The following is a 71,896-nucleotide window of genomic DNA, read 5'->3' as shown; positions in this document are numbered from 1 at the left end:
GGTATTTGCGGGACTGCCTTCTGCTGCCGATAGCCTCCCACCGACCAGTACGCTCCCACAGAGAGGGACTCCTTAGGGTGCCGTCAGCCAGGCAATGTCGGCTGGCGACCCCCAGGGGGAGGGCCTTCTCTGTGGCAGCTCCTGCCCTCTGGAACGATTTGCCCCCGGAGATACAAAGGATCTCTGGGCCTTTCGCCGTGCCCTAAAAACTTTTCTTTTCCATCAAGCAGGGCTGGCGTGAAAACCCCTCCCCCCCTTTTTTTTAGCCTTTTAAATTGTCAATGGGTTTTAGTTTGAATGTTTTAAATTTAGGGCCAAAGTCATATAATTCTTTTAATAATTTTAAATTTTGTATTGGTATGTGTTTTAGTTCTGGCTGTGCACTGCCCTGAGTCCACTAGGAGAAGGGCGGGATACAAATTGAATAAAATAAATAAATAAATAAAATAAATAAGAAGCTTCTCATCCAAGAAGCTTCTTCAGAACATCAAGAAAAAAAAATACCTGCTTGAAGAACATCTTCAAAGAAAAATCAAAGTAAGTCCAGTCGAAAAACATCTTTGGATCAACCGTGATCTGGATGACTGAGAATCTCCATAAAACGTACCTGAAAGTTGTTTGCAAACATTATTGTGTACAGTTTGAGGAAGGTTGCAGGATGGGGGTTGTTCGGCTAGGAATACATTTTGCGATTCAGTAGCTAAAAGCACGAATGCAGTTCTTGGGTAAGTCCACAGTCATCTAGACCAGGTAGTCCTCGATATATCATTGGTTACCTTAGCAACCGTTTGAAGTTACAATGGACCAGGGGTGAAATGCTCCTGGTTCGGACCGGATCACTCAATCCGGTAGCGATGGCGGCGGATGGTTCGGAGAACCGGTAGCAAAAATCTCTGCACGCCCCCCACATGCCCAGCTGAGCCGCGCGATCATCAGAGGCTTTTTTTTTTTACTTTTAAAAGCATTTTTTCTACAACCTCTTTGGCTGAAGTGACTTGGGTGTCCTCTCTCCCTTCCTCCTTCCTCCCTCCCTCCCTCCCTTCTTCCCTTCCTCCCTCCCTCCCTTCATCCTTCCTTCCTTCCTTCCTTTCTTCCTTCCTTCCTCCCTCCCTTCCTCTCTCTCTCCCTCCCTCCCTCCCTTCTTCCCTTCCTCTGACGATCCCAGCTGAGTTGCCTGATACAAATCACAATGAAATAAAATTAAAATCAGCAACCCTAATGAATGAAAAAAAAAGGGGGGGGACAAAGCAGGGAATGGATGTCCTAGGATGGTTGGCTGGATGGATGAAGAGATACATGAATGAAGGAGGGCATAATCTCCAGACCTTCAACGGCTCACTTCGAAAAAGGAGATTTGAGGAGAAATAAGAAACCTGTCCTATAAACTCTACTGCCTGGAATCTCTCTCCAAGCAACTTCCTCTTCGCAGCTGAAGCTACTGGTGAAGATTATGTTCCATCATCTCCTGGAGCCTAGAACTGACGTCGGTGGCCAAGTGTCTTAGGGTGCTTCACTGCACGGCACCCCTTCTTTCTTCATCTGTGCGTGGAACATCGAAGGGTATAATCTAAACAGCGTGGTTTTCCTGCGCTACACCTAAGGAAATGGAGAAATCACCTGCAAAACAGCAGAAGTCATTTTTCTGAGCTCTTTATTTCTCAGCAGAACTTATTCCATGCATGACCAAGATGAGTTTTTGGGAAACCGAGGGGGAAATTAACCGAGGCTATGGGCTCGTTGCTTCGGGCTCCCCAAAAGGGCCCCTCAAATTTTTCTAGGGGCTCTCCCATCTGAGTAGTCAGAAACATCAAGTTTCACAAGCCACCTACACTTTCCTGCTTTATTATCTGGGGAAATAATACCCAGTAGCTGTAAAACCACCACCATCCATTCTTCAGGGAAAGGAACTTGGGGTGGGGTAGGTTTTTTTGGTCCTGAATGTGGGACAAGAGGCCGAATTTTTTTTTTTTAAAAAAAAACCGTTTACTGGCAACCCTATGAAAGAAAGGAGGAGAAAAAAAAAAGGGGGGGGGAATTCTGTCTTTTTAAAAAATTTATTCATATTTTGAGTTTGCTCCGGGGTTTTTGACATATTTCCTAAAACTATTTATGAGAACTATCAAAAGAATACAAAACAACTGGAACTAACAAACCCAGTTAGGATGTCCATAAGGGCCATCCTGATCGGCAACCAGCTATTTAAAAGGCTTACATGTTTCAATAAATGGCGTGTTTGACAAAGCAGTTGGGGGGGGGGGGTCAGTTTTTCTTTTAGAAGAAAAACCAATCTGTGCATTATTTCATTGATTTAGAAAATTTATACTGCTTATATTTTATTTATATTATATTCACACAAGGGTGGCTTACAAGGATCTCTTGATGACTGCAGGAATGGCTACCGAGAGATTTAAATAGAATAACAGAGTTGGAAGGGACCTTAGAGGTCTTCTAGTCCAACCCCCTGCTTTGGCAGGAAACCCTATACCAGGGGTCAGCAACCCGCAGCTCTGGAGCCGCATGTGGCTGTTTCATCCCTCTGCTGCGGTTCCCTGTCGCTGGTCAGCTCCACAATTGAGAGGACTTTCGGTTAGGACAAGTAGAGGAAAAAGGACGCCGCGCTAGGAGGAGGCTCTATGGTGGGGAAACCAGACTTCTAGTCGGGAGAGGAAAAAGGATGCCATGCTAGGCATCCAATCTCTATGGTGGGGGGGAACTGGACTTCCAGTCGGCTCCAGAATTGAATGGGGGGGGGCTTCCGGTTAGGACCTTTGTGGCTCTTTCAATGTTTAAGGTTGCCGACCCCTGCCCTATACTATTTCAGACAAATAGTTGTCCAATCTCTTCTTAAAAACTTCCAGTGTTGGAGCATTTACAACTTCTGGAGGCAAGTAGTTCCACTGGTTAATTGTTCTCACTGTTATAAAATGTCTCCTTAGTTCTAGGTTGCTTCACTCCTTGATTAGCTTCCACCCATTGCTTCTTGTTCTACCCTCAGGTGCTTTGAAGAATAGTTTGACTCCCTCTTTGTGGCAGCCCCTGAGATATTGGAACACTGATATCGTGTCTCCCGTAGTCCTTCTTTTCCTTAAACTAGATATACCCAGTTCCTGCAACCGTTCTTCATATGTTTTAGCCTCCAGTCCCTCATCATCTTGGTTACTCTTCTCTGAACTCTTTCTAGAGTCTCCACATCTATTTTACATCATGGCAACCACAACTTTTTTTTAAAAAAATTTGATTTATATGCCGCCCTTCTCTGGAGACTCAGGGCGGCTTACAATGCGCTAAGCAATAGCCTTCATACTTTTGTATATTTATACAAAGTCAGCTTATTGCCCCCACAACTGGGTCCTCAATTTACCTACCTTAGAAAGGATGGAAGGCTGAGTTAACCTTGAGCCTGGCGAGATTCGAACCTGCAGTAATTGCAGGCAGCTGGTCTTAATAACAGGGTGCTTTAGACCACTGTACTACCAAGGCTCTTTGAATGCAATGCTCCAAGTGTGGCCTTACCACGGCATTATAAAGTGGTATTAACACGTTACATGATAGTCACAAATCAACCACATATCCTCAGCATACCTTGTTTATGTTCAGGCTTTGTCCATGGCTTCAATCCAATTGCTCTGGATAATTTGACACACAGAGACATCTCCAATCAAAATCAGTCTTAAAGTCCATAACACCCTCACCTTTTATAACATGTGCAACAATTATGCCCCATAAGAGTTAAGATCACGTGAGATAGTTGTACTGCATTATAAAGCCTTAATAAGACCACATTAAGGTACTAGAGTACCGCATCCAGTTTTGGTCACCACACTATAAACAAAAATGTTGAGACTCTAGAAAAAGTGCAGAAAAGACCAACCAAGAGGATTAGAGCAGTAGTGGTTTTCAATTTCGGTTACTATCGGTTTGCTCGTGGGTGTGCGCACGCACACGCTCATGCGCAATGCTTTTGCGCATGCACAGAGATGTCCGGGTGGGTGGATGGAGCCTCCCGCCACCGCCGCCGCTACCAGTTTGCCTGATGCGGGGCGAACTGGTAGCAACCCACCACTGGATTAGGAGACTGGAGGCTAAAACATATGAAGGACAGTTGCAGGAACTGGATATGTCTAGTTTAATGAAAAGAAGGACAAGGGGAGACATAATAGCAGTGTTGCAATATCTCAGGGGCTGCCCCAAAGAAGAGGGAGTCAAACTATTTGCCAAAGCACCTGAGGGTAGGACAAGAAGCAATGGGTGGAAACTGATCAAGGAGAGATTCAATCTGGAAATAAGGAGGAACTTTCTGACAGTGAGAGCAATCAACCCATGGAACAGAAGTTGCCTTCAGAAGTTGTGGGAGCTTCATCACTGGAAGCTTTCAAGAAGAGACTGGGCTGCCATCTGTCAGAAATGGTATAGGGTCTGCTTGGGCGGAGGGTTGGACTAGATGACCTACAAGGTCCCTTCGAACTCTGTTATTCTAAGTCTTTAAGAGTATGGGATTATATTTAGACTTGTGTTGTCACATCCGATCTTCAGAGTTCCCAGATGCAGGATAAGGACTTCACTGAAATCAATTACTACTAACTGGGACTACCTACTTCAGAAGGAGCAAAGCTACTGTAGAACAGGAGGAAAAGAGGGTTGAAGGCATCAAGCATTGCTTAGAACTTCATTGGTCCAGGAGAGATGCCTTTTTCCCAGTCCAGTCCTGACACAGGTCATCCATTCCAGTGACCAAGGCTCTTCCTTTCCTATATGGGTAGTCCTTGATTTACAACTACAATTGGGACCAGATTTTCCATGGCTAAGCAAGGTGGTTATTAAGTACATCACACTCGATTTATGATCCTTTTTTGGCATGGTTGTTAAGTCAATCTATTGCACTTGTTTAGTGACTTATATGGTTGTTAAGACCTCCAAGGTCCCTTCTAGCTTCTATTCTATTCTATTCTATTCTATTCTATTCTATTCTATTCTATTCTATTCTATTCTATTCTATTCTATTCTATTCCATTCCATTCCATTCCATTCCATTCCATTCCATTCCATTCCATTCCACTCCACTCCACTCCACTCCACTCCACTCCACTCCACTCTACTCTACTCTACTCTACTCTACTCTACTCTACTCTACTCTACTCTACTCTACTCCACTCCACTCCACTCCACTCCACTCCACTCCACTCCACTCCACTCCACTCCACTCCGGTCTGGTCTGGTCTGGTCTGGTCTGGTCTAGTCTAGTCTTTGTTGTTGTTGTTAGTTGCAAAATCGTGTCCAACCCATCGCGACCCCATAGACAACGTTCCCCCAGGCCTTCCTGTCCTCTACCATCCTCTGGAGTCCATTTAAGCTCACGCCGACTGCTTCAGTGACTCCATCCAGCCACCTCGTTCTCTGCCATCCCCTTCTTCTTTTGCCCTCAGTCTCTCCCAGCATTAGGCTCTTCTCCAGGGAGTCCTTCCTTCTCATTAGGTGGCCAAAGTATTTGAGTTTCATCTTCAGGATCTGGCCTTCTAAAGAGCAGTCAGGATTGATCTCCTCTAGGACTGACCGGTTGGATCACCTGGCAGTCCAAGGGACTCGCAGGAGTCTTCTCCAGCACCAGAGTTCAAAGGCCTCCATTCTTTGGCGCTCAGCCTTCCTTATGGTCCAACTTTCACAGCCATCCATTGCAACTGGGAAAACCATAGTCTTGACTATACACACTTTTGTTGGCAGGGTGATATCTCTGCTTTTTAGTATGCTGTCTAGTCTAGTCTAGTCTAGTCTAGTCTAGTCTAGTCTAGTCTAGTCTAGTCTAGTCTAGACTAGTCTTGTCTTGTCTTGTCTTGTCTTGTCTTGTCTTGTCTTGTCTTGTCTTGTCTTGTCTTGTCTTGTCTTGTCTTGTCTCGTCTCGTCTCGTCTCGTCTCCACTCCACTCCACTCCACTCCACTCCATTCTACTCTACTCTATTTGTGCTTCAGTTTCAGATACAGACAGTACAGTCATCCCCAACAGTGCCTGGCTTCAACAGTGAAGGGACACATCCTGCAGAAAGCATAGCTCCACAACACACAACACTATGACTTATGAGCTTGTGTCAGACTTGGGATGCACCAAGGCAGTTACAACATTTGTGTGATAAAGTAATGTAGTAAAGTTACTTTACTGGACTCATTCTTTATGGACCCCGTTGTTTCAACCGTTTAACTTTCTTCCAATCTGATCATCAGAACTTTAGAACACAACTTTACAAATTGTGTCTAAATCTGTTCTTTCCCCTCCTTTTCTTTTCCTACCCGTCTTTTTGGACTGTGGGACTAAAAGAGTCCAAGGCCATTCGGTCGCTAGTGATTTATTGCAGCTTGCACTGCAACTGTTGGCTGTGGCTTTGTCAACCCTGTCGTTGTTATTGTTATTTTTGGGACTGCGAGAAGGTTGCAAATCTTTAGGGAGGAAATTATTTTGGACACTTGCTTGACAGGTTATCTCTAAGGGAATGTAGCTCCCAACAAGGACATGCATTTTCTACCCCAATCGATAACATGGAATTATCTTTGAAATAAACCAGAAGACTGAAAAGAACAATACCCTACGTTGTTTCAACACGTTCCCATCCTGTGACCATGTAATCAGAAGTGGGTTTCACATATTTTTCCTACAGGTCCACCCCGTGCACCCACACTCTCTTCGTGTGCGTGCTTTCCATGTGTCAGAAGAAATATCCTTCTGGGTTCAACTCCAAGTGGGGAAAAAGACACTGGAAACATGGAGACTGCTTGGAAAGATGGTTTAATGGTGGACAGGATCACATGGCTTGAGTTCCTGAACAGAAAAGGGGCAGATACAGTAAATCCTCGGGTTTTTATGCTCTCTCTGGCTTTGAACTTCCTGGGGCTCAGAAAGAGTATCCTGATTGGTTGTCAGACTCCCAGGGGGTGGGGGTCTTAGCTAGCCTTGCTGGCTGATGTAATCTTCCCAGGTGCCATGCGGTGAGTTTCTGTTGCTAGATGGGTCCTATTGTGTTGCAGATGATGGTCCATTGACAAAGATTGAGTTTCTGCCTCTGGCCCATTGACAAAAGGGTGGGGGCAGGAAGATGGGAGCTGCTTCGTCTTTAAAACATGCTTCTCCATTTCTCATCCAGGGAAACATAATATTCTGCCTTTTTAATATTTCCCAAAATATTTCATTCCTCTAGGAAAGGGGTGGGTGCTAACTTCCTACACACGCATGCGCTTTGCTCACACACGCATCTTCCATACATGCGCCCAGCCTCGAAAACATGGCTAAATAGGATGGCATAGCGCCAGCTGCTACCGGTCAATACAAAATCTTTTTCTCCTGTACGGTTAAAGAACCAAGCTATGTTTTTAATACAAGGGATTGTGTTTCGACAGTCATTTTAACACGAACATGTGATTTACATAAAAGTTTGAATGAATCATCCCACGTTACCCTTTGCTGAGTCTGAGGGAGGAAGAAAGGTTTTTGATCAAGTAAAAAGTGAAAAGATTGTGAGGGAAATTCCTCATTTCTCTTCCGTCTCTGTCTGAGGAATGACTCAAAAAAACAAAACAAAAAAAACCCTGTTAATTCCAGACCCAGATGTTTCCCTATTAGGGACCAAATGAGGCAAAACAACATCTGTTGAAATTTGCAATTGTGTTGACTGCATTTACAAAATAAACAGCATTTGAGAGCTCTAAGTCTGGAATCAGGAGGGTGGAGGAAGTGGGTTTTCTAACCAGCAGATAGAATTTCTGGATAGTGGTGGCCTTGGTAATACCAGCCAGAGGTGGTATTTGCTGGTTCTCCGAACTACTCAAAATTTCTGCTACCAGTTCTCGAAACTGCTCAAAGTTTCCGCTACCGGTTCTCTAGAACCTGTCAGAACCTGCTGGATTTCATCCCTGATTACTATTTAAATGCAATTGTTATACTTTCTACCAAAGTCTTTCCTTGGCATTTTTCTCTTGGTATACCTCTTTGTCGATGTTTATGGAGATTCTCAATAATTCCAATCATGGTTGTCCCAAAGGTGTTTTTTCCCAACTGGACTTTGAAAACGCTTTGCTTTTCTCATCCAAGAAGCTAATGACCAGGTGACCACTAAGAATATAAGTGTTTCCGTTCCCCACCATTCAGAACTGAAGAAGCTTCTTATATGAGAAGCAAAACGTTTTCAAGCGGGGGAAAAAACCCCAAGAAAATCCATTTGCCTCTTGAAAAAGCACCTTTGCATATACCTCTTAATCCTTTTTCCATTATGCAGCTCTTGCCTCATCCAGTTCATTGGTGTCTGCTTCTTTTGACAATCGTGATTTGAGTCTTCTTTAAAATCATCCTCTCCCCAGTGCTGCATAAACTAAAATCTCCATGAGCAACACTTTTTCCCTTTGGGTTGGTTGGTTGATTCCATTTATTTGATTTTGATGCCACTCAAGTAGAACCAACTCTGTCGGGTCTCTTTTATACATTTCCATTCACTAAAATAAAGCTAGTTATTGTTACTAGATTAGGCATTTTATAATAAAAAAGGTTTTAACCTGACAGTCTATTGATTGTATAGTGGCATTAATATGCTGCTACATCAGTGGTGAAATCCAATTTTTTTTACTTCTGTGGGCGTGGCTTGGTGGGTGTGGCTTGGTGGGCATGGCAGGGGAAGTATACTGCAAAATCTCCATTCCCACCCTATGCCTGGGGGAAAGATATTGCAAAATCCCCATTCCCACCCCACTCTGGGGCCAGCCAGAGGTGGTATTTGCTGGTTCTCTGAACTGCTCAAAATTTCCGCTACTGATTCTTCAGAACCTGTCAGAACCTGCTGGATTTCACCCCTGTGTTACATGTTTCTTTAATTAATGCTGTTCTACTCACCAATGTACTCTAATACTTGTCCTAATCGATGGTTGCACTCAGGAATGTGTCTAATGACCTTTCAAAGCTGTCCGAGGGTGAAGTTATCACATCATCTTGGCTTTGCTAAATTCCATCTTTTTAATTGCTCATTATGAGCCAGCCAAGGTATTTTTGTTATTGGTCCAGAATCTCCCAACATTCAGTTTGGTGCCTGATCTTGTATTATGAGAAATAGAAGGGGGGGGGGAAACCTTTTATATATCTGATCAAGTTTCCTTCCTGAAATTTCTTGGGTTTGTTTCCCCCCCCCCCAAATTAAAAAGTCTGTAACACTTTACACCTAGTTGATAGGGGATTGGATCCCAATCCCTTGAAAGTTGAATTGCATTTTTCCCTAGGGTTAAAAAACTAACTCTATTATTATGGATAAATTAACAAAGGAGCTTAAATGAGCTCTGGTGGCTCAGCAGACTAATTAACATCCACTAACATCTGATGCCTGCAATTACTGCGAGTTCAATTCTCCCCAGGCTCAAGGTTGACTCAGCCTTCCATCCTTTCTAAGGTAGGTAAATTGAGGACCCAGTTTGTGGGGGCAATAAGCTGACTTTGTATAAACATACAAAAGTATGAAGGCTATTGCTTAGCGCACTGTAAGCCGCCCTGAGTCTCCGGAGAAGGGCGGCATATAAATCAAATTAAAAAAAAGAAAAAAAAGAGGATACGGAATATTATATAATCTGGCACAAATGACTGAAGACTCTTTTATTTCATCAAGCTGGCCTCGCCTAAATCTTCTCCCTTTTAAGTGCAAATTTTAAATTTTAATGTGTTTTAAAATATGGGTATTAATTCAGCCAAATTTATTTAATTCATTTTATTTGATTTTAAATTTTTATATGTATGTGTTTTATTTCGTGGCTGTTCACCGCCCTGAGTCCTCCGGGAGTAGGGCGGTATAGAAATTCAATAAAACTAAAACTAAACTAAATGGTATAAGTGGCTGGAGAATAGGAATAATGGAAAAGAAAAATAGGGATGAAATGTAAAAAAGGAAATAATGAATATGTGAATGTATAGAAAATATAAGGTTAATAGGGATCTTAATAAATACACTGTAATTAAAAGAGAGGGGACAAGAAGAAACTGGAATTTTCTTTTTCTGCACCCCAAATTGCTTTTCCCTTGGCCTCCTTTTTTCTTAATTTTTCATTTCCATTTCCCTGTACAGGGAGTCCTTGCCTTACAACAGTTCATTTAGTGGCCGTTTGAAGTTACAACAGCCCTGAAAAAAGGCACTTATGACCATTTTTAACACTTATGACTGTTGCAACATCCCTGTTTTCACGGAATCAAAATTAAGACGCTGGAGAACTGACTCACATTTATGACCGCTGCGGCAAGGGTGAAATGCTCCCGGGTTTGGACCGGATCGCCTGATCCGGTAGCAATGGCGGCGGATGGTTCGGAGAACCGGTAGCAAAAATCCCTGCCCCCCCCCCCCACATGCCTAGTTGAGCTGCGCAATCATCAGAGGCTTTTTTTAAACTTTTGAAAGCATTTTTTCTTCTGCCGAAAAAATGCTTTTAAAAGTAAAAAAAAAAATTGCCCCTGATGATCGCGCGGCTCAACTGGGATTGTCAGAGGCTTTTAAAAGCATTTTTTTTTTTACAATCTCTTCGGCCGAAGAGATTGTAAAAAAAAATGCTTTTAAAAGCCTCTGACGATCAGGCAACTCAGCTGGGATCCTCAGAGTCTTTTAAAAGCATTTTTTTCTACAACTTGAAGAGTTTGTAGAAAAAATGCTTTTAAAAGTTAAAAAAAAAAAAAGTTGGCCTCGCCCACCCAGTTATGTTACACCCCCCCACCAAGCCACGCCCACAGAACCGGTAGTAACAAATTTTACATTTCACCACTGCGTTGCAGTGTCCTGGGGTTACGTCATCCCTTTTGAGACCTTCCGACAAGCAAAGTCAATGGGGGAAGCCAGATTCACTTAACAACCACGTTTAATGTTTAATTGAACAACTGCAGTGATTCACTTAACCGCTGTGGCAAGAAAGGTCATAAAATGGGTCAAAATTCACTTTAACGTCTCACTTTGCAACAAAAATTTGGGGTTCGGTTATGGTCATAAATCAAAGACTACCTGCATTTTATCTTTTGTTGAAAACTGAAAAGAGAAGTCTAAGCATGGCTCCCAAGACAGCCAACTACTACATTTAAGTGACTAAAGATATATGTAATAATCTAAAACTTTAATGATGAGTAAAGGTGAGGGGACAAGGTGGCTCAGTGGCTAAGACGCTGAGCTTGTTGATCGAAAGGTCGGCAGTTCAGCAGTTCAAATGCCTAGTGCCGCATAACGGGGTGAGCTCCCGTTACTTGTCCCAGTTTCCGCCAACCTAGCAGTTCGAAAGCACGTAAAAAATGCAAGGAGACAAATAGGGACCACCTTTGGTGGGAAGGTAATAGGATTCCATGTGCCTTTGGCATTTAGTCATGCCGGCCACGTGACCATGGAGACGTCTTCGGACAGCGCTGGCTCTTCGGCTTTCAAACGGAGATGAGCACCGCCCCCTAGAGTCGGGAACGACCACCACATATGTGCGAGGGGAACCTTTACCTTTAAAGGTAAACACTTCCATTAAAGAAGGAATTGTCTATGCAAGGGATCTCCAACCTTGGCAAGTTTGCAACTTGTGGACTTCAACTCCCAGAATCCCATGCTGGCTGAGGAACTGCACGACACTGAGGATTGTTGCATTTTCATTTGATATTGTTGTGACCCAGGCCCAAGTAGTTAGTATTAAATACAAACAGTTCGAAAACAAACAGACTTTATTAGAACAGCTGAGAATTAACTCATTCTCAGCGTCATCCAAACTAAATGAAAGCAAATTCTTCAAAACACCATTCCTCAGTTTATCACTGACCTTGGGATAATTAGACAAACTGCCAAAGGCTTTTCTTGGCAAAACTTCAGAAGCAGAAGACGCCGACAAGAAATGAATACAGTGAAACAAGAAGCAAATCTCTCAATGTTGTTTTCCGGCAAAGAGGCCAAGAGCCGTTGCTGGTCTTTTAAGCCTTATGGGAGGGGTGAATCATCTCTTATTCCTACTCCCGAGTCGTCCTCTCTGCTTTATCTGCTCCTGCCTTTTGGCAGCTTTTCTCATACATGCACTAGGAACAGGCTCCTCCTATTCCTCTGCCTCTCTACTGTCAGCCTCTGGAGGCTCCGAAGTCTGCACCTCACTCCCTGATGGCCCTGGCCCCATCTCTGCCTCTGATGCAGAGCCCTCATCTGGGCCTTCCCCAGCCTCCAGGACTGGCCCATGTTCTTCCTCAGCCTCATCGCTGTCCAACTCCGCTGCCAGCTCCTCAAGCTGCGGGTGGACCACAACAGATATTATGGATCGCCTCCTGAGCATTGAGGTCAGTGAAATGATCTCCGAGATCCATTCTTGATCTGTGATTCACTAAGGTTGTCCTTAGAAGAGTTGGTGCAGTTCATTCACCCTCATTGACCCAGATGATCTGTTTTGTGATGATCAGTCATGACGTCTACGATTTGCTCATTGCCTCTCCCTGCATACTTAATTCTGAAAAGAGACATTGAATCATAAGAGCCATGTTATTTTAATATAAAGGTAGCTGATCGGATTTGATACCATTAAAAAGTACTGTTTGTTCATCTATCAAAGAAAAGGAGCATGGAACAAACCAACCTACACAGACGCAACCCAACATTTTTGCCTGCTGTTCATTTTACAGAATGATTAAAGCCCCATAAATACCAGAACATTTGAAAATGATTTTATCTAGTCCCGGTGCTCATATTTCAGAAGGGAGTAACTCAAATATGAAATATCAATTTAACCTTGGCAGCTAGACAGAACTTCTACATTTCAAAATAGAAGATATCTAATTCGATATATCAGAGGCAAAAAGGAAGCTCAGAAGGCTTGTGGGCTTCCAGAGCTCATCTGCAAATGGGACTCCTAACCTGCTCCAAAAAGAGTTTTATCTTAAGATACAGATTAACAGAGTTCGAAGGGACCTTGTAGGTCATCTAGTCCAACCCCCTGCCCAAGCAGACCCTACACCATTTCTGACAAATGGCAGTCCAGTCTCTTCTTGAAAGCTTCCAGTGATGAAGCTCCCACAACTTCCGAAGGCAGCTTCTGTTCCATGGGTTGATTGCTCTCACTGTCAGAAAATGTCTCCTTATTTCTAGGTTGAATCTCTCCTTGATCAGTTTCCATCCATTATTCCTTATCTGGCCTTCAGGTGCTTTGGAAAATAGCTTGAGCCCCTCCTCTCTGTGACAGCCCCTCAAATATTGGAAGACTGCTATCATGTCTCCCCTAGTCCTTCTCTTCACTAGACTAGCCATGCCCAGTTTCTGCAACCGTTCATTGTATGTTTTAGCCTCCAGTCCCCTAATCATCTTGGTTGCTCTTCTCTGCACCCTTTCTAGAGTCTCAACATCTTTTTTCTACTGTGGTGACCAAAACTGGACGCAGTATTCTAGGTGTGGTCTTACTATGGCTTTATAGAGTGGCATTAGTACCTCCCTTGATCTTGACTGTATCCCTCTGTTAATGCAATTTAGGATTGCATTGGTAAGATACTTCTAAAGAGTTGGAAACCTGCAGTGAACAAGAGGTTAAACTTTCCTCGGCTGCTTTTCCTTTTCCCCTCTCTCATCCTGTTACTCCCCACCCTGCTGTTCACTCATAACTTCCAGCACACTGATAGCGTGTGCGCTGTGACCATGTTTCTTTCTCCAGTGGCAGGTCAGAAAACCCACTGGTGTTTCACAGCAACCTGAGGATGGAGTTTGCTGAATAGGTCAGGCTGTTTTGTCTCCTTCTTCTCCTGGATTTCCCTCTGAATCGGAGACCGTTGGCAGATGTTGGTGGACCATGTGGAGATTGCTGTCACTCGGACTTATTGGGTTGTGCTGCATCTTTCAGGAAAGCATTGGCATCACCAGACGATATTTCATTGGAGCAGTGGAGAAGGAATGGAACTATAGGCCTGACAGACAGAATGGGTAATAATACAGCAACAATATATTATCTACTAAAGGTTTGGGAATATAGTTTCAGTACAGAAAAGAGATGGGAGGTTCTCCAGAACTTGGGAACATCAACGAGAGTTGATGTTCCCAAGTTCTGGAGAACCTCCCATCTCTACTAACCGACTCTACCTGTGTCAAAAGATTTTGGTTCCAATTGTCTTGAGAATCATATGGAGAGGTTATGGTTGGTTTTATGATATGGTATTACCAATTATTTTATAGTTTTGTGCATTTCTATCCTCAATTTGTACCACTTGGCTCCTCCTTTCTGCTACTAATCTCCTTAGCCCTGCTTGACTCCTCTCTGCTGGATGTGCCAAGAGTGAAGGGAAAGGAAACATTTATTTAATGAAGTGTTGGCAGCCTGGTTGGCATTGTGTTCAGTAAGTCATCATCTTGAAGCCTTTCTAGATACCAGCTACAACTGATGAAGACCCACTTGGTCAAGTAGAGTGGAAAGGGATGAAAGGAGCAGGGTGATTTATGGAAGAAGGTCTCCTTCGTGTGGGTGTTATTCAGTTTTACCTTTAGGAAAGGCAACGTAGTACAATGATAGGTGGACTTTTTGGATGTAGGAGGACCTGGGTTCTATCCCTGACATTTCCAATTAAAATAGCTCAGCAGGTGATGGGGGAAATGTCAACTGGAGACACCAGGAAGCTGCTAATACCATTAGTTTATATGATGCCCTCAAGATGTTCCTATGGGAGTAATAGTCCTATAAACCCAATAAACACCTGGATGAAAAAGAAGAAAACATGCTGATCTAGATGCTTCTTTTGTGGGACTTTCTTGAGGTCCCATCTCATAACGCTGTGGTCAAGAGGGAAAAACAGAATAAGGTTAGATCTGGGTTTTTTTCAAACTCAATTCAGAATAGAGCTGGAAGGAAACTTGGAGGTAGATGCAGATACAGATTAACAGAATTGGAAGGGACTTTGGAGATCTTCTAGTCCAGGGCCCTGCCCAAGCAAGAGGTCCCCCCTATACCATTTCAGACAACTGACTGTCCAGTCTCTTCTTAAAAACTTCCAATAATGGAGCACCCACAACTTCTGAAGGCAAGTTGTTCCACTGGTTAATTGTCTCACTGTTAGGAAGTTTCTCCTCAGTTCCAGGTTGCTTCTCTCCTTGATTAGTTTCCATCCGTTGCTTTTTGTCCTGCCCTCTAATTTAATTCAAGTTAATTCAAGTTAATTAGCTCCTCCTTTTATCTTTACAGTAACATTGTGAGGTGGTTTGCATGAATTGTTCAAAAATCACCCAATAAAGTTTGCAGTGGAAGAAGGATTTAAACCTAGATATCAACAGATATCTATAGCCCAGGGTTGAACTGTGGAATCCTTCATGAGTTTAGTTGTTTGCTTGCAGATGTTTCATTGGCCAATGAGGTAAGAGTTTCAGGGCACCAAAGACTCCACAAATTGAAATCCCCATCTTGTTCCAGCTTTGGTTCTTGTACTATGCTCCCTTCAGCTCCTCAATTTCCATTCTCTGCGAGAATAAAGCACAGGCCATTGCTTCTAAGGTGTCTCATCTTCTTCCATTTTCATAGCAGTTTTGGGGGGGGGGGAATCACTGTATGATTAAAAGTAATTAATTAATACCCCAAGAATCGCCATCCTAAAAATATCAACGAGTTTCCTCATTTTGCTAGACTGTGCATATTTTTATTTATTTATTTATTTTTATTCGATTTATATGCCGCCCTTCTCCGGAGACTCAGGGCGGCTTACAATGTGTTAAGCAATAGCCTTCATACTTTTGTATATTTATACAAAGTCAGCTTATTGCCCCCACAAACTGGGTCCTCATTTCACCTACCTTAGAAAGGATGGAAGGCTGAGTCAACCTTGAGCCTGGGGAGATTTGAACTTGCAGTAATTGCAGGTAGCTGATATTAATAACAGTGCTTTAGTCTGCTGCACCACTAGGGCTCATGTATACAGTATATATTTTTGTATACAGTAATGTATTACATACACACACAGTCTTAGGATCCAAACATGAAGAACAGGAAAAAAATTTTTTTTAAAGAAGATACCAGAAATAAAAATGCTGAAATTCAGTTGATGACAGATATGTAAGGAAATAAAGCTTTACATCCATTATCTACAAGTTATGAGGTTTTCTGGAGCCAATCATAAATAGCGTTAGAATGAATAGCCTTTTGAAAAGTGTATTAGAAGTCAAGAGGGACACGATGGTTCAGTGGCTAAGACGCTGAGCTTGCCTATTGAAAGGTCGGCAGTTCAACAGTTCGAATCCCTAGTGCTGCGTAACAGGGTGAGCTCCCATTACTTGTCCCAGCTTCTGCCAACCGAGCAGTTCAAAAGCACGTAAAAAATGCAAGTAGAAAAACAGGGACCACCTTTGGTGGGAAGGTAACAGCGTTCCATGCACCTTTGGCATTTAGTCATGCTGGCCACATGACCACGGAGACGTCTTCGGACAGTGCTGGCTCTTTGGCTTTGAAATGGAGATGAGCACCACCCCCTAGAGTCGGGAACGACTAGCACATATATGCAAAGGGAACCTTTACCTTTATCTTACTGTAAGTCAGTGGCCCCAACTGAGCACAAGAATTACTCTGAGTTAAGAACACTTAAAAAAGGTTGACCAGTAAATCAAATATTCTCTGTTTCCCTCAAATCACCTCAGGAACATCTGCAGGAGGGCAAAGAACATCATATGGAGCTATTTAGACTCATCAGGATCCAACTCTGAAGTTCTTGTCCAGAATGGTATAGGTCAGGGGTATCAAACTGACTTGCAGTTAGAGGTGGTATTTATTGATTCTCCGAACTACTCAAACTTTCCGTTACCAGTTCTCCAGAACTGGTCAGAACCTGCTGAATACCACCTCTGCCATAGGGCCATGTCTGCTTACAGATGCAAAGAAGTCTATGGAGATTCTCAGTCATCCAGGTCATGGTTGTTTCAAAGGTGCTTTTTTAAAAAAGCAACTGGACTTTCTGGTTTTTCTTTGAAGACGTTTTGCTCCTCATCCAAGAAGCTCTCAGAAGCTCTCATCCAAGAAGGTCTTGGATGAAGAAGCTTCTTGTTCCGCCTTAGCAGAAGCAAGAAACAGACTCCTTGACACGAAAAATTACCTCTAGTGAATTAAAAAGTCCAAGCAAGAGCCCTGCAAGGAGTTAAATGCAGCAACGGACCTTATCAGTTCCTTGCGATAATTGCAAGGCCATGAGCTCCCAGCTGCAAATAAAGTTCTGGCAAGCAGTCTCTGTGGCACGAAACACAATGAGCAAAATCTTCAGAAATATGAACGGTTGTCTCCTACGATAACCAACTCCCCTTTCCTTCTATTTATTCCCCAGCCAGGGAGAGGCCATTCAGTGTCCATGTGTGCTTTGCTTCCTGAGTCGACTCCTTGTCCTCCGTTGCTCACCTCTCCTAACTGCTCTGTGCATATGTGCATCTGGAACAGGCCCCAGCTGTTCTTCCTCCTCACTCATCTCAGCCTCCAAAGGCAGCTGCCTCTCCAGTGGCTGAGAAATGTTGGACAGCCTTGGCTCTATCTCTGCATCTGACACAGAGCATCCATCACAGCCTTCCCCAGACTCCAGCACTGGCCCAAGTTCCTCCCCAACCACCTCATTGTTCGAGTCTGCTGCCAGCTCTGCTGGCAGCTGGTGGGCCACAACACTTCTTGGATGAGAAATGAAACATCCGTAAAGAAAAACCAGAAAAGTCCAATTGCTTTTTGAAAAAGCATCTTTGGGACGAAATGCAAAGAAGATAGCTAAAAAAGTGGAGAGATTAGACAAAGCGAAATACAGAATTAAGGGATAATAGTTCCTTGAGAGGAGGGATGTGAAATCAACCTATCAAAGGGATAATACTTTTGGACCAAGTGAAATACTACTAAAACATTGAAGAAGTTTCATGTGTTATATTGAATTATAACAACACCCAAGCATTTTGCACAGAGGTGGTATTCAGCCGGTTCAGGCCGGTTTGGGCGAATTGGTAGCAGCGACTGTGGGTGCCTTCACCCACTTGCCCGGATGTAATACCATCCTATTTAGCCATGTTTTCAAGGCCGGGCGCATCGGAAGGCGCGCGTATGTGAGTGAAGCAAGCGTGCATGTGCGTGGCGAACCGGTGGCAAGAAATATGTGAAACCCACTGCTGATTTTGCAGCATGGTAGAAAAGACATAGCATGACACAGTTTCAGAAAAACAGAAACAGAGACCCTTTAAGAATGGAAGTAATTTGATGGCATCACTACAACCGATGCTCCCTCTTTCCCCAAAAAGAGAGAGCCTTCTCTGTGGGGGCACCTACTATCTGGAACGAGCTCCCCCCCGAGATACGGAGGATTCCGGATCTGCGTACCTTCCGTCGCACGCTTAAGACGTTTCTATTCCAGCAAGCCGGCCTGACTTAAACTTCTCCGCTTTTAAATGGGAATTTTAAATTCGGTTTTAAATTATTGGGGTTTTAAATATGGTTCAGCCAAATTTATTTAATTTGTTTTATCTCTATTTTAAATTTTGTATTTATATGTTTTATTTTTATGGCTGTTCACCGCCCTGAGTCCTTCGGGAGTAGGGCGGTATACAAATTCAATAAAAATGAAAAAAAAATGAAAAAAAAAACATTGCACAACTGTTCCTCACCCGACTGCCCCCGAACTGCCAAGGTCTTCCTCCCACGGGACTCACTTATTCTTCTCCCCAAAGGTCACTGTTCCATTTCCTAGCCAGCAAAGACCAAATTGTGATCGGGAGCTGGAACACAATGGCATGGAGTGTTATTTCTGGCCTCGATACGGAATTTTGCAGACCGATGACAACAAATCGTGCCAAATGCTCCAATCACTCAAAATGTCCTCTTTTTTTTTTTTTTTTTTTTTTGCAGGTTGGCTTTACTGAGATGACTACAACCCATGTTTTCCCGAAAATAAGACCCTGTCTTATATTTTTTTTGAAATAAACACTCGGCCTTATTTTTGGGGAGGTCTTATTATTTTGGGGCTCGTGGAGCAAGACGGGGCTCCTCTTGCCTTCTTACCTGATTTCCAGCTCTGTCTCCCTAACTCTAACCAGAGGAAATGGCAGAGACTGGCTGTGCATGCGTTTAAATATTTTTGGGGAGGGTTTATTTTAAAGATGGGGTATTTTAGCGCATGCACTCAAAAGCCCGATTGGGCTTATTATCAGGGGAGGTCTTATTTTAGGGGAAACAGGGTATTTTGACTTTGGAAAGTCTTAGCAGGAGCTTTGAAATCTGTCCTTCTTTATTCACCTCGTCCTTGTACTTTTGACTCTGAGCTCCCTTAATTATGCTTTTGTGGTGCTGCTTAAATTAAAACATGGTCTGTTTCTAAATTCTAAAATAAGGAAAAAACTTTTGTTTTATGCAGAACTGCATTTTTTTTGGGTGGAGGGGAAGGTGGGCAGGAGAGTTCACTTCTAAGATATAGAATAGAATAACAGAGTTGGAAGGGACCGTGGAGGTCCTCTAGTCCAACCCACTGCTTAAGCAGGAAACCCTACACCACTTCAGTCAAATAGTTATCCAACATCTTCTTAAAAACTTCCAGTGTTGGAGCATTCACGACTTCTGGAGGCAAGTTGTTCCACTGGTTAATTGTTCTAACTGTCAGGAAATTTCTCCTTAGCTCTAAGTTGCTTCTCTCCTGGATTAGTTTCCACCCATTGCTTCTTGTCCTGCCCTCAGGTGCTTTGGAGAATAGTTTGACTCCCTCTTCTTTGTGGCAGCCCCTGAGATATTGGAACACTGCTATCATATCTTCCCTAGTCCTTCTTTTCATTAAATTAGACATACCCAGTTCCAGCAACCATTCTTCATATGTTTTAGCCTCCAGTCCCCTAATCATCTTTGTTGCTCTTCTCTGCACTCTTTCTAGAGACTCAACATCTTTTTTACATCGTGGCGACCAAAACTGGTGGCAGTATTCCAAGTATGGCCTTACCAAGGCATTATAAAGTGGTATTAACACTTCCCGTGATCTTGATACCTGGACTGATTTTTTCCCCCCTCTCAGTTCAATTGTCTCGAATTCTCGGAGACTACCTGGAAAAATCCAAAAATCCCTGCGTTTTTTCTTGGCAAAGCTTTCCGGAAGTGATTTGTCCTTGCCTCCTCCTTTCTAAGGACTCAGAGAAAGTGACTGGCCCAAGGACACCCAGCCAGTTTTGTGCCAAAGGCAGAACTACAACTCAAAATCTCCTGGTTTCTAACCTGATGCCTTAATTATGACACCAAACTGGTTCTCCCTGTACTGATTTACAACTCTTGAAATAAAACTCAAAAGCCACAGCTCCCCTTTATTTGTTTTGCAGTTGCTCTTAACGCCCGGATTTCCTTGGCTGGTCTGAGTCATCCTAGAGAGAAACTCTTGGAAACTTGCCTGCCGGCCAAGACTTTTTCTTTAGCAGGCTTGGACGTCTGACCTCTGATACCTAGTGGCCCTCCAATGTTTCCAATTGTACTAGTAACAAGGTAGACGTCGTGCTGGGTTCTTTTATCTGCTTCCCTCCTTCTACGTGCTCCCCCGTGTAAAATAAATGTTGGGAAGCAGAGCACGATGAAATCCTACGTCAACTTTGGAGAAATGTTAGAAAGTTATATTTTAAAAAATATCAATAAAAGAGAAGGTTTGTAGCCGAGGATTGAATTGTGGGGTCCTTGGTGCTCTCTGAGCTTGGTTATTTTCTTGCAGTTGTTTCATGACCCATCTAAGTAACATCATCAGTGCTAAAAGGCAGTGTCATTTGTGGAGAGGAGGAGGAGGAGGAGGAGGAGGAGGAGGAGGAGGAGGAGGAGGTGGTGGTGGTGGAGGAGGAGGAGGAGGAGGAGGACTATAGGGTCCTGGGAGCTCTCTGAGCTTGGTTGTTTTCTTGCAAACATTTCATTACCCAAACTTGGTAACATCATCAGTGCTAGTAAGGAATGGGGTTTACTCTCAGTTTATATTATAGTGGCTTGCCCTGTCAGTGTGGCTGGGAGTGGTCTTAGAGGTTTGGTTGGGCTGTTTACTGTTGGCTTGTTTGGCTAGCTACAGAGGTGGCATTTGCCGGTTCTCTGAACTACTCAGAATTTCCACTACCGGTTCTCCAGAACCTGTCAGAACTTGCTGGATTTCACCCCTGATGCAGATCAACACTGCAGGATTTGAAACGCAGAGCCCAGTCTTTTTGATCTCAATTTTCTTCATTGATTAACTCTTTTTTTTTAATTCCTTAGGTTGTCTTCCTCCACCCCAGGCCCTCAATATAAGAAGGCAATTTATTTGGAATACACGGATTCTACATTCAGAGAAGTAAAACCCAAACCTGCTTGGATGGGTGAGCTAATGAATCTTTTTTGCTTACAAGATTCTCAGCTGAATTTGGGGATCTTACTGTTATTCCTGCCCTGAAAAACGTCTTAGATTGATTGATTGCTGTAATACGGAGTCCATGCAACTCTCTTAGAAGACTATTTGGGAACCAGAATTGGTGCAAAATATATTATCTTATTTACTAACTTGGAAGAGGTGGGGAAAACATTTTAACAGATTAACAGAGTTGGAAGGGACTTTATAGGTCATCTAGTCCAATCCCCTGCCTAAACAGGAGACCCTACATCATTTCTGACAAATGGCAGTCCAATCTTTTCTTCAAAGCCTCCAGTGATGAAGCTCCCACAACGTCCGAAGGCAACTTCTGTTCCATTGGTTGATTGCTCTCACTGTCATAAAATTTCTCCTTATTTCCAGGTTGAATCTCTCCTTGATCAGTTTCCATCCATTATTCCTTGTCTGGCCCTCAGGTGCTTTGGAAAATAGCTTGACCTCCTCCACTCTGTGGCAGCCCTTCAAATATTGGAAGATGGCTATCATGTCTCCCCTGGTCCTTCTCTTCTCTTCACTAGACTAGCCATGCCCAGTTCCTGTACCCGTTCTTCATATGTTTTAGTCTCCAGTCTCCTAATTATCCTGGTTGCTCTTGTATAATTATAATTGTATGAGATAAATAACAATTATCTTGATAATTGTTAGTGAAACAGCTACATTAGCTTCAGGTTTATTTACCGATGTGTTGCCACACATTAAAAACAATGAAATATAACAAACAACAAGTCCTCTACATTTATAATTTTCATTTGCTTACCAATATAGGAAGTTAAATGATCAAGAGAAGGATGGAAATTCATGTATGCCTTCTTTCTCTAGCCTTATAAATGGGAACATGCGATGCAGGGGTGAAATGCTCCCGGTTTGGACTGGATCGCCTGATCCGGTAGCGATGTTGGCGGATGGTTCAGAGAACCGGTAGCAAAAATCCCTGCCCCCCCCCCACCATAACCAGCTGAGCCACGCGATCATCAGAGGCTTTTTTTTTTTACTTTTAAAAGCATTTTTTTTCTACAATCTCTTCAGCCGAAAAAATGCTTTTAAGGGTAAAAAAAAAGAAGCCTCTGATGATCGCGCGGCTCATCTGGGATCGTCCGAGCCTTTTAAAAGCATTTTTTCTACAAGCTCTTCAGCCAAAGAAGTTGTAGAAAAAATGCTTTTAAAAGAAAAAAAAAGCCTCTGATGATCAGGCAACTCAGCTGAGATCATCAGAGCCTTTTAAAAGCATTTTTGTTGACAACCTCTTTGGCCGAAGAGCTTGTAGAAAAAAATGCTTTTAAAAGTAAAAAAAAAAAGAAATGTCACATTACACCCCCCCCCAAGCCACGCCCACAGAACCGGTAGTTACAAATTTTACATTTCACCACTGATGCTGTGTATGTACTTCAGGAAGATTTATCACAGGAAAAGAAACTCAATCAGCAGAGGATGTAGTAGGAGATGTGTGAACCTGCAATAGTGGTGTGTGAAGCAAAGGCTTTCAAATATTTGCAAGAACAGGTCACTCTCACTCAAAGAAATCCAAACCCATCCTTGGAATTTCTTCTTGCTCAACTTTAGATGGGATGGAGGACACTTCCAAAGCCCAATTCCCATCTCATCTCTCCTTCACAATCAGGAGAACTTCAGCCCGTACCGATTTTTCTTCTTTCCATCAGGTCTTTTGGGCCCCATCGTCCAAGCTGAAGTCTATGACAAGGTGATTGTAACCTTTAAGAATATGGCGTCCCGTCCCTTCAATATTCATGCCAAAGGGGTATCTTATTGGAAATCTTCTGAAGGTGAGGGTGACACCCCAATTGTCCCTCTTGCATGCTCTTCAAATTCTTTCCATTGCTGGCTAGCGCAGTGGCGCAGTGGTTAGAATGCAGTACTGCAGGATAATTCTGCTGACTGCCAGCTGCCAGCAGTTCGGCAGTTCAATTCTCACCGGCTCAAGGTTGACTCAGCCTTCCAATCCTTCTGAGGTCACTAAACTGAGGACCCAGATTGTTTGGGGGCAATAGACTGACTCTGTAAACCGCTTAGAGAGGGCTGTAAAGCACTGCGAAGTGGTATATAAGTCTAAGTGCTATTGCTATGGTCCTTCCTTCCTTCCTTCCTTCCTTCCTTCCTTCCTTCCTCCCTCCCTCCCTCCCTCCCTCCCCTGTGGTTAGAATGCCATATTGCAGGATAATTCTGTCCACTGTCAGGAGTTCAATCCTGACCAGCTCAAGGTTGACTAAGCCTGCCATCCTTCCAAGGTCGGTAACATGAGGACCCAGATTGTTGGGGGCCATAGGCTGAGTCTGTAAATCGCTTAGAGAGGGCTGTAAAGCACTGTGAAGCGGTATATCAGTCTAAATGCTATTGCTATTGCGCAATTTTCTATTCAAGAGCCAGAGCAAAGAGTGCAATCCGATTCAGCCTTTGGACCCAGCCGCAGTGTAGTTTGCATGGTTTGCGCTTAGCATGTTGTATGACCTCAACCTTTATAGTCATGGATGACAGTGCTTGTATGTTTTCAGGGGCGGGCTATGATGATTTGACCAGCCAGCTAGAGAAAGAAGACGATGCTGTGGAACCTGGTCACACACATGTCTATGTGTGGGAGATCTTAGAAGATCAAGGGCCAACCGGATCGGACACCCACTGCTTAACTTATGCCTACTCCTCTCATGTGGACAGCGTCAAGGATATTAATTCTGGATTGATTGGACCACTGCTGGTCTGTAAGCCAGGTAAGATCAGGTGGTAGAAGTAGACCATCTTCTTGAGAGTCTATTGGAGATTCTCAGTCATCCAGGTCATAGTTGAAAAAGCATCTTTGGGACATGTTGAGAACCAGGTATCATTCATACTCCATGCTTTGTTCAGATTCACATGGACTTACTAGCATTCATCAAGTAATCTTTGTGATTTTTTTAGTCCATATGTTCATGCCAGATTCACTTGCAGATCCAATGTGGGTACTTCAAAAATCTTGTCTCTGCTTTTTCTTCTGGAAAAGCAAGATAGCTGTGTACTCTTTTGTATGACATTCCAAATATGCTCCTATCACAACACCTGACATTTTAGACAGTATTTTTCTGAAACATTCCAGTTTAATTCCATGTATTATCTCATGCTTGATTTCAGTTATCACAGCACTGTGAAATTAGGGGAAAAAAATATCACAACTGCACAGAGCATAACATAGAATGTGTAAGGACTGAGAAATAAAAGGTGACTTAAAACTAGTCCAGGAAATCGTAAGTCCTTCCAACGCCTAGCTAAAAGGTAAAGGTTCCCCTTGCACACATGTGCTAGTCATTCCCGACTCTAGGGGGCAGTGCTCATCTCCGTTTCAAAGCCGAAGAGCCAACGCTGTCTGAAGACATCTCCGTGGTCATATGACCGGCATGACTCAACACCAAAGGCGCACAGAAGGCTGTTATCTTCCCACCAAAGGTGGTCCCTATTTTTCTACTTGCATTTTTTACGTGCTTTTGAACTGCTAGGTTGGCAGAAACTGAGACAAGTAATGGGAGCTCACCCCATTACGCGGACTAGGGATTCGAGCTGCTGAACTGCCGACCTTTTGATCGACAAGCTCATCATCTTAGCCACTGAGCCACCGCATCCCTAACCCCTAGCTACCTGAGTGTAATATGGATGAGCCTTCAGAGGATGTAGTAGACAGTTAAGATATTTCTGGATTCCTGTTTTGCTCCAGTTTAGAAAATTGTTATTTGCTTAAAAATCTGTGGAAAGTCTTTTTGTCATTTTGTTTTGATGGTTCTACAGAGTTTCTCCTTTGCAGGAGCTTTGATGAGTATAAAATCCATGGGGAAAATACAAGAATTTGTGCTGCTGTTTTCTGTATTTGATGAAGGTAAGAGAAGAATGGGGATGAAGGAGAGAAAAGAACATTTGTACTTGTGTTTTTATTCTGTTGAATAAAGTCATCAGCAGTTAATACACCTTTCTGTAGGATTTCAGCTACGCTTGTTCCTAATGGGTTTAATTCAGGGGTGAAATCCAGCAGGTTCTGACAGTTTCTGGAGAATCGGAAGCAGAAATTTTCAGTAGTTCGGAGAACCAGCAAATACCACCTCTGGCTGGCCCCAGAGTAGGATGTGAATGGAGATTTTGCAATATCCTTCCCCTGCAGTGCGGTGGGAATGGAAATTTTGCAATATCCTTCCCCCAGGAGTGGGGAGGGAATGGAGATTTTGCAGTATCTTTCCCCTGGAGTGGGGTGGGAATGGAGATTTTGCAATATCCTTCCCCCAGAAGTGGGGAGGGAATGGGAATTTTGCAATAACCTTCCAATGGAGTGGGGTGGGAATGGAGATTTTGCAATATCCTTCCCACAGGAGTGGGGAGGGAATGGGGATTTTGCAGCATCTTTCCCCTGGAGTGGGGTGGAAATGGAGATTTTGCAGTATCTTTCCCCAGCCATGCTCACCAAGCCACACCACGTTCACCAAGCCATGCCCACAGAACCGGTAATAAAAAAAATTGGATTTCACCATTGGTTTAATTCTTCATGTCCAACCAAACATTCTAGATTGTATCTCTTGGTTAGTTGCATACTGTGCTTAGCAGATTCTAAGGAAATTCATTTTTATTTTAGTTTAAGGCTGGTTTCTACAGAAAGACAGGATGCAAATTACATGGTTTATGGCCAAACTGCAGTCAGGACTGTTTCTCTTCCAAAACAAACTCATCTGCAGCTGTAGGAAACTGGTTATAGGTTCTACTTGAAAAGGTTTAGATTCAATGACTAATTCTGATTTTCCTATAATGGGCCTGTAGGACAGAAATAGTGGATAATGGTGGGCTCTTTTCTTGGTGATTTGGAGTTCCTTGAATTAAACTCTATTACTTGCATCCTTCTCTCTCTCTCTTCAATGTCCATCAGACAAGAGCTGGTATTCTCACTCTCAAATCAGCGGAAACTCAAAGTCTCCATTGACTCAACATCAGTTTCATACCATCAATGGGTTCGTTCATTCTTCTCTGCCTGGTAAGAGTCTGGCAAAAAGGACCCCACATTTTATAAACCATATCAGCCAATACATGACACTGGAGATAGGCCATATATATGTGATAGATAGATAGATAGATAGATAGATAGATAGATAGATAGATAGAGGATAGATAGATTAGATTAGATTAGATTAGATTAGATTAGATTAGATTAGATTAGATTAGATTAGATTAGATAGATAGATAGATAGATAGATAGATAGATAGATAGATAGATAGATAGATATGGATGGATGGATGGATGGATGGTGGATGGATAGATTAGATGAATAGATAGATGATAGATAGATAGATAGATAGATAGATAGATAGATAGATAGATAGATAGATAGATCAAAATGTGGAATATTTCTATTTCTCAGAACTTGAATAATTTTTTGGTCTTTGTATGACTGATGTAAACTGCCTCCCAGAAACTAAAGGAAGACATCTCTGGGATCGCTCAAAGAATCATTTGGATCATATCACTTAATAGTAATCAGCTGAATGAACTAGAAATGAAATGAATAAATAAAATAATAAGAAAAGACAACTCTCTCAAAGTTGCTTGCCGTTCTTCATTTTTGCGACTGTCCGACTTCGTTTATCACTCTTCAACATTTATTTTTCAAATTTTGCTCTAAGTATTCACATTCATTTCCATTTCTACCAGCCCGTGCATTTTTCATTTGTAACTACATTTGCCCTAATATAATGCATTTTGCTACACGATTTCTAGGAGCATCTGCATTGATTCCCAATATAGTTATATCACTGTCGATTGTCCTTATTATTAGCAAATTGCGGGGCGTAATACTGTGAAGGGCAAGCTTTGAATGCTGATTTGAACTTAGATTCCTTCCTTGGTTTGAAAATACGAAGTTGGAAGTTTGAACTCCTGCATCTCACCCCACACGTTGCCTTGAGCATCACTTAAGCATCTCACCTACAATGTTGTTCTTTTCTTTACCTGCAGATCTGAAGCTGTGTGAGAAGAGGCCTGTTTATTGGTATGTCATTAGCCTGGGCACCAGCCCTGAAGTTCACTCCATACTTCTTGAGGGTCACAGTTTCTTGGTGAGAGAACATCGACTTGCCACTCTGGACATCTCCCCCGTCGTTTTCCTCACTGCCGAGACGACACCCAGAGCTAATGGCACATTTCGGATGTTCTGCCAGATTCCATCACATCAGCAAGGTAACTGCTTTTAGCAATTAAACAACATGATTGATGGTGTCAGAGTGGTGTGGTGGCCTAGAGGTGGAGCTCTCGCCTCACAATCAGGAGGCTGTGAGTTCGATCCTAGGTAGAGGCTGATATTTCTCTCTGTGGGCAAAATGAGAATATATTTGCTGGGGGGAAAAAACTCCTCTTTGGTGACAGGAAGGGCATCCGGCCAGTAAACACTCAGCTCCATTCAGTTGCTCAGATTCCACCCCGCAAGAGATTATGGGGTCATTAAAAGAAGATGATGATTGATGGGTGTCAGAGATACAGAGTGCGACTCTATCATTTTCTATTTAACAAAAAAAATAACATTTTAATTTTGAAATTTAAAAAAAAATGCATAACCTGAAGTGCAGGTTGACTGTCTTAGCAAGCATTAAACCTTGCTTCCAACAAAAAGGAAGTGAAACATGGCTAACATCTGGTTTACCATTGACTTTCCAGCTGGCATGGAAGCCTTAATTCAAGTGGAAGTTTGTCCAGAACTTATTCAGAAGAAGCTGAGGATGGTAGAACCATCTTCAAGTGAGGACTATTATGATGAATATGGGGAAGAGAATATGGAAAGCACGGTGATAGACTTGGATGAGTTTTCCCCAAGGATTACTGGACGTTCTCGGGCCAAAAGACTTCCTGTGACCTGGACGCATTATATCGCTGCAGAGGAAGGCGATTGGGACTATGCTCCAGTGAAGCCCAAACACCTGGACAGGTAAATCGCCTCAAGTAATTATGATGTTCAGATCAAGCTTTTCTTGCTGGGCGAACTCAGAAACAAGAAAGACTTTGATCGTACATACTCTCGAAAGGGCAACTTTAATTCTGCAGATCTACTTATACTTAGCATAATTAAGGTAGAATTAATCTTTCTCAGACTTCTGCCTTTCTTGAGTTGACTTTTTGCAACAGTCCTATTTCCTTCCCTATAACCTGGTTGGCATGTGGCGTGTGTGCATGCACAGTGGAGCTGGGCTGGGGCGATGGCTGGCATGCCCGCAGAGAGGGCCCCGCGTGCCACCTGTGGCACGCGTGCCAAAGGTTCGCCATCATGGCCTTAGCATTTCAATGATACTGTAAATAATGGATAAAAAGGCATTTGATTAACTAAGGAATTGCTAAACCATTACCAATCTAATATTTCACTTAAGTTCTAGCCCTGGCTTTCTGTTCTCCTCCGCAGCGCTTATAGCAAATCTCTGGAAAATGGCCCCCAGCGGATCGGGTCCAAGTATAAAAAAGCCATGTTTGTGGAATATGAGGATGCGACTTTTAACAAGCGGAAAGCTTCCAAAGCAGATCATTTGGGCCTCCTGGGACCAGTCCTGAAAGGAGAAGTTGGCGACGAGTTTATTGTAAGTGATGAGATGCTCTCCTCTGGGAATGTTATCGTGAGTGATAGAAAAATATTGGTTCCATGCAGACAAATCCTCTTGGCTCAGTATGGGAATCCTTTGGCCCTTGAAATATCGTAGAAACCTAGGTTTGGATGGATAGGACCTTGAAAGGAATTGTCAGATCATCCCAGACCAAGGGCTGTCCAATATTTTCTTGGAAGCCTCCAATTGATGGAACGACATCCATGATTTCAGAAGGTTGACTGTCCCAATGTTTAATAGACAGTCTTTGGTGAGCTTTCAAGGGTCCACAATCAAAACCACAGAAGGATCTTTAATGGACTCTATCAGAAATGTTCTGATAAATTGATGTTCATTTAGTTATTCTTTGGGGAGGAAAATATTTGAGGGTTATCAGCCATCTTTGACCATTGCTGACTTGGGCATTACTTTGAAATTGATTCCAAAGAATCATTTTAGGACTTCTCATTCAGACAGTATCTCAGGGATATTCATGAAAGGTGAGAGCCAAGGGAAGAAATACAGGCAGTCCTTGACTTACAAGAGTTTATTTAGTGACCTTTCAAAGTTACAACTGAAAAAAGTTATGACCATGGTCATGTGATTTACATTCAAATGCTTGGCAACTGACTCATTTTTTTTTATTTAAAAAGTTTTAAAATATTTTTACAAACAAATTTCCTCTCCCTTCCTCCCCCCACCCATTCCCTTCTCCCCAGGCCCCCCAACTTCCCAGAGCAAAATACAGGGTATAACATTTAACAAACATAAGCAAACATAAGCAAACTAACTATAAGCTCTTAACTCCCCCTCACACTTTAACTCCCCCATATATACCAAAATATAATAATATAAGAATTCACCTAAATATTTCATTCATAAGCTATTTGCAACTTTTTAGTCCTATATTTGTTTTGAATATAATCAATCCATCTTCTCCATTCCAATATGTATCTTTCGTTCGAACCTGCATTAATTAGACGCTTTACATTTTTAACAAATGAATGTTAAACCTTTTGTTAAGAAATTTTCTCAGACTTCGGAGAAATGCTATTCGAAAGTTAAAAAAAATACTTTTCCATATATTATTGGACCACAATATTCCAGAATTTTGGAATTAAATACGATTTGGAAGGTCCCAGGTCTTCATTTCTCTATTTTGGTAGATTTGATACATAATATTGTTCCACATCTGGAATGCTGCAAAGGGACTGAATGGAATATCGAACTCTCTCGTTTCAGATCGTGTTTAAGAATATGGCCAGCCGGCCATACAACATTTACCCTCACGGAATCACCAATGTCACTTCATTCCATCCTATCGGAAGTCCTCGACGTAAGACATGCCGGAAGGGGGGAATCTTTTGGGAAAAGGCTGTGGGAGGGGGTGGGGATGACTCTCATGCTGCATTCATACATAATCCGAAAGTAGGGTGAGGGAGGGAGGAGTCAAACAAGCCAAGTTGGTTCGCTGATCAGGCTGAGCTCTCAGCTTGATCTGCAAAGCTGGTCTGAAGATTGCGTTCTGTGCTAAATCAAACATCATGATAAGTTGAGCGTTTGGAGTGGTGCGGTGGCCTAGAAGCGGAGCTCTCTCCTCACAATCAGGAGGCCTGTGAGTTCAATCCTAGATAGAGGCAGATATTGCTCTCTCTGGGCACAATGAAAATGTATCTGCGAAACAAAACGCCGCATTGGTGACAGGAAGGGCATCCGGCCAGTAAAGACTCTGCTAGTTCCATTCAGTTGTCCAGACTCTACCCCGCAAGGGATTATGAGGGTCGTTAAATGAAGAAGATGATGATGATAAATTGAGCGTTTGTAGCTAATCTAAGATGCCAACATTATTTGCTTAATGTTACATCATTTATTCTGTGTCGGCTAATAGAAGGAGAAAACAGGAATGGTGCTTCTTCTGGTTCATATTTGTTGCTTCCAGTCAGAGCTGTCCCCAGTTTTCAAGACGGCTTGGTTTCTTTCAAAATTAGGAAGGTGTTTATTGGAATATCGAGCCTGAAATGCAAAGGAGGCTTGCTAACTGCAGATTAGACCAGCCTTATCTAGTTTGTGATGAGTTTTAAAGTCTACAAATCCCAGCTACAGGTAGTCCTCGACTTACAACAGTTCATTCAGTGACCGTTCAAAGTTACAACGGCACTGAAAAATGTGACTTATGACCGTTTTTCACAGTTACGACCTTTGCAGCATCCTCATGGCCACAGGACCAAGATTCAGATGCTTGGTAATTGGTTCATGTGATCCCTTTCTGTGACCTTCTGACAAGCCAAGTCGATGGGGAAGCCAGATTCACTTAACAACCATGTTAGTAACACAAGAACTGTTGTGATTCACTGAGCAACGGTGGCAAGAAAGGTCATTAAATGGAGCAGATCTCACTTAACAAATGTCTCACTTAACAACCGAAATGTTGGGCTCCCATTGTGGTCGTAAGTTGAGGACTACCTATTCTATGATTGTTGGAATATGGACAGATTTGCATTAACATTCTTTTTTTTTTCCTTTTCATCATTCCTGGGTTTTGTCTGCCCTCTTCCAATCAAACCATTTCCCCCACTTGTTCTGTCTTAAGACTATAAATCTGTCTTCCACACACTTTGCTCTCTCTCTCTCTCTCTCTCTCTCTCTCTTTCCCTCCCTCCCTTCCTCCATCTCTCTCTCTCTCTCTGTCTCTCTCCCTCCCTCCTCTCTGTCTCTGTCTCTCCCTCCCTCTGTCTCCCTCTCTCTCTCTCTCTTCCTCCCTTCCCCTCCCCCATCTCTGTCTCTTTCTGTCTCCCTCCCTCCTTCCGTCTTTGTCTCTCCCTCCCTCCCTCCATCTCCATCTCTCCCTCTCCCTCCCTTCCCCCTCTCCCCTCCCTCCATCTCTCTCTCTCTCTCTCTGTCTCTCTCCCTCTCTCCTTCCGTCTCTGTCTCTGTTTCTCCCTCCCTCCCTCTGTCTCCGTCTCTCTCTCCCCCCCCTCCCTCCCTCCTTCCGTCTCTGTCTCTCCCTCCCTCCCTCCATGTCTCTCTCTCTCTCTCTCTCCCTCTCTCTTCTTCTCTGTGTCTGTCTGTGCTTGAACTAAATTACTCTCTGGCTTTCTAAAGACCATTGCTGCCCCCTTGTGGAATTGTAGAAGGCTATGGGAGCAAATTTATTTGTTGAACTTCTATAGCTGCCTTATCCCTGATACTGTACGTGCACATACATGATGACCTAATATGAGAGTTTTTAAAGTTTTGTTTCGGCGTGATATAGCCCAGTGGCCTTTGTGAAGCCATGGGTTTAGCATCACGTGTTATCCAGGCCACCGTGCCTTAGTCGTTCAACAAACGTGGCTACAGCAAACGGGTAGGAAACTAAACCAAATGATTTGGCGGCTTGTTTCCTCCTAGATCAGAATATGAAGGTGATACCAATACGACCCAAACAGGTGTTCATGTACAGATGGAAGATAATGCCAGAGGACGGCCCGACCAGATCTGATCCTAGTTGCCTGACTCGCTACTATTACAGCTCAATCAAACCGGCTAAAGACTTAGCATCTGGACTTATTGGACCCCTCCTGATCTGTTTCAAAGAAACCATGGATCAGAGAGGAAATCAGGTTGGTTCATTGCTACATCGTGGCAGAAACAACTGTGGGTGTTATGATGGTACCACTAGGTCAGGGGTCAGCAACCCGTGGCTCCGGAGCCACATGTGGCTCTTTCATCCTTCTGCTGCAGCTCCCTGTCACCGGTGGGCTCCACAATTGATAGGGCTTTCGGTTAGGACAGGTAGAGGAAAAGGGATGCCGCGCTAGGAGGAGACTCTATGGTGGGGGCAACAGACTTCCGGTCGGCTCCAGAATTGAATGGGGAGCTTCCGGTTAGGACCTTTGTGGCTCTTTGAGGGTTTAAGGTTGCCGACCCCTGAACTAGGTTAACCACACACGATGCCTGGATGTAGTAGATTTTATATGCTTCTCTTGAGAATTGAGACTTCAGATCCCTTTGACAGCCCTCAAGGGTTAAGATCAGGGGTGAAATCCAGCAGGTTCTAACAGGTTCTGGAGAACCGGTAGCGGAAATTTTGAGTAGTTTGGAGAACCGGCAAATGCCACCTCTGGCTGGCGCCAGGAGTGAGGTGGGAATGGAGATTTTGCAGTATCCTTCCCCTGCCACACCCACCAAGCCATGCCCACAGAACCGGTAGGGAAAAAAAATTGGATTTCACCCCTGGTTAAGATGTAGACCTCGGTTCCATCCATGTGGAGTGGCTTCAAGTAAATGTGGTAGCTTTTTTCAGATCTAATTGTTTAAGCATCTTATAAACAGGGTATCTGGTGCTACATTTCCACCAGGTTTCCAAAGTGGTGTAAATGGCTAAAGCAGAGGTGTCAAACTCAAGGCCCGGGGGAGGGGGGCGGATCTGGCCCACAGGGTGCTTAGATCTGGCCCAGAGGAACCTTTACCTTTACCTTTACTTCGCTGGAAACATTTGATCCACAGCCTGGCATTATTCAAAGAGCTGAGACACCCCTCTTGTCATTTTGAAAGATAGTGGCAATCTTACAATCAGCAAATAAACTTTTGGATCGTTGGTCTTTCTAGTCCAACATCTTAATCTCTAGTTTCCCCTCTCAGATTCTGACCCATTAATCCCCTACTTTTGTGGTCCTTTCAGATGATTGCTGATGAAGCAAGATTTGTGCTGTTTTCTGTCTTTAATGAAAATTGGAGCTGGTACTTGTCAGAGAATATCCAGCGATTTTGTTCCGATGCAGCCGACGTTAATCCCCAAAACCCTGAATTCTATGCATCCAACCTCATGTACAGTGAGTAGCTCCAGTTTATTTTTTTTTAAAAATGGAGTGAAGATCAGTGAAAGAAAGATAATATGTTACATGTGCTTTTCTTACGTGTAGCTGGAGCTGTTGTGGAAGATCTAATAATGCTGCTCCAAGTTGGATGCCAAATTTCCTTATACTCATAAATTGAAAATAGGCTGTTGTTGATTTTTTTTTTCTTCTTCCATGGGACAGGTTATTTAAGACAGTGTAACTTATTTATTTATTTATTTATTTTATTTATTGGTTCAATTTATATGCCGCCCTTCTCCGGAGACTCAGGGCAGCTTACAATGCATTAAGCAATAGCCTTCATACTTTTGTATATAACTGCTTAGTAGGGCTTTTGCCCACCCCCCAAGCGGTGTTCTTTTTTATACAAAGTCAGCTTATTGCCCCCACAATCCGGGTCCTCATTTTACCTACCTCGGAAGGATGGAAGGCTGAGTCAACCTTGAGCCTGGTGAGAGATGCTGAATTAAAGAGTTTTCCATCTGATCTGGTCCGGAGGTAAATACCCTCTGTTGCAGTTCCAAAAGCATGTTTCAGCATGACAGCAAAAAAGATCCCGAATAAAGTTGGCGTGAGGACACAGCCCTGCTTCACTCCACTTCGAATATCAAAGGAATCTTTTTAGTCACACTAGATGCTGTTTCCAGAGCACGATACCATAGTCTCTTGAGACTGAAGGATGCCAATGATGCTGGATTCAACAGAGTTTCCAATTTCATTAGTTGGGAGATTCTAATATTCCTAAACTAAATACCATTTTCATGAGATATGAAAAGTTGGCATACCCCTTTTATTTACACGACTGTGAATTCCTTTCATTCACGTTCAGCAAGGCTTGGCAAACAGTCTTTCAGAGGAATATTTATCAACACAGACCTTATCTCGCTTGGAAAGCTGCCAGATAACTATTATCCAAATGCGGGGCAAGGCAAAACTTGGCACAGAGTCTCTTAGAGTCATGAACAGAACTTTCCATTCTTGAAACGAACGAACGAACGAACGAGTTGTTTCCTGCAAAAGCCCACTCCCCGTTCGCTCCTCTTTTGTTTCCTGTGGGAGGGGATAATCACCTCCAAGGTGTGTCTTTACTCCCAAGTCAACCCTGCTTTCTTAGTTGTTCTTGTCTTCTGGCAGCTCTGCACATGCGCATACTGGGAACAGGCTCCAGCTGTTCCTCTGCCTCACTGCTGTTTAGCTGCCTCTCTGCCTCCAACGCAGAGTCCTCGTCTGAGCTTTTCCCCAGCCCCCAGGATTGGCACATGTTCCTCCCCAACCTCCTCACTGTCCAACACTACTGCAAGCTCCGCTGGCTGCCGGCGGGCCACAACACTTTGATGATGTGGTTTTTCCACATATCTTGGATCAATTCCCCAAAGGCAATGGCCCCCAACCTTTTGGGTGCCAGGGACTGGTTCCATGGAGAGAGTTTTTTTCTGGGGACCGGAGGGGGCATGGTTTCACATGCTGCCTGAATCTCCAGATGGGGCTTCACTTGTTTGCACAGGCTGGTTTCTGGCATGCCGTGACCCAGGGCTGGTCCAGAGACCGGGAGGTCGGGAACCCCTGCCCTAGAGTGCTAACAGAGTATTGAAATTCTTTGTGCTTCATAATTATTTTTTCCTCACTCTTCTTCCAGGTATCAATGGGTATGTCTTCGATAATCTACAAATGAAACTCTGCCAGAACCAAGTGGTATATTGGTATGTCCTGAATGTGGGTGCCCAGAGTGAGATCGTCTCTGTCTTCTTCTCGGGAAACACTTTTAAGCACAACACTGTCTCTGAAGAGGTCCTGGCAATCTACCCCTTCTCTGGAGAGACGGTTATCATGTCCATGGACAATCCAGGTTAGGTTGACATCCGTTGTTCTTTGAAGCAAGTTGATGCCTTCAGGGGTTGATGAACTAGAATTCCCACCTTTCCTAATCATTGATAATAGGACAGATGTTGCTGCAAATTGGAATCCAACAGATGTCCTTTTGATGGTCAGAATAGCAATAGCACCTAGACTTATATACAGCTTCACAGTGCTTTTACAGCCCTCTCTGAGCAGTTTACAGTCAACCTATTGCCCCCAACAATCTGGGTCCTCATTTTACTGACCTCGGAAGGATGGAAGACTGAGTCAACCTTGAGCCTGTCAGGATCGAACTTGCTGGCAGTGGGCAGAATTATCCTGCAATACTGCATTCTAACCACTGGGAAGGAAGGAAGGAAGGAAGGAAGGAAGGAAGGAAGGAAGGAAGGGCAGTATCTATAGCACCTAGACTTATATATTGCTTTACAGTGCTTTTACAGCCCTCTCTAAGCAGTTTACACAGTCAGCCTATTGCCCCCAATCTTGGTCCTCATTTTACAGACCTCGGAAGGATGGAAGGCTGAGTTAACCTTGAGCTGGTCAGGATCGGACTGCTGGCAGTGGGCAGAATTATCCTGCACTGCATTCTAACCACTGGGAGGGAGGGAGGGAGGGAGGGAGGGAGGGAGGGAGGAAGGAAGGGCAGTAGCTGTAGCACCTAGACTAGGTGCTATAGCTCTATAGGGCTGTATAAACACCTAGTGCTTTTACAGCCCTCTCTAAGCAGTTTACAGAGTCAGCCTATTGCCCCCAACAATCTGGGTCCTCATTTTACCCATCTCAGAAGGATGGAAGGCTGAGTCAACCTTGAGCCTGGTGAGATTCGAACTGGCAAATTGCAGGCAGCCGGCAGTCAGCAGAAGTAGCCTGCAGTACTGCACTCTAACCACTGCACCCCCGTGGCTCTTATGAATGAAAATAGTTGGAAAACATACAAGACTTATACACGAATAACATGATTAAGTCCCTTCATCCAAATCCCAGATATAAAAGTGGACACAATTAAAAAAAACTCACCAGGAAAGAAAGTAATCCAACTTTAAGATATTTCCTAAAATCCAACAGTTAAGAGTTATAGCTAGCAGAAATTGCAACCGATGCTGAGTCATACAAAACAAGGAGATCTTTCAGGCTGATATTAGAATTGGGGGAAAAAATGGGAGTAACTGAAAATGTTATTAATGAGAAAATGATGGACATTTCAATTCAGTCTTATCTAGGAAAAAGACGAGCTATCTTGCATTCAATGACAAAGAGGTTCAAATAGTTCTCAGAATCGCTTCAGTGAACTCACTTGACCTATTCCATTTTCACAATGCTCTTACCTTCTTGACAATAGAAAGATTGACCAATGAGATTCATTACGAATCTTTATTTCTTACGTTGCTAGAAGCTTGACAGGTGTGTTCCTGTTGTGGCCCGTCGGCTGCCAGCAGAGCTAGCACCAGAATCAGATGAGGAGGAGATGGAGGGAGGACCTGGGCAGCTTCGGAGATTTTGGAAGGCTCTGATAAGGAAACAGCACTGGCGACAGAAACAGAGCCTGGGCCTTCCATCCTCCCCCAGGTGGAGAGTCAGCTGTCTTCACGGCCTGAGCTGAGTGAGGGGGAGGAACAGATGGGGCCCATCCCAGATGCATGTATGTGCAGAGAGGAGAGGAGACGCGAGGAGAGGAGAGGAGAGGCGAGGAGAGGAGAGGAGGGGAGAGGAGAGGAGAGGAGAGGAGAGCAAAGGAAAGCAATAAGCCGGCTCTCAGGGAAAAGCAGACATAGATGCTAGCCAGTCCTTCCCTTGCTGGGAAATAAATTTTAGGGGTTTGGGAGTGGCCGGTTGTCACAGATAACCGTTTGTTTTCCAGTGTACAACAATCAAGTCAGATTCCTTTGCCAGAACCAGGTTTCTCAGGACTAATTGCTCTGTATTTGAATAACAGGGAATGAATTTGCCTCAGTCAGTGTGAACAGGGACTGTTTCCACTTGGCTTAATCATTGCAAAAAAAAATTATCTTGAGTCCTCATGTGAACAGACTGTTCGTGCTCTGTTTCATAAGGGGACAAGACTTTCATTTGTGACTACCATATTTTTCAGAGTATAAGACGCACCCTCTTTCCATCCTAAAAGAGGGTGAAAATTTGGATGTGTCTTATACACTGAATGTAGCCACGCCCACCCACCGCCCCCACCCCTTGGCCTCTACCTCCCAGCAATTTGCCTCCTTGCAGCAAACAGCAAACAGTCCGTTTCAGCTTCAGCACAGCCTGATTAGCACAAGCAGCTGATTGTCGGTTAGATCAGCCTCCCTATCATCAGCTGTTTCAGGCTGCAGGGATTGCCATTGCCTATTGCTGTGCGCCCCATTGGCTGCAAGGAGGCAAATTGCTGGGAAGCAGAGGCAGATTTTTTTTTATTGTGCTAATCAGACTGTGCTGAAAATGAAACTGAAACAGGATGTTTGCTGCAAGGAGGCAAATTGCTGGGAGGCAGAGGCAGAGGCAGATATTTTTTTGTCTTGTTTTCCTCCCCAAAAATGGTAGGTGCATTTTACAGTCCAGAGCGTCTTATATTCTGAAAAATACAGTAATTATTTTTGCTGTTGTCAATCCAACGTGAATAAAGACTGTTCATGTCCTGTTTTAAGAAACAGGACTGTTTTACTCATGAGTAAGTGGTTTCTCATTGCTTGCGAAGGCTGGGTCAGAACAGCTCCTGTTTGAGACTGAAGGGCATTCTTGGTTTCTGACCGGCATGTCAAAGGTCACAGCTTAAACCTTTTATTCAGTTACAACAATTTGGTAATAACCTTTGAAGGTTTCTTCATGGTTTCTAGCTAGGTCATATTAATTCTGAAGTCCCAGATTATGCACCTCTGATATAATGTGTATGTTATTTAAATCTTCCTCTCAGTTTATTTCTTGGTTCTATTTTTCCTTTTCTCTGAGACAGGCAAATGGATGCTGGGATGCTTGAATCCTAATTTTCGAAAACAAGGAATGAGAGCTAAGTTAAGTATTTTTGTATGTCACCAAGAAGAGTATGTTGGCAAGGACTATGAAGAGTACTACAATGAAGGCATTCCATCGGATTATATCGGTGAAGCCAATAACCCCCAGCCAAGAGGTTTCTCCAAGACAAGTAGACATCTCCAACTATGCCCAAATGCTACCTCACATTCAGAAGATGAAAGGCTGAAGTGCCTTGAGCAATCCAGACATCTTCTCAAAGAAAACCATCCCAGGAACTCCACTGACCCAGTCATCTCTCCAGGGGAACCCTTACCTGTAGATGAACCCTTGTTTGAGGTCTTGCCCAGGGATGCTTTCCCCATAGAAGAACAATCACCTCTACGGAAGCAAAGTTTTGAAGAGTTTTCTCCTTCAGAAAACTCACCACTCACCCAGGAAATATCACATCACAGTAACCTTTCGTTAGCAAGTTCATCCAATCTAGATAGAAAAGCTCTTGATGTAGGAATTCACAGGCCAAGCGATGGTGCTGGAAACTCTACATTTGTAAGTGAACTTCTTTCCCTTGGTAACAATGATATTCCTACGGTGCCCCACAATGAAGCAATCAATGCAGAACCTCTGAGGAAGACTCCTTGGGATAATGAGAGGGAGAAGGTTATGGAACTGAAGATAAATCCAACTGGTGGATTGCCAAATCTTTTGAACAGACAAAACCCCTTGTTTCCAAAGAGAGTGGAGGCAATGGGTTCAGATAAATGGACTGATATTATGGACAGATCCCTCTATGTTAATGATATTGAAAATGATAATGATAGATTCTTTATAAACCTCTCTTCTACTAATACTGGAAAAGATAGCGTGCCTCTCCCAGGAGATTTTCAAGAAACAAACCAAGACAAGCTTCTCTCAGGAAAAAAAACTTTGCCCAGATTCAATGCTGCACCCAGTGTCACAAATTCCCATGGAGATCTGAACGTATCCGTGGAGCAAAAGGTTACACAAAGTAGATCGATTTTAAGGATTCCCCAAGTTAATTTATCTGGGGAAGGGGATATTTTACACCTAGAAGGAACCTCTCCATCGCAGCTAGCTGGCCTGGAGAAGAATGTAAGTTCTAACCCAGAAGAGAGTCAGTCAAAACTAAACCAAGAGAGCCCAGAAACAACGACACGTACGACAAAGTCAACGGCCTGTCAACAGCATTCCCATGGTTGCAGGAGACACTTGAGAAAGAGGTCTGAGAAATCATGGGAAGTCCCGTTGGATGAAGTAGGCGCTAGAGCAGATATCAAAGCCAAAACTTCTAGCGAGATTGATGTCAGAGTTCAGCCATTGCTCAACTTCCTTAGGACAAGCAATAAGACTGTGTCTTCCATAACAGGACCTTCCTTAACAGGTAGAGCTAAAGGAGATTATCCGATAACAGATGACGGCAGAACCACAGTTTCGTATTATTCTCTCCGCAACATCATCCAATATAATCTAAGCTCATCCCCAGCGATGAAGAATGTAATCAATACCACTGTGGTTCCTCATCATTTTAGAACAGAGACAAGCGACCATAATATGGAAACAAAGCAAGGGCTGACTTCAAATGCTTTTGCAGAAGGAAATATTTCAGAAGTCAACGTTCTTTCTCCAAAAAACACAGAACTAGCAGACACCTCTGGCCCATTTAGCTCTCCCAAAGATGCACCAATAATGAGACAAGCTGGCCCAGAAACTTTTTTGCAGTTGAACTTAAGGAAGTCTAGTGGAGATGAAAAACAAACATTAAGAAATGAATCTTTGAAGGCTATCATTAAAAGAGAGAAGGTGAACATCTCACTACAACAAACTCCATCAGCAAATGATATGCTCTCTCAAGTCTTTCCAGTATCCAACCAGAATATTCAAGGGCAGCTGTTGAAGGACATCAATAGCTCAAAAGAAATGAATGGGTTTAATGATGAACAAAGTGAGATTCCTAGCTCAAGAGATGAAACAGCAGTATTCAAAGGGAAGGAAGAAGTGGGAATCCCACTCAGCAAGGATTCAGGGGCTGAGTTTCATGTGAAGGTCTCCAGAACCTCCTTAGATGTCAAACGACCAGCAGGAGAAAACTTCTCAAGGCCTGTGAAAGAGAAATCTGACTATGATGAATATAGCAATACAGAGGAGACCAAGGAGGACTTCGATATCTATGAAGATGAACAGGATCCACGTATGTTCGCTGGGAAAATCCGACAATATTACATTGCTGCGGTTGAGGTGACATGGGATTATGGTGGATCTATTCCCTCCCCATATCTGAGAGACAAGTAAGTTTTTTTCCATCCCTTTGCCGAAATTGCTCAGATCATTCAGTGGGTTCTGTGACTAAATGGGATTTGAATCCTGTTTTTATTTGTAATTTAAAGTCAACATTAATATTATTTAAATAACAGAATATCAGAGTCGGAAGGGACCTTGGAGGTCTTCTAATCCAATCTCCTGCTCAAGGAGCAGACCTTAGAACATTTCAGACAAGTGACTGTCCAGTCTCTTCTTAAAAACCTCCAATGATGGAGCACCCACAACTTTTGAAGGCGAGCCATTTCACTGGTTAATTGTTCTCACTGTCAGGAAATTTCTCCTTAGTTCTAGGTTGCTTCTCCCCTTGATTAGTTTCCACCCATTGCTTCTCTTCCTGCCTTCTGGTGCTTCAGAAAATAGGTTGACCCCCTCTTCTTTGTGGCAGCCCCTCAAATATGGGAAGACTGCTTCTCAAACCTTTAGTTCACATGAGTATAAAAATGATTGTTAAGGTTTGGATCAACTTACATAGACAGACAAATATACGCCCTAACAGAATAATAGAATCGGAAGGGTCTCTGTAGGTTTCTATTCCAACTTCCTGCTCAGGCAGAAAATCCTATAACATTTCAGACAAATGGCTGTCCAATCTCGTCTTAAAAACCTCGAGTGTTGGAGCAGCCACAATTTCCAGAGGCAAGTTGTTCCAGTGATCAATTATTCTCACTGTCAGTGATATGTTTTTGATATATCAGTATTGCCACTTGATTGTAGAAAGAGGACAAAAAGTTCAGAGATAACAGTTATGACTGAAATCATGGGTAGTAAACTATTCGTTTTGTGTTCTTTGTAACAGCCGCCATTTTGTAAACGGAAATATCTACCAAAGATTTGAGAAAAGACAGTTTGTTTGCTCAATGCTAGCCAAGAGCTGTAATCAACCGAGTAGCATAACTAAAAGGTACTACCAGAAAGCATAAGAACTAACTGCAGATGAGTTGGGTGGAACAAGACTAACAAGAGAAACGATGAAGAAATATTACAGATTACATACAATTTTAGCTCATCTAGGTACCGTGTTTTCCCCAAAATAAGATCGAGTCTTATATTAATCTTTCATCCAAAAGATGCATTATGGCTTATTTTCTGGTTAGGTCTTATTTTAGGGAAAATACAGTACTAAATGCCTCCGTCTGTTGACGATCTTAACTGGGGCTTATTTTGGGGGTAGGGCTTATATTGCTTAATGTCTTGTAAGACGCCCTGAGTCTCCGGAGAAGATTTTTTTAAAAAAATATTACGAGCATTCTGAAAAATCATGCTAGGCCTTATTTTCCAGTGGGGTCTTATTTTCGGGGAAACGGGGTACAAATACAAAGGTTTCGTTTCATCACAGCAATTGCTTATGTTCTATACACAGTGATCCTAGGACCAGCTGGAGAAAGCTCTCTAGAAGTTACAAGAAAGTTGTTTTCCAAGAATATTTTGACAGCACTTTTACCCGACAGATTGTCCGTGGAGAGCTAGATGAACATTTGGGTATTCTGGGACCATTCATCCGTGGACAGGTTGAAGATACAATTGTGGTGAGATATAGATCTGTGGGTGGAAAATATTAGAGGGTCAAATCTCCATAATTAAACAGAACTTTTCTTTAAGAAAAGGAATATTTTGTCATTTAAATCCCTCTTCTATATTTGCCACATTGATGTCTTCTGTCCTACCTTCTTTGCAATCTCCAAGTCAGCCATCTGAGACCATCAAGGTGAAAAATTATTTATTTATTTATTTATTAGTTCAATTTATATGCCGCCCTCCTCTGAAGACTCAGGGCGGCTTACAATGCACTTATAGCAATAGCCTTCATTCTTTTGTATATACCTGCTTATTAGGGCTTTTGGGCCCCCCATAAGTGGTGTTTCTACAAAGTCAGCTTATTGCCCCCACAATCCGGGTCCTCAATTTACCTACCTCGGAAGGATGGAAGGCTGAGTCGACCTTGAGCCTGGTGAGATTCGAACTCGCACTAATTGCAGGCAGCTGGCAGCTAAGTGCTACATAACAGCACTTAGTCCACTGCATCACCAAGGCTCCTTAAAATTAGTTCTAAAATGAAAACATTGGATAACCATCTGACAACCTCATGATGAGTTGCGGGATAAAAAATGGCTCTAGTTTAGAATTTAGAATAACAGAGTTGGAAGGTACCTTGGAGGTCTTCTAGTCCAACCCCCTGCTTAGGCAGGAAACCCTACACCACTTCAGACAAATGCTTATCCAATCTCTTCTTAAAAACTTCCAGTGTTGGATCATTTACAACTTCTGGAGGATAGTTGTTCCACTGATTAATTGTTCTAACTGTCAGGAAATTTCTCCTTAGTTCTAAGTTGCTTCTCTCCTTGAGTAGTTTCCACCCATTGCTTCATGTCCTGCCTTCAGGTGCTTTGGAGAATAGCTTGACTCCCTCTTCTTTGGGGCAGCCCCTGAGATATTGCAACACTGCTATCATGTCTCCCCTAGTCCTTCTTTTCATTAAACTAGACATACCCAGTTCCTGCAACCGTTCTTCATATGTTTTAGCCTCCAGTCCCTTAATCATCTTTGTTGCTCTTCTCTGCACTCTTTCTAGAGTGTCAACATCTTTTTTACATCGTGGCAACCAAAACTGAATGCAGCATTCCAAGTGTGGCCTTATCAAGGCATTATAAAGTGGTATTCACACTTCACGTGATCTTGATTCTATTCCTCTGTTTACGCAGCCTAGAACTGTGTGGGCATTTTTGGCAGCTGCTGCACACAGCTGACTCATATTTAAGTTCCTTGTTCTTTTTATTCTTTCTCTAAATGTGAACCAGACAATGTAGACATAAGATAACAGGTTTTTTGCGCGAGCAATGTTGGAACCTGAAGGTTGGTTTGTTCCGCTCATCTGGTGTGTTAACTCACATCCAAAACCTGATAGATGAAATCAGCTGTTTGAAGGTTCTAAAAAAGCACAGAGAAATCACACCTACTTGATTTGATTTGCTTGTTTTCACTCACCACAATCCTATGGCTCTAAAAAGTAATAAAAAGAAAAAGAAAATATCTATAGCTTAAATTAAAATGGTAAACAGTAAATCATTCAAAACACAGGTACAGTTACAATCATTCTGGGTATTATGGTCACCAAAGGACCTCTGGAAAAATTCTGTTTCTAATGGCTTCTATGGGATGCCGTGGCTCAGTGGCTAAGACGCTGAGCTTGTCGATCGAAAGGTCAGCAGTTCGGTGGTTCGAATCCCTAGTGCCGCGTAATGGGGTGAGCTCCCGTTACTTGTCCCAGCTTCCGCCAACCTAGCAGTTCGAAAGCACGTAAAAATGCAAGTAGAAAAATAGGGACCACCTTTGGTGGGAAGGTAACAGTGTTCCATGTGCCTTTGGCGTTGAGTCATGCCAGCCACATGACCACGGAGACGTCTTCAGACAGCACTGGCTCTTTGGCTTTGAAACAGAGATGAGCACCGCCCCCTAGAGTCGGGAACGACTAGCACATATGTGCGAGGGGAACCTTTATCTTTTTAATGGCTTCCTAAAGGTGAAGACCAACTGTGCTTCATGTGGGTTTTGTTGATGGTTTCCTCCATTAAGATTTCCAAGGTATCTAGGAAATGGCAATAGCACTTAGACTTATACACCACTTCAGAGTACTTTTTACAGCCCTCTTTAAGCAGTTTACAGAGCCAGCATTTTGTCCCCAACAATCTGGGTCCTCTTTTTACCAACCTTGGAAGCAGGGAAGCTGAGTCAACCTTGAACTGGTCAGGATCGAACTGCTGACAGTAAACAGTGAGTTAGCCTGTAGTACTGCATTCTGACCACTGTGCCACCACAGCTCCTAGAATAAAGAATAAAGTTTCAGGATTTCCCATAGTGTGATGATCCGGGGCATGGCACAGAGATTGCACAAGCAGCTGGCACTTCACCACTTTTTTGCTCCAAATTCCCCCAAGCGCCCCCACGTTTCTGGCAAGTCCCAGAGCAAAGTGATAATAAACCCCCATACAAACCTCAAGCAGCCTCTGGCTGCAATTAGTCCAGCCCAGCGCTGTGTACACCAGGGCTGCACAGCAATAAATCCAGCAGGGCAAATCAAGGAGTTCGGAAAGCAAAAGATCCAAGTAATTAGTCCAGAAAGCCAAAAAGAATGCAAGGACTCTTGGAAAGTTAAAACGTTGGCACTCGACACTTCAGGAACTCAGCGTTTGTTCCTGACAAATGCCCCTCCTCACAGCATCTCCTTAAGTCTCATTCACCTTGTGAAGATGGGCAGGGCATTCTTCTCCCAAGTAGCCTGCTCAGTCTGCACTGTTCACACCTTCTCTCCACTCTCCGTGCTCTCGGATCAGGAGGGGGTGGTCCTTGCTCCTCGCCTGAGCTCTGTCTCTCATGTTCATTCTGCCCCTGTTCCTCTCTGTCTACAAACTGCCCTAATCCTGAAAGGTCCTGGCCCTCCCCATTTTCTTCCGAAGACAACGAAGCCACCCCCTCAATCTCTGTCGGCTCAGGTTCCAGCTCATCTTCCCCGGCAGATTCAGGCTCCGATGGGGGAATAACACATAGTTCAAAGTCTGTGGATTCCTCACCCTTCTCCTAATTCTACTTTACAAATTTCTCCCTCATATTAGGTGACTTTCAAGAACATGGCTTCCCGACCTTATTCTTTCCATTCTAACTTACTACCATATGAAGGGAGCCAGGAAGACGGAGAACACCAGAAGCCAGAGGCTGTTCAGCCAAATCAGGTTCGCCAATACTCCCTCAAGGTGTTGTCTGAAATGGCTCCCAGTCCCACTGAATTTGACTGCAAAGCATGGGCCTATTTTTCCAGCGTTAACCTGGTAAATGGAGAATTCTTATTTTCTACTGGGGTTACCAATATCAAATGTTTAGGGATATACAGCAACCTGAAAAATTAGATCAGGAATTTGTATAGATCAGGGGTCAACAACCTGCGGCTCTGGAGCCACTTGTGGCTCTTTCACCCCTCTGCTACAGCTCCCTGTCACTCAAAATATGAGTCACAACTGCCAATATGCGACACCCGCCAGCATGCAATTTATAGAGCTTTTCAACCTCCGGTAGGCCAACCATGGATAAATCCAAGAAAATAAAAGTTTCAGAAGAAAACAGAACGTTTAATTCAACTACATTTGCTAGTTTTGTGTCCTCTCAAGAAATTGTCAGGCACGGGAAGGGTTTTGTGGCTCCCGGTGTTTTCTTTTCTGTGGGAAACGGGTCCAAATGGCTCTTTGAGTGTTTAAGGTTGCATACCCCTGGCATAGATTAAGCACCACAATCCCTGTTTGAATGAATTCTTTTTAAAAAAATGATGTGCAGAATACGTTAGGAGGGCTTCCGTCAAATTTAAATTTTGCTTTCCAGTTAAATGATTCAAACAAAGGAGAAAAGTGAGTTTTTGAAAAATAAATAAATTCCAAAGGACTGTCTTTTATAATAAAGGATGGATGGCCACTGTACATAAATGCTGGTTTATAAAAAAATAATAACTAATATAATAATAAAACGGTTTATAATAAAACGGTTTATAATAAAACGGCTTGGTTTATAATAAAATGCTGGCTTATTAACGAAGCCAGCTGTTTTGGCGGAAATTAAAATAGGCTTGAGTTAGTGAAGCATATTATATCTCTGTTGTAAATTATACATTTACAACAGAGGTGGGTTTCAGCAGGTTCTGACCAGTTCTGGAGAACCGGTAGCGGAAATTTTGAATAGCTCGGAGAACCGGTAGTAAAAATTCTGAGTGGCCCTGCCCCCATCTATTCTCTGCCTCCCGAGTCCCAGCTGATCAGGAGGAAATGGGGATTTTGCAGTATCCTTCCCCAGGAGTGGAGTAGGAATGGAGATTTTACAGTATCCTTCCCCTGCCACACCCACAAAGCCACACGCACAAAGCCATGCCACGCCCACAAAGCCATACCCACAGAACCGGTAGTAAAAAAATTTCAAACCCACCACTGATTTACAATTGTAAATTGCAAAGCCAGCATTAAAGCCAAATATATTAACAAAATTCAAAGAAAATAATAAAAAGACAATTTCAAGGGTGTTTTAATGCACTTCTAATGGTAAACAAAGACACCAGCAAGTACCGTCTTGGATGCTCTGAATGAAAGTTTTTTTTAAAATAAATAAATAAGACAGTTCTAAAGCGATGTCATTCTTTTTTCGGCTTCTCTTCTTCCTGCTTCTTTTCCAGGAAAAAGATCTGCATTCTGGACTTATTGGACCTCTGATTATTTGCCGGGCTGCGATTCTCCACACCACACATGTCAGACAGTTGGCTATTCAAGAATTCGCCTTACTTTTCACCATCTTTGACGAAACGAAGAGCTGGTATTTTGCTGAGAACTTTGAAAGGAGCTGCCCGCCTCCTTGCCAAATCCAGATGGACGATCCTGTCCTTAAAAGCAATCACACCTTCTATGGTAAGGACAGCAGTGGGCTGCAACGGGTTTAACCCCTGACGTTTCTGTCAGGGGTGGGCTTCAAAAATTTTAGCAAGGGGTTCTCTTGCTGATTGCTGGGTAGGCATGCCCATGGTGGGCGTGGCCTGGTCACCCTCCTGCACCATGGTGGTGGGGGAGCATTTTCCCCTTCCCTGGGCTCTGGAGGCTTTCCTCAAGCCTCTGGGAGGGTGAAAACGGCCTCCCCAGGCTCCGGAGGCCCTCTGGAGGCCTGTTTCTGGCCTTCCTGAACTTCCGGTAGGCCTGTTTTTCGCCCTCCCCGAGCCTCCGTACGTGCCCTGCACTTACCTGCATCCAAAACAGGCCACGTGGGGACTCCTGGGAGAGGTGAGGTGGGGTGGGGTGGGCGAGGCCAGGCAGGAGTGGGATTTGGGGGTTCTCTGAACTGTACAGACTCTTAGCTAGAGGTTCTCCGGAGCCCCTGCGAACTCCCAGCAGCCCATCCCTATGAGCACGCATGCAGCGTTCAAAATACAGCAATTTGAAGCTCAGCTGCTTATCTTCTAAGGCAGCCTGGGTAAGTAGAACAGCAGAGGAATGGAAATCAACTATACCACGCGGAATCAGCTGAGCCAGAAAGAAGGAAATATAGGACAAGATAGGGCGGGGGGCGGGTGGGCGGGGACAGCTGATCATCAGAACTACTGGTTCGCCCGAACTGGTCCGAGCTGGCAGCAGCCCACTGCTGGGTAAGGCCCTTCCTTCTATCCCTGTTCTCTCCTGCTTCTCTTTCTAGGCTCTCAAGGAAATGATTAAGAAAATCAGGCTAATGAACTAACTAATCTCCCAACTAACCTTGACTAATAACAGGTTCATTTGGTGAACATTCAAAGATACAATGGCACTGAAAAAAGTGACTTATGACTGTTTTCCCCGCTTACGACGGTTGCAACATCCCCATGGTCACATGATCAACATTCAGACGCTTGCCAACTGGCTCATATTTATGACGGTTAGGGTTGTGATCCCCTTTTGCGACCTTTTAGGCAAACGAAGCCGATGGAGAAGCCAGATTCACTGAACAAGCGTGTGACTGCAGTGATTCATCACAAAATGGGGCAAGATTCTCCTAACAGATGCTTTGCTTTAGCAACAGAAATTTTGTGCCCAATTGTGGTCGTAAGTCTAGGACTGCCTATAAGTCTGCTCATGGAATCCGATCACCAGTCCTTTTTGGTTGAGACACCCTCAATGCTTTCTTTTTGCTAGTGAGTTCCATGGAATGACCATGTTCTGACCCAGCCTTGGCAGAAACACGAAACAGATTCCTTGTCACGAAAACCCCCTCTTGATTTACCTCCGGTGAATTAATGGCATTCACTCACCGAAAAGTCCAGGTATTAGTTCTTCAAGGAGTTAACGGCAGCAATAGATCTTATCAGTTCCTTGCGATAATTGCAAGGCCGTGAGCTCCCAGCTGAAAGGCTGCAAATTAAGTTCTGGCAAGCAGTCTCTGTGGCACGAAACACAATGAGCAAAATCTTCAGAAATACGAACAGTTGTCTCCTACGACAACCACTCCCCTTTCCTTCTATTTATTCCCCAGCCAGGGAGGGGCCATTCAGCGTCCACGTGTGCCTTGCTTCCCAAATCGACTCCTTGTCCTCCATTGTTCTCCTCTCCTAACAGCTCTGTGCATATGTGCATCTGGAACAGGCCCCAGCTGTTCTTCCTCCTCACTCATCTCAGCCTCCAAAGGCAGCTGCCTCTCCGGTGGCTGGGAAATGTCGGATGGCCCCGACTCTATCTCTGCGTCCGACACAGAGCATGCATTAGAGCCTTCCCCAGGCTCCAGAACTGGCCCAAGTTCCTCCCCAACTTCCTCATCGTCCGAGTCTGCCGCCAGCTCTGCTGGCAGCTGGCAGGCCACAACAGACCGGTCATTCCAGTCGTCTAAGAAAAAGGGCTGTTCTGTCTTCCTTTATAGCCTTCATAAATGGTGATGTTCCTCACCCAACCTTTCTCAGCTGTACTTAGAATCTAAATTGATAATTAAGACAGGGCTGAATTAAACCTGAACATTCTCCATTCTCTTTCCCTCAGCTATCAATGGCCATGTGAGAGACACGTTGCCAGGGCTAGTGATGGGTCTACATCAGCAGATCAGATGGTATCTGCTGAATGCAGGTGGTGTTGAAGACATCCACGCTGTCCACTTCCATGGGCAGGTGTTCACCATCCGAACGGCTGAGGAGTACCGTTTGGCCATCTATAACCTCTTCCCTGGTGAGACACAGTATGAATGGTTGAACCTTTTGCCGGTTTATGCCTGAATTTAGTAAGAACAGCTTCTTTAACCATGGAATGATAAACTTAGAGGTAGCCAGACATGTACTCTAGTTCAATCCTCTGCTGCTTTGTTGTGTTGATTGTTTGTTATTCTTGCAACTTCGGGCAGGTGCCTTTGAGACGGTGGAAATGAGACCATCCCATCCCGGGATCTGGCGAGTAGAATGTGCAGTTAGTGAGCACGAACAGGCGGGAATGAGTGCCCTCTTCCTCGTGTACAACAAAGGTAAGGAATTGAGCAATTCGTTCTTTCTAATTCAATAACAAAAATCTTCAGGTAGTCCTCGACTTAGGACAGGTCACATAGCAGCCACTTGAAGTTATATCTAATTAAAAAAAAGGGGGGAAATACATCCTGGAAATTCTAATAGTTCCACCCCACACAGTCATGTGACCACAGTCATGTTGTCAAGCACTGGCAACATGGCCGTACAGGTGGTCCTCGGCTTACAACAGTTCATTTAGTGACCATTTGAAGTTATAACGACATTGGAAAAAGTGATTTATGACCATTTTTCATATTTACAACTGTTGTCATGCGATCAAAATTCTTGGGGAACGGAAGTACACCTACAGATGAAATGGCAATAAAGAAAATATTAGAATGTGCCAAAATGTACAGGTTAACGATGGAACTTAAATATAAAGGAGAAACAGAATATTACTCAATATGGGACTCATTGTATAAATGGCTAGATAATACGTGCAGAGATTAGAAAATTAATAATGAAAGAAGATTAACAAATTAGAAATACCGTATTTTTCGGAGTATAAGTTGCACCGGAGTATAAAACACACCTACCTTTTTTGGTGAGGAAAAGAAGAAAAAGAAATCTGCCTCTGCCTCCCAGCAATTTTGCCTGGTTGCAGCAAACAGCAAACAGCCTGCTTTACTTTCATTTTCGTTTTAAGCATAGCTTGATTAGCACAAGGGGGGAAAAAAAATCTGCTCCAGCAATTTACCTCTTTTCAGCAAGCAGCAGAGCCCTGCACAAAACAGCTGAGAGCAAATCAGCTGAGAGTTGGGAAGCCAATCCAATCAACTTGTGCTAACTAGGCTGTGCTGAAGCTGAAAGGAGCTTTTTTTTCTTGCTGTTTGCTTGCAAGGAGGTAACTGCTGTGAGGCAGAGGCCAAAGGGTGGGGGCCAGTGGGTGGGCGGGGCTACATTTGGTGTATAAGACACACCTAAATTTTCACCCCCTTTTAAGAGGGAAAAAGGTGCGTCTTATACTCCGAAAAATACTGTAAATACAAGTATAAAGATATATATAAGAATATACATTACAAGCAATAGTATTATTGGACTGTACACAGTTGTAAATCAAAACACATAGAGTGATAAATGTATAGACTCCAATGGTATAACCATGGAAATAATGGATATAATTATGACGTACAATAATATGTATGTAAAAAGAGACTATACTATATGATTAAGAAAAAAAGGGTTACGTTTAGGATATATAACATCATATATATTTTTCAAAAAGAGTATGATACAATCAATATACTGCGGTTGCAAAACTGAATCTCTGTGTTGTGGTTCATCAACGGCCTGTGAAGATTGTAGCTGATTCCGACAACGAGGAGGCTGGTGTGGTGCTGCATCAGCAGCCTGTGCAGCTGGTGCTCGAGTCGGACAGTGAGGAGGCTGGAGAAGTTGTGGTGCCAGAGGCAGGGATTCAGCCAGGGCCTTCAGAACCTCCAGAAGCTCCTTTAAGTGAAAGGACGAAGAGGGGGAGCCTCTTCTCGATGCACGGGCACGCAGAGCTGCCAAAATGCAGGAGTGACCCTCAGGAGGAGGTCTCATCGAGAGTAAGGCTTGGGGCTAATTGGCCACTCCCTTAGCCTATTTAAGGAGGAACGCCATTTGCAGCAAGCTGTAGGGAACAACTTTAGTTCAATCTCCTTCGCGTCTGGATTCTCTGCAAAATTGCTTCTGGGCTTTCTGCCAACTCTAGTAAGACTGTGATTACCTTATCTCAGAATTCTGGTAGGCTGTTAAGACAGTTTATTAACAGCCTTTGGTTGATAAAGACTAAGTTATTTGAGTAAAATAAGCTTTGTATAGAGTTTGTGGGTGCTGCGTTCTTTGGGGTCCGTAGCTGGGGCAGAACACTGTGATATAGAATAAAGGCAAATGTACAATAAAAACATTATAAAAAAAAATTCAGATGCTTGGGAACCGGTTCATATTTATGACCGTTGCAGTGTCCCAGGGTCATGTTATCACCTTTTTGTGACCTTCTGACCAGCACAGTCAATGGGGAAGCCAGATTCACTTAATGTTACTCATTTAACAACGGCAGAGATTCGCTTAACAAATACGACAAGAAAAATCGTAAAAACTCACTTAACAAATTTCTTACTCAGCAACATAAGTTTTGGGCTCGGCTGTGGTCGTAAGTCGAGGGCTACCTGTATTTATGACAGTATGCAATGTCTCATGGTCACTGGCAGTTCCTTCTGGCTTTTGGCAAAGCCACATCCATAGAGAAGCATTGGTTTGCTTAAGGACCATGCGGCATCCTCGTTTTACTTCTGCCATATTGTCTTAAGGTCTGCCACAAAAAAACTCAAAAATCGGATCGGTCGTGTGTTCAACAATTACTACATCACTGTATTTTTTTTTTACCCCTTGGTTTCAGATTGCCAGAGTCCTCTGGGCTTAGCTTCTGGATATATTGCTGACTCTCAGATCACGGCTTCAGAACACAATGGTGAGAACGAGATCCTTGGTTTCTTCTCTGATTGGATCCTGGTTTTTGTCTATAATTGTTAAACCCATTTATTTCAACTAGCTGGGCTGGCTTGAGTTAAATTTTAAATTGATTTTAAATTGGGTTGTTTTAATTTACGGCCAAAATATTTAATTATTTTAAACTGTTTTTAAATTTTGTATGTTTTGTTTTTTTACTTTGGCTGTTCACCGCCCTGAGTCCTATTGGAGAAGGGCGGTATAGAAATGGAAACAAATAAATAAATATATTGTTTTGGTTCTGTTAAGAAAGAAGGGGGATATTATGCAGGTATGGTCAACCGAATAGAGCTGGAAGAGACCTTGGAGGCAGTGGTGAAATCCATTTTTTTTTTTACTACCGGTTCTGTGGGCGTGGCTTGGTGGGCGTGGTGTGGCTTGGTGGGCGTGGCTTGGTGGGCATGGCAGGGGAAGGATACTGCAAAATCTCCATTCCCACCCCACTCCTGGGGGAAGGATATTGCAAAATCTTCATTCCCTCCCCACTCTGGGGCCAGCCAGAGATGGTATTTGCTGGTTCTCCGAACTGCTCAAAATTTCCGCTACAGGTTCTCCTGAACCTGTTAGAACCCGCTGGATTTCACCCCTGCTTGGAGGTCTTCTAGTCCAACCCCCTGCTCAAGCAGGAGATCCTATACCATTTCGGACAAGTAGCAGTCCAGTCTTTTCTTAAAAACCTCCAGTGATGAAGCCCCTACAACTTCGGAAGGCAAGCTGTTCCACTGTTTAATTTTTTTTTTTTTAATTTGATTTATATGCCGCCCTTCTCCGGAGACTCAGGGCGGCTTACAATGCGTTAAGCAATAGCCTTCATATTTTTGTATATTTTTACAAAGTCAGCTTATTGCCCCCACAAACTGGGTCCTCATTTAACCTACCTTAGAAAGGCTGAGTCAACCTTGAGCCTGGTGAGATTCGAACTTACTAATTGCAGACAGCTGGAGTTAAATTACAATGCATTAATCTGCTGAGCTATCCAGGCTCTAATTGCCTAGGAATATTTAATTGTGAAAAAGACTATCAAATATTCAATGAAATCATAACATTATCTGCAATTATAAACATTCTTGGCTGGTTGCTTCTATCGCCAGTCCATCTATCAATCAGATAAAATATTATTGCATGGTTGCTCCAATGAGTTTGAGCATCACTCTCTCTGCTCAGATATTGTCATCATTTTTGGTTACCGCTGCCGCATTAGCTATTTACTCTCTGCCTTATTTGGGTCACCATGTGGTTAGAAACCCCTTAAAGGCTTTGGCCTTAAGGTCCAATCCAAGGTCCACCACTAAGGAAGACCAGCTATTGAGAGCCACAACTTGCCAAAACCTCATGTTCTTAGTCTCTTGTCTTCTTCCTTTGGTCCAAGGTGGGTGGGTCCCCAGTCTGGCCAGATTGGACAACTCTGGGTCAATCAATGCTTGGAGGAGTGACCAAAAGAACTCCTGGATCCAGGTAAGCTTGATCGTTAGGATGCAGATGTACTACAGGTAAATAACAAATGGGCATAATAGGATGCGTAATTATCAGGTCCCCTTCTTCTTGTTCTGACCTAGGCTTCCCCAGCACCCCGAAGCCAAGTCCTCGTCCCGATAAACCCCTTTTATTTAATTTACAGTGAATTCCTCTCCAGCAAAGTCTTTCCTCTCCCAAAGTCTTTCAAGATAGTTCACAATTACCGACCTTTATCAGGCTTGGAGTGTGGCCAGACCGATATCTTTCAGACACTGCAATACTTGACAAGAATGCAGGAATGAACTAATTGTCTCCTGCAAACTCCACTCCCCTTTTGCTCCTCTTTTATTTCCTCTGGGAGGGGCCCTTCATCGTCCACCTGTGGCCTTACTCCTAAGTCAACCCTTGTTCTTTAACTGTTCCCTTCATCTGGCAACTCTGCACAGGCGCACACTGGGAACAGGCTTCAGCTGTTCGTCTGCCTCACTCCAAAGGCAGCAGATAACTGTCAGATGGCCCTGGCCCCATCTCTGCCTCCGACACAGAGCCCTCATCAGAGCCTTCCCCGGACTCCAGGACTGGCCCATGTTCCTCCCCAACCTCCTCACTGTCCGAATCTGCTGCTAGATCCACTGGCCACTGGTGGGCCACCAACACTTCTTTAGGACAATAGAGAAAGTGAAAGTAATTCACTAAGTGACCTTGTAGTCCACACAAGAACTAGATCTTGTAATGCAATTTAAGATTAGCAGCTTTATTGCACTTGTATGTTTTCAAGCTAGATCAGGTCTAATATAGTTGAATAGTAATGATTCCACTGCCACCATTTGAAATGACGGTCACCCTTTAAATTTCCTACTGTAATCTTAAGTGGTGATAACTGGCCTTAAAAAGAAGTAAGATGACAGGTGGTTCATATATCTTACTATGTAGTGTGTATATTAGGTGGGAACCCCAGGACCAATATCAGCAGTGGGTTCTTTGGGGGTAGTAGGACCTCAAAAGTTCCTAAGGAGGTCAGTGACAATGCGAATGACACTCAACAGTCATTTCTGTTTAATGGTTGCGGTGTTGAATTTGAAGCTCTGGGAGGTGCAATCCCAAACATCTGGAAGTTGAGGAAAGATGCTTTATAGAAACTTTGTTTTCCAAAAGAAAAGTGTGTGTCTTTGTTCTTCAGGTGGACTTGCTCCAACCCAAGATCATCCATGGAATCAAGACCCAAGGAGCTCGGCAGAAATTATCCAACTATTACATCTCCCAGTTTGTCATCTTCTATAGTCTGGATGGAGAGAATTGGAAGAGTTATAAAGGCAATTCTACCAGCTCTCAAATGGTAATTATTATTATTTTTTTATTTTAGTGATTCTCCTGTTTGTTTGTTTTGTTTTATTAGATTTATATACCGCCCTACTCCCGAAGGACTCAGGGTGGTGAACAGGCACAAAATAAAATACATAGATACAAAAGTTAAAAACATAATTAAAACCAGATTAAATAATTTAGCCCGAGACAATTAAAAATCCCAATAATTTAAAACAGACTAAAATTTCAATTTAAAAGAATTTTAAAATGGGAGAAAATTTAGGCCAGGCCGGCTTGCTGGAATAGGAGAGTCTTAAGAGCATGGCGGAAAGTGTGCAGATCCAGGATCCTCCGTATCTCTGGGGGGAGCTCGTTCCAGATAGTGGGTGCTCCCACAGAGAAGGCCCTCCCCCTGGGGGCCCCCAGTCGACATTGTTTAGCTGACGGCACCCGGAGGAGCCCCTCTCTATGAGAGCGTACCGACCGGTGGGAGGCTGCTTGTGGTAGTAGGCGGTCCCGTAAATAATCCTCTAATCAGAAAACAGAAGGACGGTTTGAAAATGTATTAATACTGTTGAGAATGCAAACCATCATTTCATGGTAGAAGGCATGTTTAAGAGGGTCAACCTGTAAATAAAAGCAGCAGAACCCTTCAGACAGGGGACACAGGGGCTCAGTGGCTAAGATGCTGAGCTTGTCGATCGAAAGGTCGGCAGTTCAGCGGTTCGAAACCCTAGTGCCGCGTAATGGGGTGAACTCCCGTTACTTGTCCCAGTTTCTTCCAACCTAGCAGTTCGAAATCACGTAAAAAAAAATGCAAGTAGAAAAATAGGGACCACCTTTGGTGGGAAGGGAACAGCGTTCCGTGTGCCTTTGGTGTTGAGTCATGCCAGCCACATGACCATGGAGACGTCTTCGGACAGTGCTGTCTCTTCAGCTTTGAAATGAAGATGAGCATTGCCCCCTAGAGTCAGGAACTACTAGCATATATGTGCGAGGGGAACCTTTACCTTTACCTTACCCTTCAGACATGTTGAGGCTGCAAAACTTTAAATTTGCTACCCGCAGAGTTGAAGTTTAGAGCTGCTTTCCACTTTTAATGATCTCCTGATGAGGAGATAACATTATATTAATGTTACATGTTATTATTATGAGATAATAATAACAATGGATTTAATGCATCCGGGATGGAAAAGGCTGCGTTAAATCTGATACTGCGGTTGGCAGATAATTCTTCAATCTGAGAAGTTGCCTCAAACCAAAAACATCATAGCTGGGGTAGAAAAAAGGCTAAATAGAGGATGACTTGTGCCTGAGGGGGAAAAAAAGCGAGAATAGCTACGTTCACCATCTTTTTTTAACCACCACAAAAGTAGAACAAATCAAGAATATAAATACAGCGATTTGAATATTTGGCATACCGCTGAAAAGAACCCGGTTCATGCAAAATGTGGACTTGCTTGACTTCAGGACTTCAGGGTTTGTTTGTTTTTTATGGCTCAGGTTATACATGGTGATAAATGGGATGCATACATGAATGGCCAACAGGAGGTGGCAGTGCTTAGTCTATAGGAGGACTGCTAGATTCTGTAACAGCTTTGTTGTTTATGCCATCCGTGATTCTTCCCCCTCCCCCCCATGTATACGTATACATTCGAACTAGAGTGTGATGTTTCTCTGTGTCGTATATGTGTGTGTGTGTGGGGGGGTTATACACGTAATGATTATCTTTTGAGAGCTGAATGCAATGAAATTTCATTTTAATGTATGCTGACTAGTATACATTCAAAGTGACAATAAACGTTCCATTCCATTCCATTCCATTTCATTCCGTTCCGTTCCGTTCTGTTCTGTTCTATTCTATTCTATTCCATTCTACTCTATTCTATTCTATTCCATTCCATTCCATTTCATTTTATTCCATTCTTTCTATTCTATTCTATTCTATTCTATTCTATTCTATTCTATTCCATTCTACTCTATTCTATTCCATTCTACTCTATTCTATACCATTCCATTCCATTCTATTCCATTCCATTCCATTCCATTCCATTCCATTCCATTCCATTCCATTCCATTCCATTCTTTCTATTCTATTCCATTCTACTCTATTCTATTCTATTCCATTCTTTCTATTCCATTCATTCCATTCCATTCCATTCTATTCTATTCTATTCTTTCTATTCTATTCTTTCTATTCTTTCTATTCCATTCCATTCCATTCCATTCCATTCCATTCCATTCCATTCCATTCCATTCCCATTCCACTCCACTCCACTCCACTCCACTCCACTCCATATGTTCTATTCTATTCTATTCTATTCTATTCTATTCTATTCTATTCCATTCCATTCCATTCCATTCCATTCCATTCCATTCCATTCCATTCCATTCCCTCTTCTCTTCTTTTCTCTCCTCTCCTCTCCTCTCCCCTTCCCTTCCTTTCCCTTCCCTCTTCCCTTCCCTTCCCTCTTCTCTTCTCTTCTCTTCTCTTCTCTTCTCTTCTCTTCTCTTCTCTTCTCTTCTCTTCTCTTCTCTTCTCTTCTCTTCTCTTCTCTCCTCTCCTCTCCTCTCCTCTCCTCTCCTCTCCTCTCCTCTTCCCTTCCTTTCCCTTCCCTCTTCTCTTCTCTTCTCTTCTCTTCTCTTCTCTTCTCTTCTCTTCTCTTCTCTTCTCTTCTCTTCTCTTCTCTTCTCTTCCCTTCCCTTCCCTTCCCTTCCCTTCCCTTCCCTTCCGTCTTCTCTTCTATTTCTTCATCTGGGTTACATATAATCTGCTAGGCAATTAATAATAAGATAGACACCACAATAAAACATCCACCATAAGGCAAATTAAGAAAGATGCATGTAATACTTGAACAAGCAACAAAATTGATAACGCAGTAACAATCACGGGTTCAATTAACAATTAACAACAAGCAAACCTCGACAGGCTTGGTCTGATCAGCAAAAACTCCCTGGAACAACTCATATTTTAGCATCTTCTGGAAAGAAGTCAAGCCAGGGCGAATTATTTAGCTGAGCTTGGCTGAGGCTAGAAAGAAGCTAAGCAGAGCCTGACCTGGTTAAGATTTGGGTGGGCAGAAAAAACATTGGGGCACAGGCTAGATTGGGAAATCGAAAATCCAGTCCAGAGAAAGTTGTGGAAAAGCTCTTCCATGTTGCAACCAAAAAAAAAAAAAAAAGCTATGGAGATCCTGTCCCTGAAGTCCTTTAGATTTGAGCTTGATTTCTAATAAATGAAGTCAAAACAGGTAATAAATGTAAGAAACAAGGGACATTTAGAAAATTGATGGTCCCTCTAGTCCATCCTGGAGATGTTGAGGTTTGAATCCAGATAGGGTTGTGTGCAATCCAGGGTTGTTGGGTTTTTTTCCTTTTCCATCGTGTCTCTTGGAGACTACCTAGACAAATCCCTGCAGTTTTCTTGTCAAGGTTTTCAGAAGTAGTTGGCCATTGCCTCCTTCCTAGGGCTGAGAGAAAGGGACTGGCCCAAGGACACCCAGCTGTCAAGGGCAAGGAATCCAGGATTTCTGGAGCCAGGATTAAGTTCAAAAGGAGTACAAGTTTATTTCATGTTACCCATGTACAAGAATCTGAATTACTAATGATCAAGGCAAATTGGCGCCAGATAAGAGTCAATGGAATCCAGTCAAGGAGGCTGGACATACAGTAGATCTCTTTGTGAACACAAAGTGAATCCAAACTGTGTTTGATCCCATCCTTGGGCTCAGCCTGGTCATCTCTTACACCAGCTAGCTTCTGGGCCCCACGGCAGGATCAAAATTCACGATCTACCAGTTTCTAGCCTTGATTTAACCATTACACCAAATTGGCTCCGATGCAAACCAGCAGTTCCTCACTGTTCTACTTATCCTGAAAATAAATTGCTGTCTAAGTTGTGGATTTCACACAGAGCCCCTAATAACAGCTCTTGCCCTCCTTTGCATCATCATCATCTTTGTTTAATAACCCGATAATCCCTTGTGGGGTAGAGCCTGGGCAACCGAATGGAGCTAGCAGAGTGTTTACTGGCCAGATGCCCTTCCTGTCACCACTGTGGAGTTTTGTTCAGATATATTCTCATCATGCCAGTGATGGGTTGCCTCCGGTTCGCACCGGTTCTATAGAACCGGTAGTAAAACTGGCGGGAGGCTCCGTCCATTGATCCCGACGTCATCAAAATGCTTCTGCGCATGCGCGGCCCCCGTTGCAAACCGGTAGTAAAGGTAAGTAGAACCCACCCCTGCTTCGTGCCCAGAGAGAGAAATATCTGCCTCTACCTAGGATCGAACTCACAGCCTCCTGATCATGAGGCAAGAGCTCCACCTCTAGGCCACCGCACCACTCCTCTTGTCCTCCTTTGTATGCCCCGATGTAAACAGAGCTGCTTTTCGCTTCTTGCCTCCAGACATTCTTTGGAAACGTGGACGGAGTCAGCGTGAAAGACAATGCCTTCGACCCTCCCCTTGTAGCCCGTTATATCCGTCTTCACCCAACGCACTTCAACTTTCGCAACACCTTGAGGATGGAGCTCCTAGGCTGTGACCTGAACAGTATGAAACGAGGCCTTTCCTTCTTTTTCCATTCATAGGATGGTGGCAGGTCTATTCATTCCATTGTTTTGTGTGACAAATACTTGAAGACGCTACCATGTCTTCCCTGAACAGTCACTACAACTCTGGGACAAACATTTTTGTACCCAACATTTTTGTTGTCATTTACACCTTGCACGAAGAATCCATGACTGTTTTCATCATTTTTTTAGGGATCATCATGAGATTTTATTCAGTGGGGTTCAAACCCTCTAGTGGGAATTGAATTGAATCCATGAATCACTGCAGTCTTAATGACTATATTGAGGGGTGGGCTTCAAAAATGTTAGCAAGGGGTTCTTTGCTCGGTGACTGGGTGGGCGTGGCCATGGTGGGCTTGGCTAGTCAGCCTCCTATACCATGGTGTGGGCTCCGGAGGCTTTGCTCGAGCCTCCGGGAGGGCAAAAACAGCCTCCCAGGCTCCGACGCCCTCTGGAGGCTGGAAACGCCTGTTTCCGGCCTTCCTGAACTTCTGGTAGACCCGGTTTTTGCTGTCCCCGAGCCTCTGCGCACACCCTGCTCTTACCTGCATCCAAAACAGGCCGCGTGGGGACTCCTGGGGGGGGAGGAGTGGGGTGGGTTGGACGGGGCCAGCCAGGAGTGGGATTTGGGGGTTCTCCGAACTGCACCGAATCTTAGCTAGAGGTTCTCCGGAACCCCTGCGAACCCCTAGCAGCCCACCCCTGACTCTATTCTTAATCAGCCTTTCTCTGCACCCAAGAGATAATCAATTCAGCACCAGGCGAGCTTTTCTGGAAAGAAAATTCCAAAGATGGAGTGTAAGTCCAGGTCCAGCTTGGTGTGAACGAAGAAACAGAGTCCAATTTTCTCTGAATCACACATTTCTTCAGACATGGCGAATCCTCCCGTAAGACTGGGAAAGATCCTGAACAATTTCTTTAACATGCTTTTATGCTGTACTTGGTTACATAAACAGGAAACACAGCTGTCTGTGTGAAAGTAAAGAAGTTGCTAAAATATCTGTGCTCACATCCTACAGCGATAAGTATTTTGAGCAAGCTTTATTTCAAGAACCTTTTGTGGTTTCTCTATCATCCTTCCCCATATCCCCTTTATTTCAGTCATTTCAATGTAAGAATCTTGGTCATCTCAATCCTGATCGACAGGGCCTCCTCTAAAAATCCCTGTTTATGGTGCCGACAAGTTCATGTCTGTTGGTGGCATTATCTGAAGAGTCAACAGGTCCTTCGTGTAGATCAGGGGTGTCAAACTCAATTTCATTGAGGTCCGAATCAGGGTTGTGTTTGACCCCGGGAGGCCAAGGTGAGCATGGTCAGCTCGACGACACTCGTGTCGGGAGCACCTGTGGAGGCCCGAGAGCTCTTGCCAATGAAAATGGGCTCCCGAGCTCCGTTTTCAGCTGCGACGGCCTCCTGCAACCCTCTGCCAGCGAAAATGTCCATGGCCCTCCCGAGCTCCATTTTCACTGGCAGTGACACCACGGGCTGGTCCTTCGCTGTTTTCAGGTCGGTCCCACGGGCCAGATCTAACCACCCCGTGGGCCTGATCCAGCCCACGGGCCTTGAGTTTGACACCCCTGTTATAGACATATTGCCTCCCATGGATTTGTCTTCCTTAAGGAATATCATTTCCATCCCAATGAGAACTTTTAAGGTCCGTACCAAGCACTATCTCACTTGGACGGAGACATACAGCTACCGAAGCTGCTTAAAATGCCGCGAAGAGATGTTTCTACCTAAGCAATATAGTCTGCAATTCTGTTATTTGTTATTCTTGTATTCATTAGAATTGCAATAGACAGTTTAGCTACTTTTCTTGTAGAAGCAAAAAGGCAGCCTACTTAGTACTTCCTTTTCCCCATTTTTCACCAAAGCAATAACTCTTTGAGGCGGGTTGGACTAAGAGAGCAAGACAGGCCCTAAGTCTTTAGGGAGCTTGTGTACCTAAGGTTGGACTTCAAGTTAAATCCTGGTTCAACATTTTAATCACTCCACCTCACTGGCTCTAGTACAGTACAACTGTACTTGGGAGAAAGGTCCATGTGTTAACTGCTGAGCAAACAAATGTAAGATCGCATGGTTAATAAGGAGGTAAATGACTAACTCTGTAATGGGTAAAAATCGCATGATTTTTTAAAAATCAGGGTAAAATTCACTGCCAAGCAGGACTTGTCCCCACGATGAAGTCAACAAGGGTTAGGATGTCTTCATCAAAAGCAGTTTGGATGCAATGTGTACAACTGAATGCCATTCAAGGAATGAAGATTTGGCACAAGGGATAGAGGTAGAGTAAAGAGTCTACTGAAACTAAATGGACAAGAATGGGCAACCATTTGACAACAAATGGTATAAGGCAGTGAATGACTCATTCACGCCATTCATGGCCGGATCTCGCCAGATCACAAGAACGAGATCAACAGCCCCAGGCCTGCCGGAAAAGCCAGGTCTTCACCACTTTTCGGAAGGCCAATATGACGGCAAAAAGGTTATCGGTGGGCCCGGCAGGCCTGTTTTTTGCCCTCCCCGAGCTCCAGAGTCTTTCTTGGAGCCTGGGGAGGCCGAAATCTGCCTTCCCCAACCACCCCGGAGGCCCTCTGGAGGCTGGAAACGGCCCATTTCCCAACTTCCGGTGGGCCCGGAAGGCCCGAAAATCAGCTGGAGCTGAGCTAGGGCAATGCTCGCGTGCCCACAGATATGGCTCCGTGTGCCACCGGTGGCACGCGTGCCATAGGTTCGCCATCACGGGTATAAGGTCTCCGGCCTTGAGCAGGTCTTGGATTAGAAGACCTGCAAGGTGCCCTCCGGTGCTAATGATTCTATGTTCTAAATGAAGGTTACTAGGTTTGTCTATTTTCTTTCCCTTTAGGTTGTTCCATGCCACTAGGAATGGAGAGCAAATCCATTCCTAATGAACAGATTACTGCCTCCTCTTGGGTTGACAATGCATTTGCTACTTGGTCTCCCTTTCTGGCCCGACTCAATTTGAAAGGGAGAATAAATGCATGGAGACCAAAGGTAAATTGAATGTTTTATAGCAGTGTTTTTCAAACGGCTTTAAGACGGGTGGATTCCAACTCCCAGAATTCAATTCCTTTCTCTATTGGCTAAGACCTCCTTCCCCCAAACTTTCTAGTTTCTCATTATATGCACCGTGTCTTCCTTTATTTTGGCTCCTTTCATTCCAGCTGCAACAATGGCTTTGCATTTGCCACAGTTCTGCCCAACTAATTTGTACAGTCCTCCTAAAGGAGTCTTAAAAAGATGGCTTAGATAAATGCTCAGTTGGGCCTTTTTCATGGGATGGGGCAACCATTTCGGCTGCCTCCAGATGTCCATTGTTTTTTTTTTTATTTTTATATCATACAGGTAGTTCCTTGGCTTTCAACCACAACTGAGCCCAACATTTCTTTTTTTTTAAATTTCAAGTTTTTTTTATTTTATATTGTTTATACATATCAATGCGTGAATAGTGTGATATCTGGGTATCATGCATTTCAGTAAAATAAACATGTTATTACTCCTAGTTATTACATTTCATTTTCATAGTTTCATATACACATACAGTATCTTTTACTATCGCCCTTCAATTCTAAACTTTCCTTTTGTTCTTTCATATACCTTCATGTCAATATATATATATATATATGTATGTATGTATGTATGTATGTATGTATGTATGTATGTATGTATGTATTTCTCTTTAGCCAAGTTCTTCCTACGTAAACCAAGATTTTTATGCAGCCCTAGTTCAGTGAAATCACAATCCACTAGTTTCTAGGCTTTTTTTCTTTTCTTTTCTGGCAGCCAGCAAACACTCTGCTGCCCATTGGGAGACTAAGGAAAGTAAGATAGATCTATTTCAGACTTAAAAGTGCTCATCAGTTAGCCACACCCTCATCCCATGTATCCTCCCTGTAAAGGGAGTAATTTCACTGAACTAGGGCTGCATAAAAATCTTGGTTTACGTAGGAAGAACCTGGCTAAAGAGAAATACACATAAAGCCTACGAAAAGGAAAGAAAACATATATATATGTATATGTATACACTGATAAAGAAATAAAGGGAGACTAGTATAGATCTATTTCAAGCTATTTAGCTCTCATCAGCTAGCCATACCCTTACTTGGATCTGAACTTGGGCTGCCTGCATATTAGGCAGTTGTATTAACCTCTGAGCCAAAAGTTCTCCTCCTTTCATCAGCTTGAACCAGGGGAGAGAAATATAAATTTGGTATTTAAGCTCTCATCAGCTAGCCATACCCTTACTCGGATTCGAACTTGGGTTGCCTGCATATTAGGCAGTTATATTAACCTCTGAGCCACAAGTTAAAATGGTTTGTCATGAATGCTTGAGGGCTCCTGGATTGGAGCTGAAAGGCAAAAGGGAAGCCCTTTTATATCAACCCTGCTCCACACAATCCCCCCTCCCAGTTTCCCACAGCACTAAATGTGGCAGTCCTGAAGGCCCAATGCAAAAGATGGCTTCCAGGCCTAACATCTGTATTCTTTCAACATAATTGGTGATCGGGAAAAGAAGCTAGAAAGCCTGAAATGTTTTTCGTTTTCCAAGGATGGAGCAAGGATGTCATTTCCATCTTTTCCCACAGGTTGACAGCACCGCCGAGTGGCTTCAGGTGAACTTTAAGAAGATCGTACGGGTGACAGGATTAATAACTCAAGGCGCCAAGTCTGTCTTCACCCATATGTTCGTAAAGGAGTTCAGTCTTTCCACCAGCCTGGACGGACAAAACTGGACATCCGTCCTTCAACATGGGGAGAAACAGGTCGGTAACCGTTTCTGCCTACAGGGAGTCCTCGTCTTACGACCACAATTGAGCCCAAAATTTATGTTGCGGAGTGAAACATTTGTTAAGTGAGCTTTGCTGGACTTTTGTTTCGATATTGGGGATTGCTCCCCTTATATACCAATATATAAACATTCAATAAATCTTCCTTCATTGGGGATTGCTATCCTTATATACCCGTGATGGCAAATCTATGGCATGCGTGCCACAGGTGCCAGGCAGAGCCCTCTCTGCGGGCACGCCAGCCGTCGCACCAACCCAGCTCCACCGCGGATGCATGCATGCCAGGGGTGGGTTCTACTTGCCTTTACTACCAGTTTGCAACGGGAGCGGGCGGGCTTACTTTGCTTGTGCACTTCTGCACATGCGCAAATCATCAATTATGATGTCAGGGCGGGTGGGCGGAACCTTCCACCGCTTTTATTACCGGTTCTAAAGAACCGGACAGAACCGGGAGCAACCCACCACTGGTGCACGCCTCCCACCAGCCAGCTGATCTTTGGGTTTCTGTGGGGGGCGGGGCAAATGCAGGGGATATGTGCATGCATGTGCGGGGGTGGGGCGCATGCGCAGGGGTTGCAGGTTGATGCAGGAAGCTTTCCAGGCCCAAAACGGGGCCCCATTTTTGGGCATGGAAAGTCCCCCGCATCAACCTGGAAGCCAAAACGGGGTGTATGTGTGGGGAAGTTGGGGCACATGGGTGGGGGGGTGGGGACCATGTGTGAGGGGTGATCACATTGTATTTTGGGGGTTCGGGCACATGCATGCACACTTTGGGTACTCGGCACCAAAAAGGTTAACCATCACTGTTATATCCTAATCAGCGTTTCTCAACCTTGGCAACTTTAAGATGTGTGGACTTCAACCCCCAGAATTCCCGAGCCGGTCATACAGGTAGTCCTCGACTTACGACCACCATTGAGCCCAGACTTTCTATTGCTACAGGAGACCATTGCTGAAAGTGACTATTTCCCCATTTTACGACCTTTCTCGCCACAGTTGTTCAGTGACTCACTGCAGTTGTTCAGTTAGCAGCTCGGTTGTTAAGTGGATCGGGCTTCCTCCATTGACTTTGCACGTAAGACGGTCGCGAAAGCGGAACGCATGGCCCCAGGACATTGCATATGCCACCGTCATACATAGGAACCAGTTGCCAAGAATCTGAATTTTGATTACGGGACTATGGGGATGCTACGTTGGTCGTAAGTGTGAAAAGTGGTGATACATCACTTTCCTCAGTGCCATTGTAACTTTGACTGGTCACCAAGTGAAGAGTTGTAAGTTGAGGATGATCTATGGGTTATTTTTTTGCTTATCGGTGAAAAGGTCTGAGAAAAACGACTCAGTTACCATCCTCTTGTTTTTCAGGTTTTCCAGGGAAATTTCGATTATTTCCAGCCCGTAATGAACTTTCTGGATGTCCCGTTATTTGCCAAATATTTGAGGATACACCCACTCAAGTGGAACAAATATATTGCCCTGAGGATGGAGGTCTTGGGCTGCGACACCGAGCAGACGGACTACTAGTCAGGATGAAACCCCTCTTTGGCTTTTGCTGCAAACACTCAAAAAACCAAACAGATTTTATTAAAACAGCTGAGAATTAACTCATTCTCACCTTATTCCAAATTAAATGAAAGCAAAGTTCTCAAAACACCTTCAGTTGATCTCTGACCTTGGGATAATTAGGCAAACTGCCAAAGGCTTTTCTTGCCAACAGTTCAGGAACAGAAGACGCTGACAAGAAAGAAATACATCTAAACACGAAGCAAATCTCTCAACGGTTGTTTTCCGGCAAAGAGGCCAAGAGCCATTGCTGGTCTTTTAAGCCTTATGGGAGGGGTCAATCATCTTTTGGCCCTACTCCCGAGTCGTCCTCTTTGCTTTAGTTGCTCCTGCCTTCTGGCAGCTCTTCTCATGCGTGCACTAGGAACAGGCTCCTCCTGTTCCTCTGCCTCTCTACTGTCAGCCTCTGGAGGCTCCAAAGTCCGCACATCACTCCCCGATGGCCCTGGCCCCATCTCTGCCTCCAACGCAGAGCCCTCATCTGGGCCTTCCCCAGCCTCCAGGACTGGCCCATCTTCTTCCTCAGCCTCATCGCTGTCCGACTCATCTGCCAGCTCCACAGGCTGCTGGCGGACCACAACAACATGTCTCGATGTTGACTAGATGTTTGGGCCTCCTACCCGTGTTTTCCCGAAAATAAAACCCTGTCTTATATTTTTTTTGAATCCTGATATAAGCGCTTGGCCTTATTTTCGGGGAGGTCTTATTATTTTGGGGCGCGTGGAGCAAGATGGGGCTCCTCTTGCCATCTTACCTGATTTCCAGCTCTGCGTTTAAATATTTTCAGGGAGGGCTTATTTTCGGGGTGGCTTATTTTAGCACATGCACTCAAAAGCCTGATTGGGCTTATTATCAGGGGATGTCTTATTTTCGGGGAAACAGAGTACATATTATCTTTACTCCTTTACAGCCTTGGCTTGACATTGGACTAAAAAACAGTCTTGTAGGATGGGACCAATCGGAATTGTCATCTGTCAAATCAAAAAGGCTGTTCAGTTGAAAAAAAAAAGGGGTTACTGCTACTCTTTGATCCCTACTAATAGGTATCTCCGTATCTGTAGTGGTTAAGCTACCAGTAAACTTCCTTTTGCTTCTAGCCATTGTCTAAAGGGAGAAGTTGCTTTTCTATTCTATCTCCTCCCCAAATCCTGTTAAGCAAACTCCAATACATCCTTCAGATGTTAACCCAACCACATATTCAGCATTTGCATATCATTTGCTCGACGCAGACATGAATGTAGCTGGAAAATACAGCCAGGTAATTAAAGAATGTTTTTATCTCCTGAAGATCTGTACTTTCTTCCCTTGTTTTTCTTGACTGATGCCCCGGCACAAAGTTTTTCCAGCAGACTGAGTCAGCATTAATACTGATAATAATTAATTACCCGGTGAGGAATGAATCTTCCCCCGTAAGTTTTAAGGCTTCCGAATGCAACCTCAGAATTTTTCAAACCAAGAGCTTGGTTTATTATTTTATTTCATGGAGGGGCTTCATGTTTCCAAGTGCATGCTTTCCAAGATTACTGAATGGTTGCCGGTCCAAAGAGTACCCCAAAAAGCATGGGCCAGCAAAATTTGAAATGGGATATAAGAGCCTCTGCTTGTACACACAATGGAGACCAATTGTAAGAAAAACCAAGGGAGCTTTGCATCAGGGTTAAAGAGAAAGAGAGAAAATTTTAGACAGGCAAGGGTTATATAATGTTGTTGTTAGTTGTGAAGTCGTGTCCGACCCATCGCAAACCCATGGACAATGTTCCTCCAGGCCTTCCTGTCCTCTACCATCCTCTGGTGTCCATATAAGCTCAGGCCTACTGCTTCAGTGACTCCATCCAGCCACCTCGCTCTCTGTTGTCCCCTTCTTCTTTTGCCCTTAGTCCTTCCCAGCATTAGGCTCTTCTCCAGTGAGTCCTTCCTTCTCATTAGGTGGCCAAAGTATTTGACTTTCCTCTTCAGGATCTGGCCTTCTAAAGAGCAGTCAGGATTGATCTCCTCTAGGACTGACCGGTTTAATCGCCTTGCAGTCCAAGGGACTCTCAGGAGGCTTCTCCATCACCAGTTCAAAAGCCTCAATTCTTTGGCGCTCAGCCTTCCTTATGGTCCAAATTTCACAGCCATCCATTGCAACTGGGAAAACCATAGCCTTGACTATACGCACTTTTGTTGGCAGGGTGATGTCTCTGCTTTTTAGCATGCTGTTTAGATTTGCCATAGCTTTCCTCCCCAGGAGCAACTGTATTATATAATGTATTCCACCACAAAAAAGGCCCAACTTTTAATGAATAAAGAAGGGCTTTCCAAAGCCATCCCAGACCATCCATCAGGCATGAAGAATCGGGACCACACATCATGCCTATTCACAAAAAATTGAGTCAATTAACGGTCAACTCTAAATTGGCACTAGATAAGGCTCAGCAGGATTCAAGAGGTTAAACTTAAGACCATTTATGGGAACGTAATGATTCTATGCTGATGGCTCGTTTGACTCCACCCTCGGGCTCTGCCTGCTCTTCTCCTACCTACACCATGGTAGATTTCCATGATTAGAAGCGTTCCGATGAGCTTGTCGATCGAAAGGTCGGCAGTTCAGCAGTTTGAATCCCTAGTACCATGCAATGGGGTGAGCTCCTGGGCCTTGAGTTTGACACCCCTGAATTCATTGAAAAGATTCTCGTGCATCGGTTTTTAGGAATAAATCGGTTTAATTGGACCATCACACATGGACCTAATCTTTCATGTCTGACATCCATCTATTTATATCGAGTTTTCCCTAATCTATTGTTAAAAGGGGACACGGTGGCTCAGTGGCTAAGACGCTGAGCTTGTCGATCGAAAGGTCGGCAGTTCAGCGGTTCGAATCCCTAGTGCCGCATAATGGGGTGAGCTCCCATTTCTTGTTCCAGCTTCTGCAAACCTAACAGTTCGAAAGCATGTAAAAAATGCAAGTAGAAAAAAGGGACCACCTTTGGTAGGAAGGTAACAGCATTCCGTGCACCTTTGGCATTGAGTCATGCCAGCCACATGGCCACGGAGACGTCTTCAAACATCTCCGTGGCCAAGGCTCTTTGGCTTTGAAACGGAGATGAGCACCGCCCCCTAGAGTCGGGAACAACTAGCACATATGTGCGAGGGGAACCGTTACCTTTACTGCCACTCTGGCCACACATGTCTCTGCGCACACATGCACATCCATGATAGCTTGATCCTGTGAATGTGAAAGACCCCCCCCCCAATTGCAACACCACCTGGAATATTATGATCCCAACATGTCTGAAAGACACTGAGTAGAGGAAGGCTGTGTTACAGAGGTTTAAGTGACATCATAAAGGTTGCCAGGTTCCATGTGTGCAAGCAGCTGAAATCCGCCAGGCATGCCTTGGCTTGGATCTGAAGTTTGTTGAGCGTAGCCCTTCAGAAGGATTTCTAAACAGCATGCTGGATCCATAATTAATCCCCAAAATATTGGATTATTGCTTTGGGACTGCGGAGACCCTTCTGGTTTCTGATCATTAAGGAGCTGTTTTGATTCTACACTTTTGACTGATTTCGAATGAGCTTCCTGATCCGGCGTTTCCCCAAATTTGCAGCCTAACGGGTGTGCATGTGGTGTCCAAGAGGCAATTCTAACTGACCTTACCTGCGTCTGATGGATGCCATGTGGCAAGAAATGGTCTGCTTCCAGGTGCTCTCGATGGCCATGTCTCCAGGCTGTGTCTGTGATGGGGCTAGGATACCCTTAATCGCTATCTTTCACAACAGGCTTAAAAGACGCAGAACTGAAAAGCAGCTTAAGCAACCCCCTGTGCTCCTACGGGTGACCACAAGGCCAAACGCTGGAAATCTTGGACACACGATCCAACGTAAGTTTTTTTTAAAATAGCCACACGATAGTTGGGTGGAATGGCCTCACCATGGAAGGAAATGTCTTCTCTAGCTCAGGATGCTTAGAGTCACTAACTGATACTAAACTGGCAAGAAGAGCCAACACCCTTGATCCGGGGTCAGCAACCTGCGGCTCTGGAGCCGCATGTGGCTCTTTCACCCCTCTGCTGTGGCTCCCTGTCACTCAAAATATAAGTCACAACCGCCAATGTGCGACACTTGCTGGAATGCAATTTATTGAGCTTTTCAACCCCCGGTAGGCCAACCATGGATAAATCTAAGAAAAGAAAAGTTTCAGAAAAAAACAGAACGTTTAATTCAACTACATATGCTAGTTTTGTGGCCGCTCAAGAAATAATCAGGCACGGGAAGGGTTTTTGTGGCTCCCGGTGTTTTCTTTTCTGTGGGAAACGGGTCCAAATGGCTCTTTGAGTGTTTAAGGTTGCAGACCCCTGCCCTAGATGATAGGCTCAAGGTCCAGATGGATCTTGACAAGACTTGAACACTGGGCCCTATCTAACAAAATGAAATTCAATGTAGAGAAAAGTAAAGTCCTACACTTAGGCAAGAAAAATCCAAAGTACACCTATAGACTGGGTGAAACCAGGTTTAATAGTAGTGAATGTGAGAGGGATCTTGGAGTCTTAGTGGACAACCAGCTAAATATGAGCCAGCAGTGTGCGGTGGAAGCCAAAAAAGCCAATGCAATCCTAAACTGCATTAACAGAGGGATACAATCAAGTTCAAGGGATGTACTAACACCACTCTATAAAGCCTTAGTAAGACCACACCTAGAATACTGCATCCAGTTTTGGTCACCACACTATAAAAAAAGATGTTGAGACTCTAGAAAGAGTGCAGAGAAGAGCAACCAGGATGATTAGGGGACTGGAGGTGAAAACATACAATGAACGGTTGCAGGAACTGGGCATGGCTAGTCTAGTGAAGAGAAGGACCAGGGGAGATAGGATAGCAGTGTTCCAATATTTGAGGGGCTGTCACAGAGAGAAGGGGGTCAAGCTAATTTCCAAAGGCCAGACAAGGAATAATGGATGGAAACTGAACCAGGAGAGATTCAACCTGGAAATAAGGAGACATTTTCTGACAGTGAGAACAATCAACCCCATGGAACAGAAGTTGCCTTCGGAAGTTGTGGGAGCTTCATCACTGGAAGCTTTCAAGAAGAGACTGGACTGCCATCTGTCAAAAATGATGTAGGGTCTCCTGCTTGGGTGGGGGGTTGGACTAGATGACCTACAAGGTCCCTTCCAACTGTGTTAATCTGTACATCTGTAAACTGGATAAAAGTTTAAGAACATAACAATAATTCTGGTTGAATTAAACTCCATGGTCAACTGAGCCCAGTATTCTCTCCCCAAATTACCAATCAGATACCAACATATATCCCAAAGTATTTCTTGCTCCAGCTATACGTCATCGAAGACTTTTGATAATAAAATGGTTACATAACCTTATGAGACATATTCTTCAAAATTGTTTGTCCAATTCATTTTTGCTCATGCATTTTTCATCTTTTTGCCTTGTTCCTTCCAGCAGCCTCTTGAGGAGGCTAGACAAAGTGTAGCTTGCTCTAAATATAAGTTTTTATATTATTGCAACTGAGGTACAATAAATTGTCATTCGAGTTTGTTCTTGGCTCAGTAGTATACAAGTGCGATAAATACATACCTACATACTGAAAGGGATTTGGGCATTCTATTACTGACAAAAGATGGGTGAGGAAACTTTTGCCCCTCTAAAATGCAGAAAAGTTCATGTTTATAAAAGGAAGTATTCTTAAATATCTTTCATAAGGAAAATGAAACTGTTTAGCACATCCAGTGAAGCCAACTCTCTGGTTTCTAGTATTCAATTGGTAAAAGTTTAGACAAACCATTT

General features: G+C 43.7%; 1 protein-coding gene across 1 annotated transcript; it reads left to right on the top strand.

The window, feature by feature from the left end:
• The first annotated feature begins 13,768 nt into the window (after positions 1–13,768).
• Positions 13,769–67,385, top strand: F8 (coagulation factor VIII). Its single transcript, XM_070951818.1, has 26 exons — positions 13,769–13,907; positions 21,172–21,272; positions 22,981–23,103; positions 23,830–24,042; positions 25,104–25,175; positions 26,208–26,312; positions 27,291–27,512; positions 27,987–28,254; positions 28,723–28,894; positions 30,140–30,233; positions 32,288–32,499; positions 33,561–33,711; positions 35,372–35,581; positions 38,537–40,859; positions 42,254–42,419; positions 45,501–45,713; positions 47,096–47,324; positions 49,407–49,589; positions 49,762–49,878; positions 52,302–52,373; positions 53,781–53,866; positions 55,047–55,202; positions 59,580–59,724; positions 62,611–62,759; positions 64,352–64,528; positions 65,918–67,385. Exons 1-26 carry the CDS (start codon positions 13,777–13,779, stop codon positions 66,074–66,076), a joined length of 6,249 nt encoding a protein of 2,082 aa, XP_070807919.1. The 5' UTR covers positions 13,769–13,776; the 3' UTR covers positions 66,077–67,385.
• Positions 67,386–71,896: the final 4,511 nt, after the last annotated feature.

This window comes from Pituophis catenifer, unplaced genomic scaffold, assembly GCF_029215685.1.
Source record: "Pituophis catenifer annectens isolate HBS135680 unplaced genomic scaffold, rPitCat1.0.hap2 SCAF_11, whole genome shotgun sequence".
In the NCBI taxonomy this organism is placed as follows: domain Eukaryota; kingdom Metazoa; phylum Chordata; class Lepidosauria; order Squamata; family Colubridae; genus Pituophis; species Pituophis catenifer.
This window is presented reverse-complemented; position numbering and strand designations above follow the sequence as displayed.

What these genes read in the sequence shown, in the direction of transcription:
- F8 (XM_070951818.1), top strand. Translation starts at nt 13,777, where the DNA reads ATGTGGAGATTGCTGTCACTCGGACTTATTGGGTTGTGCTGCATCTTT. An exon ending in ACCCAAACCTGCTTGGATGG is followed by an intron (nt 21,273 to 22,980) that starts GTGAGCTAATGA and finishes TCTTTCCATCAG; the next exon opens with GTCTTTTGGGCCCCATCGTC. An exon ending in ATTCTACCAGCTCTCAAATG is followed by an intron (nt 55,203 to 59,579) that starts GTAATTATTATT and finishes TCTTGCCTCCAG; the next exon opens with ACATTCTTTGGAAACGTGGA.